The sequence below is a fragment of the Diceros bicornis genome, chromosome X, assembly GCF_020826845.1.
Source record: "Diceros bicornis minor isolate mBicDic1 chromosome X, mDicBic1.mat.cur, whole genome shotgun sequence".
NCBI classification, from domain to species: domain Eukaryota; kingdom Metazoa; phylum Chordata; class Mammalia; order Perissodactyla; family Rhinocerotidae; genus Diceros; species Diceros bicornis.
Window position 1 is genome coordinate 96461026 of NC_080781.1, and position 72089 is coordinate 96533114.

At 41.9% G+C, this 72089-nt stretch overlaps 1 pseudogene; it reads left to right on the forward strand.

Annotated features, from left to right (window-relative positions):
- The first annotated feature begins 6963 nt into the window (after positions 1 to 6963).
- LOC131400330 (nuclear RNA export factor 2-like) lies at positions 6964 to 23728 on the forward strand (annotated as a pseudogene).
- Positions 23729 to 72089: the final 48361 nt, after the last annotated feature.

Genomic DNA, 72089 nt, shown 5'->3' on the forward strand with positions numbered 1-72089 from the left:
CTTACAATTGTGGTTTTAGAATAATAATATTCTAATACAAATACGTATAATATTCTAATAACAATAAATATGTAGGGATGCTGAAAGTATGAAATAAGAATTCCCAGGTAAGAAATGGAGAGGACTCTCTGAAAAAAACAGGAAATGGGAAACACAGTGGTAAAGCAGGGGCCACCAGTGGTAGGGCCAGGGAGGACGCTAAACCACCGGCGAGGCCAGAGCAAGGTGTAGGTAAAAGCCAGGCACCCAGGAGCCCAGGGCTGACTCAGCAGTGAAGCCTCCTCCACAGGAGACAGTCGGAACCCAGGGTAAGCATGCAAGGGATGGAACAAACTCAACAAATGGAGTGATTTGTACTGAGTGAATAGAAAAAATAGACAAGGCTGGAAAAGACCATAAGATAATATTTCCCCAGAGAGATAAAGGAGTGATAAAGGAAGAAATTATATCCATTACATAAGAACAGAAGACTGACCAAGAAGATGGCTGATCGAACACAAGGATCTACTTTCACTTCCTCCTGAAACTTCATTTAAACAACATTAAAGGTAAACAAATCAATACAATGGGAGACTCAGCAATAAAAAGGCAAGAACGTGGATGGGTCTCAAAAAAATTTAGGCTGAGTTAAAGAAGCCAGACACAAAGAAGTACAAGATGTATGATTCCATTTATATGAAATCATAGAACAAGAAAAACTAATACAGAGAGACTGAAAGCAGATCATGGTTTGCATGGGGCCACAGGATGGAGCGGAGTTTAACTGGGAACCTTTTGGGGTGTGGTATATGTTCTATATCTTCATTAAGGAGGTGGTTGGCCCTAATCCCTGATTTTTACCTAAGGAACCCAGGACCAGGAGAGGTTGAGTGAATGGTCTAAAGTGATGCAGCTTATTAATCAGCAAGAAGATACTCAGATCTGCTTATTAATGACAAATTGTTCCTATTATGCTGCGTAATGAGACAGTAGGAATAGTGCTTCCTCCACGCACATGGCAAAACCCCGACCCAGGCATAAACATCCTTTTATATAAGTAAAGCACAGATATGAAAGTAAAACTATCACGCATTCCAGTCACCCATTTTTAGACACAGTTGACATTCTCTCATGTCCCTCTACCTTGACTTCTTTATGTTCATATTTACACATAAAAACATAAATATTCACTAATATCTTCTTCTGAGGAACCATACTGTAAGATACAGTTTTTCTCCGACTGTTTTTCTTTCACATTGTATCATACGGTGTGAGGAATATTACATCTCACTTTTTGTAATCTACCACTTTAGCCTGAACCATTTATTGAATAATAATACTTGTTTTTAAAGTTTAAAGTTTGGAAATGGGAACTTAAGCCCCCCACTTAATCCTTCCATATGCCCAATTCAGTCTCTGATCTTTTAATTTTAGTTCCGTTAAACAGTATGTCAGAGTATTTCCTACCAGGGGTGCCCTGTTTTAGCATCGCCACTTTATAAGATACGTTAAGAGCTGGCACTGCAACCTGCCCCCATACACCCATCCGTTTTCCTTCTCATAACAACAGAATGGACAACTAACACACATTCATCCCTTACTAAACACCAGACGTTGTGCTAAGTACCTGACTTAGTAATAGCTAACTTATTTGTAGTGCTTATTAGGTCACAGGCATTTCTCTAGGGGTTTTCTGTGTATTTCCATATATTAACTCACTTAATTCTCACAATTACGTCATGAGGTAGAAACTATTACTATCTTCAGTTTAAGGGGGGAAAAAAGAACTTGAGTCACTGTGAGGTCCAAGTTACTTGCCGTGGACCATGTAATTTAGCAGCAGGATTCAAACCCTAATTGATCTGACCTCAAATCCTATGCCCATAACCAGTAATGTGTGGCTCTGTGTTAGGGGTGGAATGAGCACTGGGATGGGACTCGCTCAAGTTCTGGTGGGCAGTGATGGATGTGGTGTCTGGGACCAAGATGCACAGAACTCTAGTCTTCTGCCTAAGAGACCCATCATTGCATGCTGTTCCCCTGTACTGTCTCTCCTTTCTCAGACTGTGTGGGAACTGTTTCTCCCACGTTCAACTTGAAGGTGAAGTAACAGAGACAGACAGGATCTACTACAGGGAAACAAAGGAAGGTTCCCAGAGGGGTGCATATTCCCAGGATGGACTCCGTTCCTCAGATGCCTTTTCCATTTGTGTTTCATTCTCTTCCCAATGCTCACCCTCATCTTACTGACCTTACATCCATCCATTGGCTTTTTCACTGTCTATGTCAGGTACTCACATCCCTTCTTTCCCATCTCTCCTTGATTCCAAGGACAGTAATTTCTACCCCTCTTGTGACAATATCAGCCACTCTCTGGTCCCATCCTCCTTCTGTGCCAAAGATCCGGTAAAGCACCGCCATATAACTATAGGTATATATTTAGGCAGGGAATATTTTGTATGATAAATCTAAAAAGTGAAATGTCTGGGTCAAAGTGTAAGAATGACTGTCGAAAGGTCTAAACATACTGTAGGCAGTTAGGCTCTCATACCTTGTTAGTAGAAATGCATATTGGTGTAAATATCATCAAATATCCTTAGGAAACTATCTCTTACATTTAAAAATATATGTGTGCTTCTTCTGGGAAGCTGTAGAGCAGGGACTCAAATCCTGGACCTGCCCTGAAGCCCAGGCTGTGCTCCATTGGGTCCCTTGGCCTCCACCACTGGGGATGCTCTGTAACCCTGGTCAACCCATGGGCATGGGTATTGTTCCAGTAATGTTTTTTGTACAGAGAACTCTATTACTTTTGTCATTAAAAAAAATCAATTCAAATATTCAAACACCAATTAAAAAAAAGGATTAAAAAGAATATTAAGGCCAAGGAGCAAAAACCAGTCATATATATGGTCATATAGGATCCAGAAAATGTACAGTCAGATCTAGTCTTGTGTGGCAATGCATTTACCTACATGATTTGGAATACGTGTATCTGTAAATGAATTATAAAAGCGCATAATGCAAATATTAACATATGCCCATGCACACTCTTCCATTCCTCTGAGACAGTGGCTGTACTTACTGTCTGTCACAAAGCTGAGCACTCACAGACAAGCCTGCAGGTCCAGACTCTTCTTCCTACACACACCAGACATCCAGGAAGCCATGTCTGCTGGATTCAAGGAAAGCTTCTCCTCGTTTCTGTCACCACTGTTTGCAAAAGCCTCCCTTCCTGAGATCAGAAAAGCTATAGTTTTAGCATTAGTCAACAGGGAAGTACTTAGCCCTATTTCTATCTGGACGCTAACGAAAAATATTAATTTTGCAAAAGGAAAATTCAACACATGCTAGTTTTACAAGCAGGTTATAAAACAGTTCTGCAGCACAAATTTTTCTGGAACAAATAGATGTGGCTAGAAATGGTTGAGAGGTATGGATCCTTGAAAGTGGCATTGTTGATGATCCCAAATCTACCTTACATACATTCATTTAGCAAATATTAATTAGGCCCCTTATATGCCAGACATGGCTAGCCCAAAGTGACTCCTAATCTGCAAACCCTGTGATCCAAACAGATTTCCCCATCTGGTGCAAGACAGACACTCCACTTAATCCAAGACACCTGGGCCCACCCAAGCAGGAGTGACCAGCTCCTGGTCACAAAACTTCATCCCCCATAGCTTACAGGAATCTGTCCATGAGACCTGAAAGTTCACCATTAAAGGAGAACCAGTGCAGTAGCTGGAGGACCACTTAGGATGTGGAGGCAGACCAATAGGTGAGGACACGATTCCTGCTCTGCCACCTGCTTGGCTGAGAAATCCTGAAAATGTACCTAATCCCTGTGAGCTTAATATTCATGATCTGAAAAGGGGCTGTGGCTACAATCGTCACGGGGTTTCTGCGTGTAAGGAGGTCAAAGAAATCTAGTGAGTCTGCCCAACGCTGAGCAACTGTTGGTTGCCACTGGCTTACTGGTCACCCCCTTCTTTCCCTACCATAACAGGGATGCTGTTGCCATGCACTCAGTGGCATAGCAATGATGTAGGTAGAATTCCAACATGACACAGGAAGTAGCCATATGAACACTCATGATGTCATAAAGGATACTCACGACTATTTCTTCGTGGGAGGATCAGCTAGTATATGGTGGAGCCTGAAGGGGAACGCAGGCAGCCTGGGTGACAGGCACTAGCTGCTTTATAATGCTCCTGTTATCACCTTTGATTCCGGGAGAAGAACTGTGAGACAGGGATTGTGTGGAGATGCAAACGCACAGTAAGTGGATATATGTCTGTGTGTGGGTGTGGGGTCTGTGGTCCCCCTGTGGCTTTTTATCACATGCCCACTCTCCTGTGAGATTCCCCAAAATGAGGCCATGCCTGAGATGGCTCGTGTCTGAATCACCTTGATGAGGGAGGGCCCTGGCCCTGTTCAGGCACCCGACTTAGTTGGTCAGTCTGGGGATTTCTGTAGCCGTCAGCTGGCTCACTTGGACACTTGCCCTCGGTGACGGTATTTCTGAAGTAATGTTAGTTCTGGAAAATGACTCTGACTCTTCCTATATGCCATATGTTGACTGTGTGCCCTTACTCCTCCCTTTAATATTTGATTTTTTACTTTCATTGATGTACTGTCAGGAAAACGAGTTGGTTGCCTGGCATTCTCCAGTGGTCAGCAATAAGGGTCCTCTTTGCTGTTTAGTATCTTTATGAAGTCATGGCTTTTTAACATGGTGATGGGCTTCAAACCATTGTTATATGGTTTTGAACAGAGGAGTGAAATGATTTGACTCATGGTCTGCTGCCGGGTTGAAAACGGATGGTGAGAGAGCAAGGATGAAAGCAGAGGGACCAGTTGGAAGGTGATATAATCCAGGACATAGATGTCTTGGCTAGGGCGGTAGTAATGGAGGTGGGGAGAAGCAGCTAGATTCTGGATATCCTTTGAGAAAGGGGCCCAGAGCATTTCCTGATCAATTGGATGTGGAGTGTGAGAGAAAGAGAACACTCCAGGCTGCCTCCAAGTTCTGGGGACTGAACAAGTGGCATTCCTGGGTCAAATGCTTGATCCATGTCTAATTTCACTTCCAGTGCCACACAGGGAAGGTCCCAAAGGTTGTGAGCAGCAGGATTGCCCTGACAGCGGGCCACACAGTGAAAGGAGTTGATCTGAGGCCTGGTCATAATCACTACATTGTGGAGTGATCAGCCGTGAATGGACTTTTACTCATAAGTGTGCCCTCAGACATCATGGAGTAATTAATGTACAAAATGCACAACACACAAACCTAGAGAACCTTAAATATTATAACCCAAAAGGAAGCTGGTTTCTAACAGCCTAATTACTTGAGTAATCCTCCCTCCCCCAAACCACTAGGATTATTACCTGCTGGTACACTGTTTCACTTGAATGTGGTAAAAATAAAATACCCTTAGTGAATCCACCCGTGGGAGACAGAACTGAGACTATCTTATTTCTGTAGATGCCAAAAAACTCTTCCGAATCTCTCCAAATGGTGAATACAAATGTTGGTGGGGAGTGTTTGGGGGGTGGGCCGCAGTGAACAGCAACACAAATCCTAGGAGTGAATACAGGGTGAAATACAACCAAGACACTCTACAAGCATACCTGTGGCTACAATAAAGTAGACATCAGAGCAAAGACAATTAATAAGAGACAAAGAGAGGCATTACATAATGATAAAAGGATCAATCCACCAGGGAGACATAACGGTCCTAAATGTGTATGCACCAGACAACAGAACCTCAAAGTACATGAAGCAAAATCTGATGGAGCTGAAAGGAGAAATAGCCATGTCAATACTTATAGTTGGGCCTTCAACACCCCGCTCCGAGCAAGTGATAGAATTACTAGAGACAAAACCAGCAAGAATATAAGAGGTCTGAACAACACAATAAACTAAGAGGATCTACACGACATAAATACAACACTGCCCCCAACAACAGCAGAGTCCAATTTTTTTTCAAGTGTCTATGTGACTTTTACCAAGATAGACCCACTCCTGGGCCATCAAACAAATCTCAACAAATTTAAAAAGAATTGAAACCACACAGAGTATGTTCTCTGACCATAACGGAATCAAATGAGAAACCAGTAATAGAAAGAAAAAAGAAGACTCCCTGAACACTCAGATAAGGTAGTTGATACATCATTCCAGTTGGTCATTCAGACCCTTGTTGTAGAAGAGCTGAAGTTAGAAAGAGTTGTCTCCTGAGCTGAAAGGCATGTCAGTCTGAGCAAAAGGAAAGCTCACTCTGGATATTTCAAACAGAGTATTGTTGAGAGCAAGGCTGGAGGCTGTTACATCAGTCCCACCTGACATTAAAGCTTGTCCCACACTGGCAAAGGAAGGACAGCTTGCTGACTGTTAGTGCAATCAGTTTGGTGGCTGATTGGATCTGGGAAGCGGGAGAGAGGTTCCCTCCCAGGTACTGCTGTGGTTGTTAGGCTTGAGAGAAGGCAGGATTCACATGCTTTCCTGGTGTAGCTGGTGTCCAGTGTAACCCATGGACGCACACACCTCTGTTCTTTATAAATCCTGCTCCATTTTTTAAAAGGTTCAACACAGTTTCCCTCTTCCACTCCTCCTGCTCCTTCTCCTCTAAGATTCCTTCCCTGAGAGTGCCATCTGTCAGATAATGCTCTCCTATCTGGACAGGCAGAGGAGTTTCCTTTCTGGGGTTTGTGGGATTGGTCCCTTAGGGTAGGTTGGCACTTTGCTTGCCCTCCCTTGGTGTTAGCCTAAAACGTAGTACATGGTAAGTGGACCACTGATGTGTCTTCAAACATGTATTTTTGTCCCCTTTCTCAGAATACAATGATGGCGGTAGCTCACCTACAGGAAGAAATAAAAATTGGAGTTCTTTCCGAGGTAATTTTGGCAAAAGGAACCCTCGTTATGAACATGGTGGATATGAGCCTTGGCCTTCACACTGCCGAGAGGATGATGGAAACGTGGTGATGAGGGATGTCCAGGAGGACACCCAAGTAAGACGGTAAGTGAGCAGGCAGCCTGGTTTGCATGTAGCAGCCCCTGGGACTATGCAGCTCTTGCACTCTCCATGGTCTTTTTCTTCTCTCACTGGAAAGCTGAAGAATCCTGGAAGTGGAATAATGGTTGAGCAATCCTAATTGTAGTCCTGCTGTCAAAGAGGCAAAGGTGTATAGAAGACTTTCTTACCATGTATGGCCACTCACTTTCTCTCCACTTCCCCCATGCAGCACTCCCTATACCATTCGACGCAAAAACAGAAGAGTGAAATGGTATAATGAAGACCACATCCGTATGGCTGTGTGGAGAAACAGAAAACCTCTGGAGAGAGAAGTTGGGGGGAACACAAGAGATGGAACCCCAGGGAGCTGGTTCAAGATCACAGTGAGTGTCCTGAAAAATGTATGGAATGTGCAGGAGAGAAAGGTCAGGAGGGGTGGTGTTGATCTTATGTGGAGACGCTAGGTACTTTACTGGGGACAGTTTGTAATCTGTCCTTTTTATTACAAGGAGTTAACATTCTTGTTCATCTAAGGGCAAATTCAGAGAAGCCATATAAAGGAAACAGGCTGACTGTAGGGCGAACAGAGGAGACTGCTTACAGGCAAAGACGGAAACTACGGCCAAGAAGATGGAGCAACTCCACAATGGATGTCTCAGTTTGGCTCAAGCTGAGTGTAGAGGATGGGGTGTCGAGTCTCTGGAGACCCCGTCTGAGGTGCAAGCAGGGTCTTCACTAGTTAGAATCGCCTGGAACTTTATAAAAGGAAGATCATGTCTAACACCTTAAGTTGATTATTTGGAGGAGAAATTTGGATGGAGAGAAAAGGAATTTAGGAAACCCATATTTGGCACAAAAATAAGAAGTAGTTGTCCCTGACTGTGTCAGTAGTCCCTTCTTTTCAAATCCTTTAAAGCTCAATAGAAGGTTGGAAAAGAACACCGCTGGGTCTGTTCTCCAGGCTTAATTCCACGTTGTCTCTCTTCTCTCGCATCCCTTCTTTTCACCCTTAGATTCCCTATGGGAGAAAGTATGACAAGATGTGGCTAATGGATTCAGTCCAGAGGCATTGCAGTGTCCCTTTTACTCCAGTGGATGTAAGAGAAGATGGTGAAGGCAGATGAGTGGGCACAGGGTAGGGGGAGAGACCTGGCTCAGCAGGGGCCATTGGCCTCTGACACTGTTGCTGTTTCTTTTAATCCCTGTAGTTCCACTACGTGGAAAACTGGGCTCGGTTCTTTGTCCAGGATGCTGGTGCTGCCTCTGCACTGATGGATATCAGCTACAAGATTTGTGACGACGAGAAGCAAAAGGTGTCTGCTGAGGGCATTACCTGTACCCAGTCTCAAGGGAGGAGGACAGTCCAGGGGCCGGTTGTCGTCTTTGGAATTAGAGTTCCCGGTGCTTACTCCACCTCTCCTTCCTGCAGATATCTATCTTGGTCAGTCCTTCCGCTGAACCTCACTCTGTGCGCTATAAGTTGGAGCCTGAAGAAATGGAGCAGCTAAAGGTAATGCAGACTGAAGGTACACTGTGCCCACAGTCAGACCCACTTCTTCTTCCCCCAGCCCCTGATTTCCCTATCACCACTACAGCCTCGGAGCAGCTCTCTCCATCTCTCTCTGCAGCTGACCATGAACAAACGATATGATGTCTCCCAGCAAGCTCTTGATCTCCAGAGGATTCGCTTTGACCCAGGTGTGGCTGACAGCAGTAATTCTAGGGTAACTGAGGGCAGAGAGATCTGCCTGGGAGGGAGACTTAGGGCTGGTAATGTGGGGAGGGGTTGGTGCTGGGCCATGGACCCCTCTCAGCCTTCTGATTCAATTTCCTTGGCTTTCTGAAGACTTGGTGGACCATGATATTGATATAATCCTGAATCGAAGGAACTGCATGACTGCCACCCTGCAGATCATCGAGAAGATTTTCCCCAAGGTGAGGCCTTAGGCTTAGTGCTGATATTATGGTAGAGGGTGGAACAGATGGGCTGGAGGGCAGATTTGTCTCCCAGGCCCTAGATAGTAACCATCACTCTAACTCTTCATCCCCACAAGCTATTGTCTTTAAACTTGTGCGACAACAAACTGTACCGGCTGGATGGCCTGTCTGACATTATACAGAAGGCCCCCACAGTCAAGATCCTGAACCTCTCCAAAAATGAGGTGGGAAGAGGGAGCCAATCAAAGTTGGTTGAGAGTGGGTGGTGGTGCTCATCAGAGTGATGACAGGAGGCAGGTGAAGATACTTGTGCGGAGAGTCAGGGCTGGGGTGCAGGGCCCCGGGTGTCTCTCTTTCCCTGGGACTCCTTTTCTCATTTCCTCCCCGTATTTCTCAGCTGAAGTCAGCCAGGGAGTTGGACAAGATGAGAGGACTGAGACTTGAAGAGCTGTGGCTGGAAGGGAACCCCTTGTGTTACACCTTTCAAGACCAGTCCACCTACATAAGGTCAGTGTGGACCCCTGTCATGCTTCCTGGGGACTGTCACCCATAGGAGCCTGAACGACCCCTGACAATGCCCCTCCACAGGAGGAGGCAGCATTGGTCCTCTGGGAAGACCACAGGCCCTGCTTTCTCTTTTCTGTATCCCTCATCTATGCTTAGAGAGCTACTTTCCTTCTTCTGACCAGCTCACCCCTTCAGGTGCTCTGGGGACTGTTTCCCGACTCTGCACCTAGCTTTCTCTAGCATGCTCTCCCAAGAGCGTGCTCCAGGCAGCAGGGCTCCCTCTACTCACGAGGACCAGGAGTGACCAGCCTTGAGCCAGATGCTGGTGCCCTGGACTGAGAAGGGTCCTCCAGACCAAGGTCTCATGCCAACACAGGCCTTCCTGCTTCTGAGCCAATATGAAATTTCTCTCCCCTACCCTGAGAGGGGTCCTCTTTTCCTTGCTCCAAAAGGGTCTCCCCTCCAATCCCAGGCTGCCATGGGGGTTTCACTGCCCCATGCTGAGGTCCAAGGCCCCAGCTGGGTTCTGTCGTGACATCTGTTCCTCTGGCACAATGCCAGGAGCTGTGCACTCGTTGGGAGAAACCTGAGTTCCCAGAGTCAAGGGGCCAGAAGTGGGTCACTGCCAGTGAGAGGGCTTCCTGAGGCAGGAGTGGAGGTCAGAGGGCAGAGGTGGTTGAGGAGACAGAAGGACAGGCCTCTCAGCGGCACTTCCCCTCCCTCCATCCACACATCACATCATCCTGCCTGGTCCTTCAGAGGATCCTTGGGTCACCCAAGACGGGTGTGATTCCTCAGACAAGGAATCAACTAAGACAGGCACAGGCGCACAGGGCCCATCAGTAGAGAAGGCAGTGATCATAAGAGGAGGCCACGGACCGGCAACCCCATGCTGAGCTGGGGCCTGACCCTGACTCCTTCTGGGGAAGGTCTCCTGCCCCCAGGGCTGCTCCATTTCCCATTCCCAGCTCAGACTGAGTTCACACAGGTGACAAAGTGTCAACCAGTATCCAATGGGCCCCCAGTCCAACAAGGGCATATTTTCCATTTCTACCTTGAGTCCAGGGCCAACCAGAGCAGATGAAGGAAAGGGCTGCAGCAGGGGAGACATTACCCCTTTCTTCTCTCTTCTTCCCTGACCTCCACCACCATGGCAGAGCTACTTTCCCTTCCTTTTGCTTTCTCTCTCTCCCTTGTCTCTACACCCCTGTGTCTCTCTCCTGTCTCTCCTCTCTTACTTTCATTGCCTCTCTGTCCTCATCCCCTCTCGTTCCCTCCCTGCCACCTGAGCCCAGCCTCACTCACCTCCCTGCCCCAGCATCCTGGGCCATCTATGGGGGGTGTCTTGGTCCTGGCAGAATGCTCTACCCTCAGTGAGGTAGCCGAGCCCTGGGCTCCCATCCCGTTCCCTCTTCTCTCTAGAGACTTCAGTGGGGACTTGGAGGAAGGAAGGGAAGTAGGGAAGAGAAGGAAGCCCTGGAGCCTGGGCTCCAAATGCTATGTTGTGGGTGGGAAAGGAATCAGAGCAGTCTAGGTGAGAGCTACCCAGGAGGAAGGAGAGGGAGGGAGGGAGGGACAGAGGGAGAGAGAGATGGAAGGGAGGGACAGAGGGAAGAGAGGGAAGGATGGAGGGAGGGACAGAGGGGAGGGAGAGAGGGAGGGAATAGGAATGTGAAGGTTTGGAGAGAGAAGAAGAGACTGTGCCTTTCAGACGTTCATATGGCAAATGCTCAGTTCTCAGCAGGGAAGTGGACCCAAAACCCTTGAAATCAGAGGCTGAGGTGGGCAAAGGGGCTTCTGGATGGACAGAAGACACTGGGGAGCGTTTATGGTATCAGTGTTTTAAATCAAAGGAAGCATTGCAGCCCCAAACCATCAACCACTTCTTTCTGTTTTTGGTTTTGGACAGTGCCATCAAGGAATATTTCCCTGACTTGTTACGCCTGGTAAGTGCCTACGTTCATCATTGTCTCTTACTCACATTGATGACCTCCACACCTGCCCTCAAGCCCTTTGGATCTCGCCTAGATTATATGTTTGCATCAGACCCTTATCCAATTTAGGGGACATGGACTCCTGAAAAAGACGTGAATACACTCTCTGGAAAAATGTCCATACAAACAGACACACGTTGCATAAAATAGTAGAGACTTCCAGGGTCTCATGATGAAGACGCCCACTGTAGTCTTGCCCATGGAATTTCCAGGGCCCTTTCACACATGACCTCTGACCTTCACCCTCTCCTGGGCCCATCCTTTTGCCTGGTCATCCAGGGCCACCTCGCTGATCTGCACTGCTGGCTTCTTCTTCCCTTCTCCAGGATGGCCAGGAGTTACTCCAACCAATTATGGTTGACATTGACACCCCCTACTTAATAAAGCCCTGCAAGGTAAGGAAGAAGGATCAAACAACAAGTGAGGTATTACAAGGGAGGCTTTATCAGCCACATGGTCTCAAATGTCTTTTGATTCCAGGAAAGCTATAAAGGATGCGAGACCCTGAAGAATCTAGTCCTGCAATTCTTGCAGGAGTAAGTACTCCTGGGACCACGAGGAATGGGGAAGGCTGGGAGAGGCAGGGCCACCCAAGCACAGGTCTGCTTGTGGGAATGTTCAAGTCTCATCTGAGGTCCAGACCACAGAGATAGACTGTCTTCATTGCTCCCCCACAGGTATTATTTGATCTATGACTTTGGAGACAGACAGGGTCTTGTCGGTGCTTACCACGATGAGGCCTGCTTCTCCCTGACCATACCCTTCGGCCCCGAGGATGCAGTCCCGTGAGTATCACAGCTCAGACTCTGCTCCTGGGCTCTGTAGCTCCCCAGCAGACACAGGCCAGCTCCTGGAAATACCCACACTGGACAGACCACCACCTCCTGTTCCCCTTTCTCTCCTAGAAGCAGTTTGTGCGAGTACTTCAAGGATAACAGGAATATAAAGAAGCTCAAGGACCCCTGTGCGTGTGTGATGGGGAAGACAGGGCAGGGAAAGGGGGCGTGGAGGGGTCAATCATAGGACACAGGGTGTGGCAGCCCCTGACCTTCGCTTTCCTCCCCCCACAGACCTGCGGTTTCAGCTGCTGAAACACACAAAAGATGACATCGTGCGCTCCCTCTGTGTGTTGCCCAAAACTCAGCATGACTTCAGCTCCTTCTTGGTGGACATGTGGCTCCAGACGGTGGGCACCTGCTTCCTCCCTCAGGCAGGCCCAGAAAGCCACAGGTGGGTAGAGGATTAGGTGGTGACTAAGCATCTGTGCTCTTCCCTTTCAGGAAAGGATGCTCTGCTTCTCTGTCAATGGGGTGTTCAAAGAAGGTGAGTGTGTGTGGAGTCCTCACCCCAGATGCCCCACTTCTTCCTCCCCCTGGCTGGGCTCCCTGTCGGTACTCTCCCAGCTTCCCTGATCTCTTCCCCCCTCTTCTTATTCCCTCTATGTTTTTCAGTCTCCCCTCTGCCTCCAAACCATCCTGGTCTGACCTGTGTCCATGCCTGTCTGTGCCTCACAGCTCAGGCATCAGGGACACAGGCTATGGAGTTTGATGGCTCTCATCCCAGTCCCTTACTGTGAGAACTTGGTCCAATTACTTAACCTCTCATTTTCCTCATTTGCAAAATGGGGCTAATAATACCCACCTCTTGGGTAGCTGTAAAAAATGAATCCAATTTGTGAGGCGGTTGTCACAGAGCCCGGCACGTAGTAGGGTCCCTGTCACTGGGAGCAGATTGTTCCTATTGTTGCCCCCCCCATTCCCAACACCCTGACTCTCAGTGAACAACTGTCCAATTCAGCATGAGTATCAAGTCAGACCCTGACTGGACAACACTGTGTGAGCATGTAAAGCACGTGCAACTCTAAGGAGGTATTGTTTGTTGTTTGGTTTTGATGTGGTAGGAGAGTCTCCGAGTTCTGTCCATGCCTTCACACGGACCTTCATCACTATCCCTGCCAGAAATTCCAGGTGAGTACTGTGTTATGAGTGGGAACACCCATCCCAGCCTGGGCCCAGAGGTGTGGGAATGTGGTGGTGCAGACCTCAGGGTTTTCTCAAAACTGTGGAAAGCCAACAGGTAGATCAAAGGAGCAGTCTAGCCTAGTGGGTAAGAGCATGGGCTCTGGAGTCAGAACACTGGGTTCTCTTCCTGGCCCCAGCACTCACTAGCTGTGTGACCTTGGTCAAGTCACATGACCTCTCTGTGACTCAGTGTCTTCCTCTGAACATGGAGATTAGACTGTCCACTCCTTGGGCTGTTGTACAGGGTAAATACGAGTGTAAAATTGTCCCTGGGTTGCAGGTAAAGTACAAATCCAGTGAAGCTGGTAGACAATCTCTCCAAAGATGGGCTCTGTGAGAGAGGTAGAGGTACCAGCCAAGGGATCTGGGGGGCAGGCACAGTAGAGTATGGAAAGAATCTGGTTGCTGAGTGGTAGTGGGAGGAGGATCGTTGTTGGGGGTGTGGGGTTGTCCATCTACAATATCTGGGGGCCCATTTTTCCTCCAGTCTGTGCATCGTGAATGACCAGCTGTTTGTGAGGGACGCCACCCTCAATGAGCATCAGAGTGGGATCTTCATCCCAGTGCCCACACCCACCTCTCCGTGCACACCCTCTGTGCCCACCCTCTCCCAGGAGCAGCAGGAAATGGTGCAGACTTTCTCCACCCAGTCTGGGATGAAACTCGAGTGGTCTCAGAAGTGAGTGCTGGGTGTGCATGGGGATAGGGGCGATTTGGGACAGCTGGGGTGTGAATCAGTGAAACTCGCAGGCAATTTGGAAAAACAACTTTTTGGATATTTTGCTTCCAAAAAAAATTGGGCCCATGAAAAAGGTATCATAGTATTATATATGTAAAGGATTTAAAAAATAGTATAATGCTCAATGACATTATCATCTTGTATATGGAAAATCTGAAAGAATCCATCAAAAAACTACTAGAACTAATAAGAAAGTTCAGCAAGATTTCAGGATACAAGACCAACATACACAACTCATATGTATTTCTATGTACTTGCAATGAACGATCCGAAAATTCAGTTAAGAAAACAAGCCCATTTACAACAGCTTCAAAATAGCAAAATACACAGAAACAAATATACCAAAAGAAGCGCAAATTTTATACTCTGAAATCTGTAAAACATTGTTGAAAAAAATTAAAGAAATAAATAAATGGAAAGACACCCCATTTTCATGGGTTGGAAGACTTAATATTGTTAAGATGCAGTAGTACTCAGGGGAATCTACACATTTAACGCAATCCCCATCAAAAGCCTTCCATGCACAAATTGACAAGGCTATCCTAAATGTCATATGGAAGTGCACCAAAACGATCTTGAGAGAGACTAACAAAGTTAGAAGACTCACACTTCCCAATTTCAAAACTTGCTACAAAGCTACAGTAATCAAGACTGTGTGCTACTGGCGTATGGAGAGTATATGAATCAATGGAATGGATCAAAGATCTAAAAGTAAGAGCTAAAACTATAAAAATCTTGGAAGAAAATATAGGTGTAAGTCTTCATGAATTGGGCAACCATTTCTTATATATGACACCAAAAGCAAGAGAACCAAAGAAAAAATAGATAAATTGGACTTCATCAAAATTAAAAGCTTTTGTGCATCAACAGACACTAAGAAAAAAGTGAAAATCCCACCAACAGAATGGGAGAAAATATTTGCAAATCACATATCTGACAGGAATATAAAGAACTCTTGCAACTCAACAATAAAAAGACAAACCAAGTAAAAAATGGAGAAAGGGATTCATCATCAGCATGGTGGTGTGAGAGGATCCTTTTGTCTGTCCCCTTCAGTCTACAGTGAATAAAACATCCATAACCCAACAAAGGCTACATTGCACAATACACCAGGATGCTGGCAAGATCCACACTTTGGTACATATAAAGGTGGGTGAATTGCAGCACATAAAGGAGGCTAAACGGGGCAACAGCAGATGCAGAGCCCAGGATCCTGGATCCCTAGCAGCAGCAGCTGAGCCAGCCACCCTCAGCCCCAGAGAACTCAGTGGGCAGCTGCAGAGGTGCAGGTGTGATGCCAGCCAGCCAGCTGCGGTGGTACCTGTGGCCACCGGAAGCAGAGCAGCAGCAGAGGTGGAGCCCTATGATCCTGGGCCCCCAGCCTCAGCTCAGAGCCTGGTAGCAGTGGCAGAGGTATGCACAGGACCCTACATCCCAACTACTGCAGCACCTGTGACCGCAAGGTAATAGGTAACAGCAGAAGTGGTGTCCGTGAACCTAGCTCCCTCCCCACTTTTCCCCTCCCCCCACCACAGAGTTGGAGCTTCTGACCCAGGTGATCCCTGATGAGGCTGAGGCTGTCAGCCATCCCTGTGACCCCAGCAGCAAATCCAGTGACTGACTGCAGCAAAACCAGCAACAGCAAGGCATTGGTGACCCCAGAAGCACAGGCAGTGACGCCGAGAGTACCAGCAACACCCCAGATAGAGGCGGTGGAGGGTTGACCATGCAGATCCTCAAATATAGCCTGAGGCAGCTCAGGTAACAGAAACCAAAATCTAGCACTATAGCACCACCTATCAAAAAACAAAAGAAAGGCTTCTAATAACCAAGAAGTTGAAAAGTTTGAACCAAAACAGAGCTACCTAAGTAAAAAATGTGTTTACTACAGGAAATGTGCCGGTAGAGGAATAGCTCAGCAAGCACCACAAAAAAACCATGGTACTGTGGCATTACAGAAAGAAAACAATTCTCCAGAAACCAAACATAAAGTCATGGAAGATTATGATCTAAATGATAAAGAATTCAAAATAGCTATAATGAAGAAACTAAAGGAATTATAAGAAACCTCAGAAAAGCAGTTCAGTGAGCTCAGGAATAAAATCAATGAACAGAGGGAATACTTTACGAAGCAGACTGAAACTTTACAAAAGAACCGAACAGAAATTCCAGAACTGAAGAATTCAATAAATGAGATTAAGAATGCATTCCAAAACATTGGAAATAGAGCAGATCCTATGGAAGAAAGAATTAGCAAGCTCAAAGATAGAAACCTAGAAATGATGCTTGTGGAAGAGGAGAAACAACTAAGACTTAAAAAAAATGTGGAAATTATATGAGAATTATCCGACTCCATTAGAAAGGGCAACACAAGGATAATGGGTATCCCAGAAGGAGAAAAGAGAGAGAAGGGAGCAGAGAGGTTATTTAAGGCAATAATGGCTGAGTACTTCCCAAACCTGGGGAAGGAACTGAATATACAAATCTACAAAGCTAATAGAACACCTGATCATCTCAATGTAAAAAGACCTTCTCCAAGACACATGATAATAAAACCGTCAAAAATCAATGACAAAGAAAGAATATTAAAAGAAGCCAAGGAGAAAAAGAAAACAACTTACAAAAAATACCCATTAGGCTATCAGCAGATTTCTCAGCAGAATCCCTACAGGCCGGGAGAAAGTGGAAAGATATATACAAAATATTGTAAGATAAGAACTGTCATCCAAGAATACTCTGTCCAGCAAAGTTATCTTTCAGATATGAAGGAGAAATAAAGGCTTTCCCCAGACAAACAAAAGCTGAGGGAGTTCATTGCCATGAACTGCCTTATAAGAAATGTTGAAAGGAGCCCTCCTACCTGCAACAAAAAGGCAAAGGTATACAAAAGTATGAGCAAGGTGATAAAAAGATAGAATCAGAAAATTGCAAATCTGAATGAGAATAGGACAGTATATATTTAATTATAACCTAAAGGTTAAAAGGAAAGGAAGCATTAAAAATAACTATGACCACTTCGATTTGGTATCAAACTCACAATACAAAAAGGGGTAATTTGTGACAATGAAAACATAGAAGGGGAAGAGGGAAAGGATAGAACCCGTGTAGTCAAATGGAGATAAGATGCTTTCAGCAGAAAAAGGACTATCTTATCTATGAGATCTTTTTTTTTTTTTGTGAGGAAGATAAGCCCTGAGCTAACATCCATGCCAATCCTCCTCTTTTTGCTGAGGAAGACCAGCCCTGAGCTAACATCTATTGCCAATCCTCCTTCATTTTCCCCCTTTTTCTCCCCAAAGCCCCAGTAGATAGTTGTATGCCATAGTTGCACATCCTTCTAGTTGCTGTATGTGGGACGCCGACTCAGCATGGCCAGACAAGCAGTGCGTCGGTGCGTGCCCAGATCCCAACCTGGGCCGCCAGTAGCAGAGTGTGCACACTTAACCGCTAAGCTACGGGGCCAGCCCCATATGAGATTTTTTATGCAAACCTCATGGTAACCATGAAACAAAAATTCAAAACAGAATCACAAAACATAAAAAATGAGAAACACATCGCAGAAAATCACCAAACTGAAATAGCAGACAGAAACTCAAGGAAAAAGAAACAACAGAAATATAGAACAATCAGAAAACAAAAGATAAAATGGCAGTATTAAGTCCTCATATATCAATAATTACCCTAAACATAAATGGATTAAATTCACCAATCAAAAGGCACAGAGTGGCTGGATGGATTAAAAAACAAGACCCAGCAATACGCTGCCTCCAGGAGACCCATCTCAACTCTAAAGGCAAACATAGGCTCAAAGTGAAAGGATGGAAGATGGTACTCCAAGCAAATGGCAACCAAAAGAAAGCAGGTGTAGCTACAGTCAAATCAGACAAAATAGACTTCAAAAAAGATAACAAGAGACAAAGATGGAAATTATATACTGATAAAGGGGACAATCCACTAAGAAGACATAACTTTTTTTAATATATATGCACCTAACATAGGAGCACCAAAGCATATGAAGCAGTTATTAACAGATCTAAAGGGTAAAATTGACAGCAACGCAATAATAGTCGGGGACTTTTATGTCCCACTTACCTCAATGAATATATAGATCATACAGACAGAAAGTCAACAAGGAAACATCAGCCTTGAATGAAAGGTTAGACCTGAGGGACTTAATAGGTATACATAGAATATTCCATCCAAAAGCAGCAGAATACACATTCTTCTCAAGTGCACATGGAACATTCTCAAAGACAGCCCATATGTTGGGAAACCAAACAAGTCTCAATAAACTTAAAAAGATTGAAATCATATCGAACATATTTTCCAACCACAATGGTATGAAACTAGAAATCAACTACAAGAAAAAAAGCTGGGAAAGTCACAAATATATGGAGACTAAACAACATGCTACTGAACAACCATTGGATCAATGAAGGAATCAAAGGAGAAATCAAAAAATAGCTGGAGACAAATGAAAATGAAAACACAACATACCAAAATCTACGGGATGCAGCAAAAGCAGTACTAAGAGGGAAGTTTATAGCAATTCAGGCCTACCTGAACAAACAAGAAAGATCTCACATAAGCAATCTAACATTACACCTAAAGGAACTAGAAAAAAGAACAAATGAAGCCCAAAGTCAGTAGAAGGAAGGAAATAATAAAAATCAGAATGGAAATAAATAAAATAGAGACTAAAAAGACAGTAGAAAAGGTCAATAAAACTAAGAGCTGGTTCTTTTTGAAAAGACAAACAAAATTGACAAACTTTAGCTAGACTCACTAAGAAAAAAAGAGAGAAGGCTCAAATAAATAAAATCAGAAATGGAAGAGGAGAAATTACAACAGATACCACAGAAATACAAAGGACTATAATGGAATACTATGAAAAGCTATACACCAATGAATTGGGTAACCTAGAAGAAATGGATAATTTTTTTGTGTGTGTGAGGAAGACCAGCCCTGAGCTAACATCTGCTGCCGATCCTCCTCTTTTTTGCTGAGGAAGACTGGCCCTGGGCTCACATCTGTGCCCATCTTCCTCTACTTTATATGGGATGCCGCCACAGCATGGCTTAACAAGCGGTGCGTCGGTGCACGCCTGGGATCCAAACTTGCGAACCCCAGGCCGCCGCAGCAGAGTGCACGCACCCAACCGCTTGTGCCACTGGGCCGGCCCCTGGATAAATTCTTAGAATCATACACCATTCCAAACAGGATCAAGAAGAAATACAGAATCTAAATAGACCAGTCACAAGTAAACAGATTGAAACAGTAATCAAAAACCTCCCAAAAAACAAAAGTCCAGGACCAGATGGCTTCTCTGGTGAATTCTACCAAACATTCAAAGAAGATTTAATACCTATCCTTCTCAAACTCTTCTAAACAATTGAAGAGGACAGGATGCTTCCTAACTCATTTTATGAGGCCAACATTATCCTGATACCAAAACCAGTCAAGGACAACACAAAAACGGAAAATTATAGGCCAGTATCACTGATGAACATAGATACAAAACTCTTCAACAAAATATTACCAAAGAGAATACAACAACACATTAAAATGATCATGTCCCACCATCAATTGGGATTTATTCGAGGGGTGCAAGGATGCTTCAACATCCACGAATCAATCAATATGATACACAACATTAACAAAATGAGGAATAAAAATCACACGATCATCTCAATAGATGAAGAGAAAGCATTTGACAAGATTCAGCATCTATATATGATAACAACTCTCAATAAAATAAGTATAGAAGAAAAATACCTCAACATACTAAAGGCCATATATGACAAACCCACAGCTCACATCATACTCAAATGGTGAAAAACTGAAAGCTATCCCCCTAAGGACAGGAACAAGACAAGGATGCCCACTCTTGCCACTCTTATTCAACATAGTATTGGAAGTTCTAGCTGGAGCAATAGGCAAGAAAAAGAAATAAAATGTATCCAAATTTGAAAGGAAGAAGTAAAACTATCACTATTTACAGATGACATGATTTTATATATAGAAAACCCTAAAGAATCCACCAAAACACTATTAGAAATAATAAACGAATACAGTAAAGTTGCAGGGTACAAAATCAACATACAAAAATCAGTCACATTTCTATACACTAACAACAAACTAGCAGAAAGAGAAATCAAGAATACAATCCCATTTATAATTGCAACAAAAAGAATAAAATACCTAGGAATAAACTTAACCAAGGAGGTGAAGGATCTGTACAATGAAAACTATAAGACATTGTTGAAAGAAATCAAAGAAGACACAAAGAAATGGAAAGATATTCCATGCTCATGGATTGGAAGAATTAACATAGTTAAAATGTCCATATTACCTAAAGCAATCTACAGATTCAATGCAATCCCTATGAAAATCCCGATGACATTTTTCATGGAAACAGACAAAGAATCCTAAAATTCATATGGAACAACAAAAGACTCCGAATAGCCAATGGAATCCTGAGAAAAAAGATCAAAGCTAGATGCATCCCACTCCCCAATTTCAAAATATACTATGAAGCCACAGTACTCAAAACAGCATGGTACTGACAGAAAAACGGACACACAGATCAATGAAACAGAATTGAGAGCCCAGAAATAAATTCACGTATTTATGGACAGCTAATTTTCAATAAAGGAGCCAAGAACATACAATGGAGAAAGGAAAGTCTCTTCAATAAATGGTGTTGGGAAAACCGGACGGCCACATGCAAAAGAATGAAAGTAGACCATTATCTTACACCACACACAAAAATTAACTTGAAATGGATTAAATACTTGAATGTAAGATCTGAAACCATAAACTTTCTAGAAGAAAACACAGGCAATATGCTCTTCAACCTCAGTCCTATAAGTGTCTTTTGAATATGTCTTCTCAGGGAAGGGAAACAGAAGAAAGAATAAACTAATGGAACTATATCAAACTAAACAGCTTCTGCACAGCAAAGGAAACCATCAACAAAACAAAAAGACAACCTACCGACTGGGAGAAGATATCTGCAAATCATATATCCAAGAATAGGTTAATACTCAAACTATATAAAGAACTCATACAACTCAACAACAAAAAAAACAAACAACTCGATTAAAGAAAGGGCAGAGGATCCGAACATTTTTCCAAAGAAGATATACAGATGGCCAACAGGCACATGAAAAGATGTTCAACATCACTAATTATTAGGGAAATGCAAGCAAAACCACAATGAGATATCACTTCACGCCTGTCAGATGGCTGTTATTAAAAAGACAGGAAATAACAAGTGTTGGAGAGGATGCGGAGAAAAGGGAACCCTTGTACGCTGCTGGTGGGAATGTAACATGGTGCTGCCACTATGGAAAACAGTATGGAGATTCCTCAAAAAATTAAAAATAGAACAACCATATGACCCAGCTAGTCCACTTCTGGGTATTTATCCAAAGAACACAGAGACACTAAATTGAAAAGATATTTGCACCCTTATGTTTATTGCAGCATTATTCACAATAGCCAAGGCTTGGAAACAACCTAAGAGCCCATCAACGGATGAATGGATAAAGAAGATGTGGTGTATATATATATACAATGGAATACTACTCAGCCATAAAAAAGATGAAATGTCGCCATTCACAACAACAGGCATGGATCTTGAGGATGTTATGCTAAGCGAAATATGTCACACAGAGAAAGACAAATACCATATGATTTCACTCATGTGGAAGATAAACAAACAAACACATAGATACAGAGAACAGATTGGTGGTTACCGGGGGAAAGAGGAGGTGGGGGGAGGGCAGAAGTGGTAAAGGGGCATATGTGTACAGTGACAGATAGAAACTAGACTTTTGGTGGGAAACACGATGTAGTCTCTAGAGAAGGCAAAATATAACATGTATACCTGAAATTTACACGATGTTATAAATCAGTGTTACCTCAATAAAAATAATGGGGAAGATCTGAATAGACATTTCTCCAAGGAAGATATACAAATGCCCAAGGAGCACATGAAAAACTTCTTAACCACCATTAGTCATTAAGGAAATACAAATTAAAACGACAATGAGTTACCACTTCACACCCACTAGGATGGCTTTAATCAATAAAACGAATGGGAACAAGTGTTGGTGAGGATGTGGAGAAATTGGAATTCTCATGTGTCACTGGTGGGAATATAAAATAGAGCAGTGGTTGGGGAAAACATTTTGGCAGTTCCTCAAAATGTTAAACGTGGAGTTACCATATGACCCAGTAATCCCACTCCTAAGTTTCTACCAGGAGAAATTACTACACGTGTTCACTCTAAAACTTGTACAGGAATGTTCATAGCAGCATTATTCACAATGGCCACAAAGTGGAAACAACTTAAATGTCCTTTAGCTGATGAACAGATAAATAAATCTGGTACATCCATATAGTAGAATATTATTCAGTTATAAAATAGAATACAGTTCTGATATATGCCATGGCATGGATGAACCTTGAAAGCATGCTAAGTGAAAGGAGCCAGTCACAAAAGGTCGCACATTATGTGATTCCATTTATATGAAATTTCCAAAATAGGCAAATCCACAGAGACCAAAAGCAGATGAGTGGTTACCAGGGTCTGGGGTGAGGGGAGGAATAGGGAATGATCTCTAATGGTTAAGGAGTTTCTTTTTGAGGTGATAAAATTATTTTGGAATTAGATAGTTGTGATGGTCACACAATCTTGTGAATATACTAAAATGCACTGAATTGCACACTTTAAAATGGTATGTGCATTATATCTCAATAAACAATGATTGGAAGCTTGTATTTTTAAAATTTTCATTTGTTAGTTTCTTGAGCATCTTTCTTTATCAATATATATTAAGCTCCCTTGTTCTTCTGAACAGCTCTATTATTCGGTTTTGCATTCTGGTGGGCATGAATGCTAGTGATAGACATTTTGGTTTTCGCTAGGTCTTTCTTCTTCGTTACACATAGTGTTCATTCTGGTACATGTGTCCCAGCAAATAGGTGGCATAGATTTAGTGGCGGCATTGCATGGTCAGCGTGTCTGTACTGCGGTACTAATGGAGATCACCTGTTCTCCCACTCCAGGTGCCTTCAGGACAATGAGTGGAACTACACCAGAGCTGGTCAGGTCTTCACTATGCTCAAGGTGAGGTCTGGGAATCAAGTGGATTCAAGAAGGCCATTTCTGGGCCTTCAGGAAGGCCGGGAAGGTGGAGGCAGGTGGCCTGGGAATGAAACTCAGGGAGTCGGCTCTTCTGACATCCTGATTCCTTTCCTCCAGACTGAGGGCAAGATCCCAGAGGAGGCCTTCAAAGAAATCCCCTAAAAGGAGCTGTTGGATGTCGTCTTTGTCTTCATCCCCATCATCTTTGTTTCTCTTTTCTCCAGCCTAAGGCCATGCCCATGACTGGGGGTGGAGGCCTGGCTGACCAAGAACCCAAAGTTAACTCATGGGCCAGGTAACATAACGACCTGAAGGGTCAGTTGTTCTGTGTATTTTCCCCACTCATGATGGCTGTTTATTTTCATAATAAAGAGTGATGTTGCACGTTGTATGTTGTGTGTCCTGGATCACTCTTCCCCTGCCCCAGCCATGAGCCAATGGGTCCAGAACTGCAAGGCCCTGGCCTCTCCTCCCGCCCTCCATTCACCCTGGCAGTCCCTAGCAGATACATCAGGCTTGGCTCTATAGGTAGTTTGTCAGTAAAGCCTATGAGAAGGGATACGTGCTGCTTCCAGGGATTGGCCTCTGGAGACAGTGTGACTCAGCCTGATGCTCTACCTGGAGGCCCCCAGAAACAGGCGTGTGATCTGGCACAAAGGGGCTGTGCAAGGGATGCCTACTGGCTGGTGAGGGCTGTGGAAGGAAGGAAGGTGAGGACTCACATATTTCACTTCTTATTCCCAGTCATTTGAATGTTTTCAAAGACCACACCGTGAACAATTTTATGATTTGCACAGCTCGCACCATGCTTCCATCTGTCTTCTCATCCATCCACTGTGCTGCCTCCTCCTCCTTTCTGAAGGTGACCTGTGGGAGGGATCTCGCTTTAGCACCTGAGAGGGAGGGAGAGCCAGCCAGTCTGCCCAGTGCCTTTCTCAGAGAGCTGACACCAGGTGCTCCATTTCCATGTGCTTTGTTTTCAATTCCACACAAACCACAGTGGCACCTGATCTCACATTCTGGTCAGTTCTGTGGGACCTTTCTCATTGACTGGCAATTAGTAGTTCAGAATTGCAGGCAAGAGTGGAAAGGGACACTTGCACAATTTATTTTCCACACTTCTGTAATGTTTGCACATCCGATGACAAGCAGGCATAATTTTTGAAATTAATAGTAGTACCAAATTTCAACTTACGATCCTATAAAGGATGGCATAGGTGAGGTACCACCTGTTTACAAATTATGCCTCTAATTTGGGGTCTCGTATATGTTATTTTCTACCACTTGCCACTTTTCCTTTCTTTATGTATATTTACATGAGGGATCCCTATATTGCCATGTGCTTGTCTTAAAAATATGAACTAAGGGATAATTGCCATTATGTAAGGAATAACCCCATGTTATTCCACAAAGTGCCTCAATGATCAAAGACTAGTCTTAGCCTTCTCACCTAGAGAACAGAGACCACAGTGCACACCTCTCAGCTGCATTGTGAGGAATAGAGGCAGTGTCACATGTCAGCGAACAGTCGCAGTGTCTGGCTCAACTCAGGCTCTCTGAGCTATCTGAGTTCCCTCATGGGCAGGGACCATGGAACCCATCACATGGCCCCTCTACTTCCTCTCTGCACATCATCAGGCTTTCACATCCATGGACTCCTTTCCTAGCCAGCTCAGATGCCATGGTCTTCCAGTCACTCATTGTCCTGCCATTCCCTCAATTCCCTTGGTCCCATGACCTGGGCAAATGCTAACCCTGCTGTCTTCCTCCTCATACACAGGTCTCTGTGCAAACAGTCCTGCAGGACAGGTTTTTGGAACTATAAATGCTGAGGCAAAATGTGTGCTTTGCAAGATTATTTCTGAAGTTGGGGGGCAACAGATACTCTCATACATTGTTTCTGAGGATGGAAATTAGCGTATCAATTTCTTAGTGTCACTTGGAACAATTTATCATATATGCACACATAAGTATGTATGTACACACATTTTATATAAATAGAATCATAATGCAGACAGTTTTTTACCCGTTTCATTTTAGTTTCCAAATGTATTGACACAAAACTGTTTATAATATTCACTTGTTTTGCCTTAAGTTTTTGTAGGATGTCTAGTAAGGACTTTCTTTTATTCTTGACATTAATTTGTGTGTTAATTGTGTGGAGTGTGAGATAGAGGCTGATTAGGAATGAAGGCAGGGGGCTGGCCCCGTGGCTTAGCGGTTACGTGCGCGCGGTCCGCTACTGGCGGCCCGGGCTCGGACCCCGGGCGCGCACTGGTGCACCGCTTGTCCGGCCATGCTGAGGCCACATCCCACATATAGCAACTAGAAGGATGTGCAACTATGACATACAACTATCTACTGGGGCTTTGCGGGGAGAAAAAGGAGGAGGATTGGCAATAGATGTTAGCTCAGAGGCGGTCTTCCTCAGCAAAAAGAGGAGGATTGGCATGGATGTTAGCTCAGGGCTGATCTTCCCCACAAAAAAAAAAAAAAAGGAATGAAGGCCGGAAATGGGAGTCCCGGCCAGGAGGGTCCAGCAGCAGCTGCTCTGTTCATTTCCCTGGGCCCTGGCACACCCTGCTGGCACACAGATAGGGTGGCAGGGAGGCTGGGGCTGTGGAATTCATGTGGGATTAGCTTCACAAAGAGGCATTATTTCCTGTATGTCACTTCTCTTCCTGCCCATCAAGTACAAAGGCATCAAGTTCATGGACATCCCCAACAAGGTGCACTTCTTACAAAGACTGCTGGGGGGGAGTGGACCCCTCGCTGTCCTCCACCAGGCCCCACATCTATGGGGAAGGAGCCCCAGAAGTAGCTGCAGGAACTGCAGGGGAAGTGGCCTGATGATACCATTTTCCATCTCTCATCTTCAACTAACTCGTGCCTTCCCTCAGAATACCTCTCCGGCTCCTGTGTGGTACTCTCCATTCCCAACACTTTGTCCCTGAACTTGTCTCTGAACTGCTGCCTTTATCCCTGGGATCCCTGCCTATAGCTCCCACCTCCAGCCCTGGTGCATAATTGCTGCTTATCTTCCTAAATATGGATTCCATTTATGCTATTTGCCTGCTCATAAGGCTTTAATGGTATCATTCACTTAATGGTCACAGAATTTCTCTCCAGCCACTGCTCCTCAGGATCCTCCCATCCTGTAACCCCTGTGCTAAAGAAAGCCAGTGGTTGGATGTGAACACTTCATCTCCTCAGTGGCCATATCCAAGGGCATAAACTTCAGAGCTATATCATGCAAGGTTAGACACTATCCTCCACCTCCACCAAAATAAAATAAAGCAAGGAGAAGTGGTGTTTGGCTGTTCTTAGCACTCTAAGCTGCATCAAAGAAAGATGGTGAAGTAATGGTAGGAGGGCATGCTTTCTGGGGGTTGAGGAGAGCAAGTGTCTGTGGCAGGGCCTGAAATTCTGCAGTTGCAACAGGATCCCAGGAGTGATGGTTAATTTTATGTATCAACTTGGCTAGACCATGGTACCCAGAGATTTGTTCAAACATTATTCTGGATATTCAGTGAAGGTGTTTTTTGGGTCAGATTAATATTTAAATCAGTAGACTTTAGTAAAGCAGATTACTCTTATAATGTGGGTGGGTCTCATCCAATCAGTTGAAGGCCTAAATAGAAAAAAAACTGACCTCCTCAGAGGAAGAGAGAATTCTGCCAGCAAACGGCCTTCAGACTCGAACCACAGCTCTTCCCTATGTCCCCAGCTCCAGCCTGCCAGCCTACCCTGCAGATTTGGGACTTGCCACGCTCTAAAATCACATGAGCCAATTCCTTAAAAAGAAAAAGAATGAACAACTATATGCCATCAAACTGGACAACCTGGAAGAAATGAAAAATTTTTAGAAACATACAACCTACAAAGATAGAATCAGGAAAAAAGTAGAAAATCTGAACATACCAATTACTAGTAAGGTGATTGAATCAGTAATCAAAAGACTCCCAAAAGGGGCTGGCCCAGTGGCATACTGGTTAAGTTCACATGCTCTGCTTCAGCAGCCCAGGGTTCACAGGTTCGGATCTCAGGCATGGACATATGCACTACTCATCAAGCCATGCTGTGGAGGCATCCCACATACAAAATAGAGGAGGATGGGCATGGATGTTACCTCAGGGCCAATCTTCCTCACCAAAAAAAAAGAAGACTCCCGGGGCCGGCCCGGTGGCGTAAGTGGTTAAGTGCGCGCACTCCACTGCGGTGGCCCAGGGCTCACCGGTTCGGATCCCGGGCGTGCACCAATGCACCGCTTGTTAAGCCATGCTGTGGCGGCGTCCCATGTAAAGTGGAGGAAGATGGACACGGATGTTAGCCCAGGGTCAGTCTTCCTCAGCAAAAAAGAGGAGGATTGGCAGTGGATGTTAGCTCATGGCTGGTCTTCCTCACAAAAAAAAAAAAAAAAAAAAAAGAAGACTCCCAACAAAGAAAAGCCAAGGAACACGTGGCTTCACTGGTGAATTTTATCCAACATTTAAAGAAGAATTAATGCCAATATTTCTCAAACTAAGAGGCCAGCATTACCCTGATACCAAAACCAGAAAAGGACACTACAAAAAAATAAAACTACAGACCAATATCCTTGATGAATATAGATGCAAAAATTCTCAACAAAATACTAGTAAACTGAATTTAGCAGCACATTTAAAAGACCATTCACCATGATCAAGTGGACTTTATCCCTGGGATACAAGGATGGTTCAACAAACACAAATCAATAAATGTAATTCATCACATTAATAGCATGAAAGAATAAAAATCATATGATCATCTCAATAGATGAAAAGAAAGCATTTGACAAAATTCAACAACTCTTCATGATAAAAACTCTTAACAAATTAGGTATAGAAGGAAGGTACCTCAACATAATAAAGGCCATATATGACAAAGCCACAGCTAACATACTCAATGGTGAAAGTTTTAAAGCTTTTCCTCTAAGATCACGAACAAGACAAGGGTGCCCACTCTCACCACTCCTATTCAACATAGTACTGGAAGTCCTAGGCAGAGCAATCAGGCAAGAAAAAGAAGTAAATGGTATCCAAAAAGGAAAGAAGAAGTAAAATTGTCTCTGTTTGCAGATGACATGATTTTATAGAGAGAAAATCCTAGAGTCCACCAAAAAAACCTGTTAAATCTAATCAGTGAATTCACAAAAGTAGCAGGATGCAAAATTAACATACAAGAATTTGTAGCATTTCTATGCACTAACAATGAATTATCTGAAAAATAAGGAAAGAAAATAATCCATTTGCAATAGCACCAAAAACAATAAAATACTTAGGAATAAATTTAATCAAGGAGGTAAAAGATCTCTATGCTGAAAACTACAAAACACTGATGAAAGAAATTGAAGACACAAATAATTGGAAAGGAACCTGGTGTTCATGAATTGGAAGAATTGATATTGTTAAAATGTCCATACTACTCAAAACCATCTATAGATTCAATGCTATCCCTATCAAGATTCCAATGGCATTTTTTACTTAACTAAAACAAACAATCCTAAAATTTATGTGGAACCACAAAATGCTCTATAGCCAAAGCAATCCGGAGAAAGAAAAACAAAGCGGAAGGTATCACACTTCCTGATGTCAAGCTATATTATAAAGCTATAGTAATCAAACAGTATGGTATTGGCATAAAAGCAGACACATAGACCAATGGAACACCATGGAGAGTCAACCTAGAAATAAGCCCAAGCATATATGGTAACTAGTATTTGACAAGGGAGCCAAGAACACTCAATGGAGAAAAGACAGTCTCTTCGATAAATGGTGCTAGAAAATTGGATATCCACATGTAAAAGAATGAAACTAGACTCCTATCTTACACCACTAACAAAAATTAACTCTAAATGGATTAAAGACTTAAATGTAACACCTAAAAGCATAAAACTCCTAGAAGAAAACAGGAAAAATCTCCTTTACATGAGTCTTGGCAATGATTTTTTGGATAGGACACCTAAAGCACAAGAAACAAAATAAAAAAATAAACAAGTGGGATTACCTCACACTAAAAAGTTTCTGCACAGCAAAGTTTCCATCAACAAAACGAAAAGGCAATCTACTGAACTGGAGAAAATTTTGCAAATCATATGTCTGATAAGGGGCTAATATCCAAAATATATGAAGAACTCATACAACTCTATAACAACAACAAAAAAAAAGCAACCCAATTAAAAAAATGGGCAAAGGACCTGAATAGACATTTTTCCAAAGAAGACATACAAATGGCCAACAGGAACATGAAAAGGTGTTCAGTAGCACTAATAATTAGGAAAATGCAAATGAAAACCACACTGAGACATCACCTCATGCCAGTGAGAATGGCCATCATTGAAAAAACCAAAAGATAATAAATGCTTATGAGGATGTGGAGAAAAGGGAACACTTGTGCACTGGTGGTGGAATTGTAAATTGGTACAGCCACTATGGAAAACACTATGGAGGTTCCTCAAAAGATTAAAAATAGAACTACCATATGATCCACTTCTGGGTATATGTCCAAAGGAAACAAAATCACTATGTCAAAGAGATATCTGTCCTCCCATGTTCATTGCAGCATTATTTACAATAGCCAAGTCATAGAAACAACCTAAGTGTCATTCAACAAATGGATGGATAAAGAAAATGTGGTATATACATATACAGTGGAATACTATTCAGCCATAAAAAAACAAGGACATCCTGCCATTTGAGACAACATGAAGGGACCTTGAGGTATTAAGCTAAGTGAAATAAGTCAGACAAAGAAAGACAAATACTGTATGATCACACTTATATGTGGATCTAAAACAAACAAACTTTTTCATAGAAAAAGAGACCACATTTATGGTTACCAGAGGCAGAGGGTGGGAGGTGGGGAAATTGGATGAAGGTGGTCAAAAGGTACAAACTTCTAGTTATAAAATAAATAAATACTGGGGATGTGATGCACAACATGATGACTATAGTTAACACTGCTGTATGGTGTATTTGAAAGTTGCTAAGACAATAGATCCTAAAAGTTCTCATCACAAGGAAAAAAAATTTTGTATCTATTTGAGAGTATGAGTGTTAACTAAACTTATTGTGGTAATCATTTCACAACACATGTAAGTCAAGTCTTTATGCTGTATACCTTAAACTTATACAGTGCTGTATGTCAATTATGTCTCAATGAAACTGAAAGAAAAAAAAGGAAATATATAGGTACTCACAGACACACACACACACACACACACACACACACACGCACATGCTATTGGCTCTGTTTCTCTGGAGAACCCTGACTAATATACCATGGAATACCAAAACTGCTATTCCATGGATCACTCTTTGAGTAGCGAGGAACTAGAGAATATCTGACACATGGCACATGAGGTCACGGTCTCGTGTATAATAACGCTCATTTCAGCATTGTTTGTGAGAGCAAAACCGTAGGAAAAAACACAATGTCCATCAACAGTGGTCCAAAAACTACATTGTAATTCATTCTGACAGTGGAATATTATATAGCAGTAAATGTAATGCCCCAGACCTATGGAACTTAGGCCATATATACATCTCAAAATGTAATGTTAAACCAAATTATCAAATGGAGGATAAGGGTATCTACAGTATGAAAAAAATAAGTATCTATATATAACATTTTTTAAGGATGCTTTCATTCACAGTAAAAGTATAAAGCAATCTATGGAGAGTATAAACACCTAATTCTGGTTATTAGTTACATCTAAGGGGGAAGGAAGGATGGTGTAATTAAGAGGATGGACTCAAAGCATTTGCCAAGTTTATTGCTTAACCTGGGTAGAGGGTACACAAATCTTCATGTTATAGCTTTTCATAAAATTTTGTGTATTTGATATGTTTGATAAGTAACAAACAAGCTTTTAGGGGCTGAAGTTTTTTTTTTTATCATAAATGTAATGTATACTCATTTTACCAGATGATTAAAATACAGTTAACTACAGAAATGAAAATATCGATAATCAGCAATCCCACCATCACTGGAAAAAAAAACAAACTTAACATATATTGTGTTCCTTTCCCTTATTTTTAATTTGCTTGCATATGTGCAAATATATTGCATATACATTACATCGACATTTCATAGACCTGTGATATCATGTATGAAGTTTTTGTATTATTACTTTCTTATTGATTTTTTAACTAATATTAAATCACATGGCATGGGGAAAGTATTTAACTTTGGTTTTTTAAAAAGACTATTGTTTTAGAGCAGTTTTAGGTTCACAGGAAAATTGAGAGGAAGGTATGGAGATTTCCCACAGGAGATTTCCCACATACTCCCTGCTCCCACACATGCATAACCTCTCCTATTATCAACATCTCCCACCAGAGTGGTACATTTGTTACCATTGATGAACCTACACTGATACATCAGACTCACCCAAAGTCCATAGTTTACATCAGGATTCACTCTTGGTGGTGTACTTTCTATGGCTTTGGACAAATGTATAATGACATGCATCCATCATTTTAACTTTGATTTTTATTAAACCTTTACAGCTGTACCTGTCCCATTTTTTGAACAATGTGCCTTAATCCACATCTGTGGAAATGTGACACTCATTTCATATTAAATAATGTATATATCTGGTCCTACTCATGAGCTTTCTACAGTCTTCCCTTAATCTGTATGTCAACCAGTCTGTTCCCAACTGTGATGAAATTACAGCACCACAGAGCAATTACATTACCTGGCAATGTGAATCCCATCTTCACGACTCTCCTTTTGGATGGCTAGGAGGAATAATGATCGTTACAATGAATGACGCAAACATGTACTCAGCACTGAAGATGCTATATATTGCTCTGAGTACTTTCAACGTAGTGTTTCATTTAATCTTCACTACAACCTTAAGAGGTAGGTACCATCCCGATTCCCACTTAACACAAGAGAAAAGGTGAGACTCAGAGAAAGGAAGCTGCTTACTAAAGACCATGCATCCTGCAACTAAAGACGCCCAAGGGCAAACCTATGCCCTGAACGACCATTTCTGTACTGAGCGTTCTTCTGTGTTAGGGCTGAGGCTGGCACAGAGGAAGGGACTCACCCAAGGTCCTGTGGTTCAGCATGGGCACAGGCCTCCTGAAGTCGGTCCTCCATCCAGCAGACCTTTTATTGCTTTGTTCCCATATATGCTCTCTTTTCCTGAGGCTCCATTGAAAACCGCTCCTCCAGTATCAAACTAAAAGGTAGAAGAAGGAAACAGGAAATTACCTGGAATAAAAGCAAATTATGTTCTTCCCTTTCTCAAAACTCCTTGCTTAATTCATCCCACAACACAGAAATGACACCAAAGCTCATGCACTAGGTAAATGTTTGTGCATTTCTCTTCCTTGGCTACATTTCCAGATGCTCTCGATGACAGATGAAGCTCTTTGGTTTATTTATGTCATCTTTTTCATGGGAGGGAGGAGGCAGACTGGGCAGTACTAACATTTGTCCAAGTTCTACAGTGTGCCAGACGTTTCTATAGATGTTCTCCTTTTCTTCTCACCAGAGCTCTGTAAGGAAGGTATCATTATTCCCATTTGATGGACAATCAAGGATAGGCCCACAGAGCACTATATTTTTCCAGGGTCATGTATCGAGTCAGGAGTGGGAATGGGGTTCTCTCTCTTTCTCTCCCCACAATATACCTGTCAGCTTCCTTTTTCAAGAATGGGCTTCCAAATCTTAAGAACTGATGGTTTTAAACTCTCCTAGAATTGTGTCCACATGGGTACCCACTCAACACGATATGATTACAGAGATGAAACCTCGTGCCAGGAGGGTTGAGCTGGTCCCTGAGGTGTTAAGCAAGGCTGATGTGAAGGCAGGGCTGTTGCTCTCTCTGGAGGGTGACCTGAGAAAAAGTTACTGACATTTACACAAGAACTTTAATCAATAGGTACTTTATACTTTATCTAATTTAATCCTTACAGCTATTCAAGTTGCTGTTCACTGTTGACGTTATTTAGATCAGGCTACAGGACTCATGAGAAGTTAGACAACTTTCCCCAGGGAAAAGAACCTTGCAAATTAATGCTCAGGAACTCAAAACCTAGAATTATACAGAATGTCAATGTTTTTCTGCTCTGTTATGTGGGCAGGCAGTCAATGAAACTAACTGTATTGTTTAGGGTTTCTCTTTAACCAAGAGCTTTACTGCCTTTGTATCTGAATATATACATATATATGCACGGTGTGGTATAGATCTGTGCATATACACTGCATATGCATATATCTTTATATATGTTAAAACACCATCTGTATAGCAAAATTTAAAAGTACAAAGTATATAAAAAGGTGGGAGAAAACATTCGCAACTTGTATTGCAGATACGGGGTTAATATCTTCAATCAACAGAAATGAGCCAAAGATTACAACAAAGAATGCACATTAAAAGCAATATAAATACCCAGTGAAACACTTGAAAACACGCCCAATCATATAACTGATAAAATACCAAATGAGCTCTCATACTACATGAAAAAGGTGAATATCACACACAGAGAGTGATCCCAAGTTTGTAAAAGAATATGCTTTTATATTTGGATAAATATCTGTGCATTTTATTGATATATACTGAAAAAATAAACAGAATATGCATCAAATGATTAATAATGAATATCTTCTGGTTGGGGTGGGAGTCCAGGCCAGAGGATTAATATCCTGCTATACTAATTTGGCAAAATAAATAAAATCCCAAAAATGTTATTTTCAAATACTGGCTATGGAACACTCTTTTCAATAAGATAACGATTACTTCTATTCTGAAATGACTGCTTTTCCTTCGTCTTTCTTATTTTAAAATATGTAATTCATGTTGAGAGCTACAATATTTAAATGGCTACAACCCTGTGCTGAGAAAGCCAGTGGACAACACTGCCTAGGGTCAGAGCAAAGAGGCCACAATGTGCGCAGATGTAATGCCCCTAGAGCAGGGGCCCGGGTCTCAGAAGTAAGCAGTGGGTGCCAGTATATGTCACCTCTCTGAAGGCAGAAGGGACCAGTCACAGCTCAGTAGTGCTAAGTCCAGCATGGGTGCCAGACCATCCCTTCCCAGGAGAGCATCCGTCAAGTGTTTGTGCAGGGAGAAAGAAGTAGATACAGGACCAGTGCAGAGGGAGGGTACTGCACTGGACACATTTACAATGTAATTTACAGACACAATTAATATGCCATTAATTTCCATATAAGGAAATCTGACTAGCTGAAAGAGTCATGTTCACATGTGCCAACAGGTAATTCAAAGAAGAAAAATGAATGGCAATCAAACGTGTAAAATTGCTCAGCCACATCAAAAATTAAAGAAATGTAATGAAAACATTGAGAGATATATAAATATATAAACAAGATACAGAACATAATGTACAACATGATCTAACTTAGGAGAAATACATATATTTTCATAAGAACACACATATGTCATATTTTAAAATATAAACAATCCCACACAAACATATCTGGAGAATATTTACAAATATATTGAGTGGTGATCTTGAGGCAGGACAAAGTTGAAAAGGGGAGATACAAGACAATTCCTATTATAAACGTATATTTCTCCAGTGTTTCCAAGGGCTTGGGGGAACATGTATACTGATTTTTAATTAGCAAAATAACTAAGATAAAATTATGACAGCATAGGATAAACCTATTTCTGTTTTTATTTATAAAACTAATGCTGAAAAAATATTTTTTCTGGACGTGAAAAGATAAATATAGTGTAAAATAAAAAGGTTACACACAGCTTTATATTTAGGAGTGCACTTAGGAGTGCACTTAGGACGCTGCCTTTATATTTAGGAGTGCACACGTGCACTCCTTTAAGTTGAGAGACGGGCCAAAGAAAACTTCCTGTCACAGGAGTAACACCCATGGGCTCTGTCTGCATCACCTCATAATAACTCCTTTGCCACATAAACCGCAGAAGGTTTCCTCTGGTGGGCTTCCACAGGAAAAGCCCTCTTTTTTCCCTCTCTTCCTCCTTCCTACGCCTCTGGCTAAAAAGTGATGTCAAACCGCAATTCTGGATTTGGTCACCAGATGGCGCTGATCTCTAATTTTAATTTTATTTTCCAATGAAAAAATACTCATTTGGCAAAATGAACAAATTCTTTGAATGGAGGTTATGATACAGAATGTAAAATAAAATCATGATTAATTACTTAACTCAGCAATAAACACTTTTCAAAACACTCCTTCAAAAGTTTGACAATGAACCATACTGATGTCTTCATCATCAAAATCAATGAGATTTAAAGATTAAAAGATGTATGAAAAATTGGAGGGAAGGTTATCCACATATACCTCAGAAAACACTTTGTATACCAGCAACTCTCTTGAACTAGGAGAGAGAGAAATAAATGAAAACTAAAAATCTTATAGAAAACTACAGGAATGAAAGTACACTTATGAGAAGATATCTAACAATAAACATAAAAATAAAAGTTCTGGTAATTTTATTATCAGCTAAAAAAGGTAAATTGCTTCATAAGGTTTGCTGTAATCTCATTCTCACAAAAAAAATGTGTGTATATCTGCTCATACGCATTGCGCACCTGCAGGTATTTTGTACGTATATATTTGAGAAAAGCATATGCAGAATGTGCTTCACACCATTAACAAAGGAAAGGGTATCTCAGCAGAGGGAAAGGAGGTAGATACAGGGTCATTTCATTTTCCACATATACATATCTCTATTGTTGGATTTCTATCGGTTGCAAACATACATTAGTTTTATATGTGAGGAAAGTCAGTGAGATAAATTTTTGAAAACAGGAAAAGACTTGTTATGATCTGATTCCAGAAAATGATTTCATATAAATCTACTCGCCTGGAAAGGAATTCACAGTTAATTAAGTTAAAAAAAAAAACAGATTACATGATGTATGCACAAGAGAATCCCAGTTATTGTTGATAATACACATATGTGTATGTATAACTACATGTATAAAGCAAATGTTCCCGAAAGGATATGACCAAAAATAGCCTCACACACACACACACACACACACACACACACACACAGATACACTCCCTCAGAGACCTTCACATTGGTAGCTTTCTCTTCACGAGACAGGAGTGGAACTTTCTGCCAGAAGCTCAGAGAACCAGCATCTGATTCTGCAGAAAGGCCCTCCTGCGCCATTCAAGCCTCCAACAAGTCCTGTTTGGTGGGTCAGACCAGAGGCCCCTCCCTCCCCAAATTCTGGCATAGCCGCCTCTCAGAGATACTGAGAGATGTAGTTGTGGATCTGACCAGCAGGTGGCAATTGTCCCAATATTTGCTTCAAAGGAAAGGTATCAATTTTTGCAAAGGGAGACAAGGACAATATGAAATGAATAGTCTTAAATATATTTGAAAAATTAATATATATAAAGACTTAAAGTGTATGTACAGTTTCATTTGTTGATAACGACTGCCAAAGCTGAGTGTCTCACAACCATTCATTCATTCAGCACACATATGTGTGGAAATGCTAGCTCAAGTCCATTTGTCCATCCCACTCTTCTCTCTGATCCCCAGACTCTCATTTCCAACTACCTACAGGACATGTTCACTTGGAGAAAGACGACTACAGCTCCTTTCCACATGTGTGGAGTGAGTGTGTGTGTGTTTCTCTGCTGTTAAACTAATGAGGAAACAATCAGACAGGGTGACTCACTAAATCATTTAAAAATGGCGCAAATATCCTTTCTTCTTCCCAACCCCATCAGGAAACATGTACCCCAACAACAAAAAAGCACCAAAGCTCATAAATGTGTGTACATTTCATATCTCGTGTGTATATTTTCATATGCTCTTTATTACAGTTATGCTATTTATTTTATATCAAAATCCCCTCACTTATGGAAGGGAGGACTCTGGGACTAAAATTTATGACATTTCTTAAAGGCTTAGAATGTGCCAGACACTTTCTATAGTTTCTCTGATATTCTCCATAAAAATCCTGTTAGGCAGGATTTTTGCTACTTAGCAATATCTATTTCCTTCATTATTATTTTCCATTCATATGTACATAAGACAAAATGTATATATGTACATACGATAATAAAGATACAATTAACTGACTATCTATGAAGACACTGCATTGATGGAAGGGCTGGGGACAAAGCAAAAAGGTCACAGCCAAGATTACACCTCAGCAGTCACCAGTGCAGGGAGCAAACTAGTGCCACAGAGTCAAGTAAGCCACTGCTCACTGCCCCTTGCCTCCCCACCCCACCCCACAATCACCCACATAATCAAAACCTCATGCTCAAGAATGGTTGGGTGGAGGGCAAGGCCAACCTGAGAGACCGTGTGTATTCTCAAGGGGACAGACAGAGAGTGCTGGCGTAGACAAAGCCCAGGTGGCCTTGGAGCCAATGAGGACGATCAGACCAGTTATACAGAGATGAAGGTACTACGTAGTTTTGCCCATCTGAGTGCATAGTGAGCAAATTTGGGCACCACTGTGCTAGAAGGAATCAAATTGGAATTCTCAGTTTAATGCCCAATGTATAAGTTCATATTTTCAAGTAGAAAGTCTATTGCCTTTTCATTGTGGACACTCACCTCTTCACTTTAAAATAACACCCTGTACTCATGCCTTCTGTCAAACCACTTCTATTCCCGGTGCATATGGATTGTCTCAAAAGAACAATGGTGCTTTGTATTCAGCCACATTTATTATGAGAATTTAACAGTGAGTATTCATAGTGAGACTGGGTTTTGTTATTTTGTTTTTGTGGTTTTTTTTGGTCAAACATGCCTTAAATAGGAATGAAGGCAACCTAACTTTGTTCTCAATTTGTATGGTCTGAATTTATATTACCCATAAACAAATATATTGTCATTTAACCTTTCATTGGTGATTGCATTAAAATAAAAATATTTAATTTTGAGAAAAATCGTTCAGTAGGAAATTATGTTTTTGTAAGCTTCCTGCCTAGTTTTGACGATTGGTGGATTTTATTTTTTTTGAGTTAAATGATAAATAGGGTTCTCTCTCTGTAAACAATGTCCATGTATTATCAGATAAAACTTTATAAATGAGGGCAAAAGGTGCCCTGAGTCTTGCATATTAATTGGATTTTAAAAATAGTATTCAAGGCTCAGGAAAGACTAGTGCTGAGTTGCTGTGTTCTAGACATCTGGTTGACATTTCCGCCTTCACTGTGCGCACTGGTCGTTGGGACTTGCATGAATAAAGGTTTACATGATTTACTGATTTAACATGGTTTATGCCCTTGATTTCCTGATCTATGAAATGCAAATCATCACTCCTGGCCATAGAGGGGACTGTGATCATTACACAAGAGTCTATGGACTGAGAGCCCCTTTACAACACAAGATTGTGGTCTTTACACTACTCACGGCAGGTCGCAAATGAGAACCGTTCTCACTTAGGAAGGCTCTTAGGGGCTGGCCATAGTGTCCCCACTTTTCTCATGGAATATTATATTTACCCTTGATAGTTCTGGCTTTTTGGTAAATGTTTTCATTAACCTCCATAATAACCCAAACAATAAAAAACTCTTCTCATCTCCTATGTCTGGAAGAAGTATGTAATGTCAGCTTCTTTGTGTTTCTAATCTTAGTTTCATTCCCTTTCTTTTTCTACTTCTGATTCTCTAATTGACTTTTTGTTTATTAAAAATTATTGTGAAATATTAATAAAATCTGTCTCTAGTGTTTTGATTTTAGCTTATCTGTTTTTATTTATATTTATATTCCTCCGATTAATATTAATTTACAACAGAGGATAAAAACTGGTGATTGGAGGAACACAATTTTTTGCACATCATGTTTAACTTTTTAACTAGTTGCCGACAACTAAAAATTGGAAGCTTTCATATATAAATACAGCCCCCTGGCTTATCTCGAAACATAAGGCTTGACTACACCGGCCTACATTTCTACATTCCCTCAAAGAAACAACTGGCTGGAGCTGATAGCCGCTTCCTCATCCCATTCACCACAGTTCTCACCACTCCCTAGTGTGTGACTCCCCACACCGACACAGAATGTTACCTTCTATTTTACTACTACTGCTACTGCTTTCCTTACAGTCAAGAGAAAACTGAAATATTTCTTTCCTTCACTCAATCAATCAAAACTCGGGGACAGGCCCGGCCCCGTGGCTTAGCGGTTAAGTGCGCACACTCCGCTACTGGCGGCCCAAGTTCAGATCCCAGGCACGCACCAACATACTGCTTCTCCAGCCATGCTGAGGCCGCGTCCCACATACAGCAACTAGAAGGATGTGCAACTGTGACATATAACTATCTTCCAGGGCTTTGGAGGAAAAAAAAGGAGGAGGATTGGCAATAGATGTGAGCTCAGAGCCGGTCTTCCTCAACAAAAAGAGGAGGATTAGCATGGATGTTAGCTCAGGGCTGATCTTCCTCACACACACACAAAAAAGTGGGGGACAAAAAGACTGAGGGTGTTGTTCATTTCAAGAAAACTGGAGGAAGAGCATTTACCTATGGAAACAAAGGCTCTTCCCATGATTTTTATATACACCTGCTTCCATTATTTACATTACCAACATGGCACCCAATGAGTTTAGCTTTCCTGGGGATAAAAGTTTTTCCATGTCACATCACTAATGTGCCACATAGCCTTTCTGAGGAGAATATGATAAATATGCAATTCTAGACTCTTTAAACAAGTAAAGTACAAGCATATTGGAAGTAACTTTTTAATGACAGATTAGAAGAATGTTTGATAGGGTATAATGAACTTTTTTTTATTAATGATTTTTTTTAATTGAAGTAACATTAGTTTATAACATTGTAAAAATTTCAGGTGTACATCATTATACATCTATTTCTGCATAGATTACATCATGTTCACCACTCAAATACTAATTACAATCCATCACCACACAAAAGTGTCTAATTATCCCTTTCGCCCTCCTCCCTCCCCACCTTCCCCTCTGGTAACCACCAATCCAATCTCTGTCTCTATGTGTTTGTTTGCTGTTGTTTTTATCTTCTACTTAGGAGTGAGATCATATGGTATTTGACCTTCTCCCTCTGACTTATTCCACTTAGCATAATACCCTCAATGTCCATCCATGTTGTCACAAATGGCTGGATTTCATCGTTTCTTATGGCTGAGTAGTATTCCATTGTGTATATATACCACATCTTCTTTATCCATTCGTCCCTTGATGGGCACCTAGGTTGCTTCCAAGTCTTGGCTATTGTGAATAACGCTGCAATGAACACAGGGGTGCATGTATCTTTACGCATTGGTGTTTTCAAGTTCTTTGGATAAATACCCAGCAGTGGAATAGCTGGATCATATAGTAGGTCTATCCTTAATTTTTTGAGTAATCTCCCTACTGTTTTCCATAGTGGCTGCACCAGTTTGCACTCACACCAGCAGTGTATGAGAGTTCCCTTCTCTCCACATCCTCTCCAACACTTGTTGTTTCCTGTCTTATTAATTATAGCCATTCTGATGGGCGTGAGGTGATATCTCATTGTAGTTTGATTTGTATTTCCCTGATAGTTAACCATGTTGAACATCCTTTCATGTGCCTGTTGGCCATCTGTATATCTTCTTTGGAGAAACGTCTGTTCAGGTCTTTTGCCCATTTTTGAATTGGGTTGTTAGTTTTTTTGTTGTTGTGACGCATGTGTTCTTTACATGTTTTGAAGATTAAGCCCTTATCAAATGTATGGTTTGCAAATATCTTCTCACAATTGTTAGGTTGTCTTCTCGTTTTGTTGATGGTTTCCTGTGCTGTGCAGAAGATGTTTAGTTTGACGTAGTCCCATTTGTTTATTTTTTCTATTGTTTCCCTTGCCCGGTCAGACATGGTGCTTGAAAATATGTTGTTAAGACGGATGACAAAGAGTGTACTGCCTATGTTTTCTTTTAGAAGTTTCATAGTTTCAGATCTTACATTCAAGTCTTTAATGCATTTGGAGTTAATTTCTGTGTATGGTGTAAGGTAATGGTCTACTTTCAGTTTTTTGCTTGTGGCTGTCCAGTTTTCCCAACACCATTTACTGAAGACACTTTCTTTTCTCCATTGTATGTTCCTGGCTCCTTTGTCAAAGATTAGCTGTCCATAGATGTGTGGGTTTATTTCTGGGATTTCGATTCTATTCCATTGATCTGTGTGTCTGTTTTTCTGCCACTACCATGTAGTTTTGGTTACTATAGCTTTGTAGTACATTTTGAAATCAGGAAGTGTGATACCTCCAGCTTTGTTTTTTTTTCCTCAGGATTCCTTTAACTATTCGGGGTCTTTTGTTGTTCCATATAGATTTTAGGATTCTTTGTTCTATTTCTGTGAAAAATGTTGTCAGAACTTTGATAGGGATTTCATTGAATATATAGATTGCTTTAGGAAGTATGGAAATCTTAACTATGTTAATTCTTCCAATCCAAGAGCACGGAATATCTTTCCATTTCTTTGTGTCTTCTTCAATTTCTTTCAGCAATGTTTTATAGTTTTCAGTGTACAGATCTTTCACCTCTTTGGTTAAGTTTATTCCTAGGTATTTTATTCTTTTTGTTGCAATTGTAAATGGGATGGTATTCTTAATTTCTCTTTCTGCTAGTTTGTTGTTAGTATATAGAAATGCAACTGATTTTTGTATGTTGATTTTGTATCCTGCAACTTTAGCATATTCGCTTATTACTTCTAAAAGTTTTTTGGTGGATTCTCTAGGGTTTTGTATATATAAAATCAAGTCATTGGCAAATAGTGAGAGTTTCACTTCTTCCTTTCCACTTTGGATCTCTTTTATTTCTTTTTCTTGCCTGATTGCTCTGGCTAGGACTTCCAGTACTATGTTAAATAGGAATGGCGAGAGTGGGCATCCTTGTCTGGTTCCTGTTCATAGAGGGATAGCTTTCAGTTTTTCACCATTGAGGATGATATTGGCTGTGGGTTTGTCATATATGGCCTTTATTATGTTGAGGTACTTTCCTTCTATCCCCATCTTATTCATTTTTTATCATAAATGGATGCTGTATCTTGTCAAATGCTTTCTCTGCATCTATTGAGATGATCATGTGATTTTTATTCTTCATTTTATTAATGTGCTGTATTACGTTGATTGATTTGTGAATGTTGAACCATCCCTGCATACCTGGAATAAATCCCACTTGATCATGGTGTATAATCTTTTTAATGTATTGTTGTATGCGATTTGCTAGTATTTTATTGAGGATTTTTGCATCGATGTTCACCAGTGATGTTGGCCTGTAACTTTCTTTTTTTGTGTTGTGCTTGTCTGGTTTTGGTATCAGGGTAATGTCGGTTTCTTAGAATGAGTTAGGGAGCTTCCCCCCCTCCTCAATTTTTTGGAAGAGTTTGAGAAGGATAGGTGTTAAGTCTTCTTTGAATCTTTGGTAGAATTCAGCAGGGAAGCCATCTGGTCCTGGACTTTCATTTTGGGGGAGGTTTTTGATTACAGTTTCGATCTCCTTACTGGTGATTGGTCTATTCAAATTCTCTATTTCTTCTTGATCCTGTTTTGGAAGGTTTTATGATTCTAAGAATTTATGCATTTCTTCCAGATTGTCGAATTGGTTGGCATATAGCTTTTCATAGTATTCTCTTATAATCTTTTGTATTTCTGAGGTGTCCTTTGTAATTTCTCCTCTTTCGTTTCTGATTTTACTTATTTGTGTCTTCTCTCTTTTTTTCTTGGTGAGTCTAGCTAAAGTTTTGTCAATTTTGTTGATCTTTTCAAAGAACCAGCTCTTGGTTTTATTAATTTTTTCTATTTTTTTTAGTCTCTATTTCATTTATTTCTGCTCTGATTTTTATTATTTCCCTTCTTCTTCTGATTTGGGGCTTTGTTTGTTCTTCTTTTTCCAGTTCCTTTAGGTGCATTGTTAGACTCTTTATTTGATATTTTTCTTGTTTGTTGAGATATGCCTGTATTGCTATAAACTTCCCTCTTAGAACCTCTTTTGCTGTATACCATAAATTCTGGCATGTCATATTTTCATTTTCATTTGTCTCTAGGTATTTTTTGATTTCTCCTTTGATTTCTTTGTTGGCCCAATCGTTGTTCAGTAGCATTTTGTTTAATCTCTACATATTTGTGGCTTTTCTGGTTTTCTTCCTATAGTTGATTTCTAGTTTCATACCATTGCGGTCAGAAAAGAGGCTTGGTATTATTTCAATGTTCTTAAATTTATGGAGACTTGTTTTGTGGCCTAATATGTGATCAATCTGGCAGAATGTTCCATGTGCATTTGAAAAGAACATGTTTTCTTCGGTTTTTGGATGGAACGTTCTGTATATATCTACTAGGTCCATCTGTTCTAGTGTGCCATTTAAGGCCAATATTTCCTTATTGATCTTCTGTTTGGATGACCTATCCGTTGGTGTAAGTGGATTGTTAAAGTCCCCAACTATTATTGTGTTACAGTCTATTTCTCTTTTTATGTCTGTTAATAACTGCTTTATATATTTAGGGGCTCCTACGTTGGGTGTGTAGATATTTACAAGTGTTATATCCTCTTGTTGGATTGTTCCCTTGATCATTATGCAATGCCCTTCTTTGTCTCTTGTTACAGTTTTTGTTTTAAAGTCTATTTTGTCTGATATGAGTATTGCTACCCCAGCTTTCTTTTTATTGCCATTTGCGGGGAGCATCTTTTTCCATCTCTTCACTTTCAGTTTGTGAGTGTCTTTGAGTCTGAAGTGTGTCTCTTGTATGCAGCATATATATGGGTCTTTTTCTTTTATCCAATCAGCCACCCTATGCCTTTTAATTGTAGTATTTAGGCCATTGACATTTAAAGTAGCTATTGATAAGTATGTGCTTTCTGCCATTTTTTAACTTTTTTTTTCTCAGTGTTTTAGTAGTTCTTCTCTATTCCTTTCTTCTTCTCTTGCTCTCTTCCCTAGTGGTTTGACGGCTTTCTTTCGTATTATGTTTGGGTTCCTTTCTCTTAGTTTTTTGTGTATTTATTGTAGGTTTCTGGTTTGTGATTACCATGGGGTCCATATACAGAATTGACGGTCTCTTTAGTTTGACCTCTCTCTGAAAGCTCTACTCTTTAACTCCCCCCCCCCCACATTTTATGTTTTTTGTTCATTTGTATCCATTACCCTCTTATCATGGAAATAGATAATTTTTCCTATTTGTGGTCTTCTATTTTCCTCTGAAATCAGTCCCTTTAACATTACTTGTAGCACTGGTTTCTTGGTGACAAACTCCTTTAATTTTTGCTTGTCTGGGAAACTTTTTATCTCTCCTTCCATTTTGAATGATAACCTTGTTGGGTAGAGTATTCTTGGCTGTAAGTTTTTTCCTTTTAGCACTTTAAATATATCGTGCCACTCTCTTCTAGCCTGTAAGGTTTCTGCTGAGAAGTCAGCTGATAGCCTTATGGGGTTTCCTTTGCATGTAACTTGACATTCTCTTGCAGCTTTTAGGATTCTCTTTATCTTTAATTCTGGACATTTTGATTATGATGTGTCTTGGTGTGGGCCTCTTTGGGTTTATCTTGTTTGGGGCTCTCTGTGATTCCTGTACCTGGATGTCTGTTTCCTTCCTTAGGTTAGGAAAGTTTTCATCTATTATTTCTTCAAATATATTCTCTGCCCCTTTGTCTCACTCTTCTCCTTCTGGGACACCTATAACATGGATGTTAGTGCACTTGATGTTGTCCCAGAGGTCCCTTAGACTGCCCTCACTCTTTTTAATTCTTTTTTCTTTTATCTGTTCACCTTGGGTGATTTCTTCTAGTCTTTCATCCAGCTCGCAGATCCGTTCTTCTGTATCCTCTACTCTGCTTTTGAGTCCCTCTAGTGAATTTTTCATTTCCAGTATTGTATTCTTCATTTCTGATTGGTTCTTTTTTATATCCTCCATTTCTTTGTTGACGTTCTCACTGAGTTCATCTATTCTTATCCCAAGATCAGTAAGCATTCTTAACACTCTTTGTTTGAACTCTCCGTCAGGTAGGTTGCTCATTTCTGTTTCACTTAGTTCCTTTTCTGGGGTTTTGTCCTGTTCCCTTACTTGGAATGTATTCCTTTGCCTCCTCATTTTGCCTCTTTCTCTGTGTTTGTGTCTATGTATTAGGTAGGTCAGCTACGTCTCCTGCTCTTGGATAGGTGACCTTATATACGTGATGCCTTAGGAGGTCTGCAGTGTGCTTCCCTCAGTTCTCAATGTTCCAGGAGTGACCCCTATGTAGGCTACATGCGTCCTTTTGTGGCGTGTTTACTTGCCCTGTAGGCACCCAGGGAGGATGAGTTATGCTCCTGGCCAGCTGTTGTAATGCTCAGCTGCTTGTAGTTGTTGTGGGCCCTTCAGTCTCTTTATCAGGTGTGGGGAGCCCCAGCACAGTTGGCTGCAAGTTCTAATAGCATATATGTGTTGCAGTATTTCTTTTAAGTGAGTAGGCCCCCAGCGTGGCAGGTTGTTAGGCTCAGGGGTTTACAATTGCTATAAGCCTGCAGGCTTTAGGTCTCTTGTCAGCTCTCTGAGGATTGCAGCTGGGTGGGGCTGGCCTCAGCCATGGAGCACCCAATTGTTTCAGGCTTTGGAAGATGGGGCAAACTCCCTATGTGAGTTTTGAGTTTGAGTTTCTCAAACTCCCTTTGAGAAGCAGAAGTCTTCTGCAGCTGACAAGCCCTGCTGCCCACAGGTCCACACACACAGTCAACACAGTCTTGCCCCGTGTGCATGCCCTGACCTCCTGAAGTGGACCCAGTCTCTCCATGGTGGGAGCCCCACACACTCCACCACTGCCCCACACTCTCCACCGGCTCCTTGTGCATACCCTGTCCCACTGAAGTGGGCTCAGTAGCCAGGCTGCAGAGAATTCAGTCACCAATTTTGCAGGCCCACAAGTTGCCTGAGGGCTTGTTGTTGGGTGGGGCCAGTCTCTAGGGTGGGCTGCATCCCCTGGCTGAGCTGGATTAAATTGGTGCTCTAGTGGATGCAGCAGACCCTGGGGTAGCAGGCCCAAGGGAGAACTCCAATTGTGTCTGTGTCAGCACGCCCACACCAGGCCACAACAATGGCCACAGCCAATGTCCCAGTCCCTGGAGAGGTCTCACCTCTCACTTCGATGCACTCAGAGCCTATCAGGTGACTCTCTTTTCACCAAAGCACTGTGCACCTTTCTTTCTGGTGATTTTAGATTGCTTTCTGAAATGGGTGAATTTGTGCATGGGCCCTTTAAGAGCCAGTTTTAATTTCTTTGTGAACCAGTTTTTCTGGGGGTACTCCCCAATGTTTTAGTAGCAGGCAAAGTCAGATATTATGCCACTCATCTCGATTGTTCTGGGTCCACAAAATGCCTACAGCAGGAGCCCTCCCTGGCTCAGGACCCTGCTCCTCCCAGGAGGGCTGCGTACCTTTGGGCTGCTCCTGGGCGGCTGTTAAGTTGGTGGCTTGTGAAGGTGGCGTTTTTCCTCTCCAGAAGGGAATTTCTGCCTCTTCCACCTCAATTAGGATTGTCGTTTGTTGTAGGAGTTCCTCTTATCCAGTTTTCAGTTCTCTCTCAGGGGTAATTTTTCCACGAGTAGTTGTAAATTGGCTGTATCTGCAGGAGGAGTTGAGTTCAGAGTCTGCTTATGCTGCCATTTTGACTTCTCTCTTCCTAATGAACTTTCATTTGCCATATTTAGTACTATAATATTTTCTTATCAGAAAAAGGATTATATTCTTCCTGTTTACAGGTCACAATGGGGTATTTGTAGATAATACGTATTAGATAAATTCAGTTCTGTGCCAAATTACCTCTGACCATGATATTTTTCTCTAACCCAATGAGTGAAGTTTGGTGGGGATAGCATTTCAATGGTGCCAGCTCACTTTCAGAGGTAGACATTGGCCTGGATTAGGAAACTCCAAGACAGCCTTTGCCTGTTTTCAGAGTGGTTTGCTTTATGCCCTTACAAGAATTGCATCGCAAATATTCAAGATAACTCTGAGTGCCTAAAAGCTTAGGGAGTGAATTTAATGGATCTGGATTGTAGGTAACAGAAGCAACTCCTGCTGCTTTCTACATTTGTAACTTTTATTTGTGAATCATGGGAAAGCATTAACCTGACTGCTAAATGCCCTGTCTCAAAATTTCAGGTATTTTATTTGTCCATATTCCCTGATGATCCTTGCTCATTTCCAGCTGTTTGGTAATACCATGAAAATTGGTTTGTTTATTTGTTTGTCTATTTGTTTTGATCAATTATGCACAGGTAATATCTGCTTTGGTTTAAAAATGAAGACCTGGTCTGCAATTCCACTCCTAGGTATATACACAAGAGAATTTAAGACAGGTGTTCAAACAAAAACTTTTTTTGTGTGTGTGTGAGGAAGACCAGCCCTGTGCTAACATCTGCCAATCCTCCTCTTTTTGCTGAGGAAGACTGGCCCAGGGCTAACATCCGTGCCCATCTTCCTCTACTTTATATGGGACGCCGCCACAACATGGCCCAACAAGCGGTGCATTGGTGCACACCTGGGATCCGAACCGGCGAACCTTGGGCCGCTGCAGCAGAGAGCGCACACCTAACCGCTTGTGCCACCAGGCCAGCCCCCAAACAAAAACTTTTACATAAATGTTTATAGCAACATTATTTATAATAGCCAAAAAGTGGAAATAACACAAATGTCCATCAATAGATGAATGGACCAATGAAATGTGGTATATCCATATAATGGAATATTATTCAGCCATACAAAATACTGATACATGCTACATCGTGGATGAGCCTTGAAAACAGTATGCTAAGTGAAAGAAGCCAGATGCAAAAGGTTACATATCGTATGATTTCAATTATATGATTCATCCAGAATAAGCACAGCTATAGAGGTAGAAAGTAGATTAGTGGTTGCTTAGGGCTAGGGGGAGAATGAAGTGATAGGAGAGTGATAGCTAAAGGGCACAGGGTTTCTCTTTATGGTGATGAAAACGTTCTAAAATTGACTGTGGTAATGGTTGCATATATCTGTAAATATACTAAAAACCATTGAATTGTACACTTCAAATGGGTGAATTGTCATGTCTGTGAATGATATCTCAATAAACTGTTATAAAAATATAAATTTTAAAAAGGAGACTCCAGTGGTTTTGATCACTGAACTTTCAATTCAAGGAGTACTTGGGTCCATCATGTTCAAGTTTTCAGATTGACTCCCAGTGCAACTCCAGCAGGGCAGAGATTTTTGTTTTGTTTACCACTATACCTGCTGCGTCTAGAACAGTCCCAGTGAATTCCCTTTTGAACACCGTGGGTAATTCTCAAACATTTAAAATCATGATCTGGTAGAATATAAGCTTCAGGATGGCAAGGGTTTGTGTCTGTTTTCTTCACTGCTGATTCTCCTGAACTGGCACAAAGCAGGTAGTCAACAAATATTTGTAAAATGAATGCACTGCTTCTTCTACCCCCAGCTCATTGGAAAACTGTGTCTAACATCCAATCAGGCAGTAAAATGGTGGAAGTGGAAAGTAAATGAAAGAAAAGGAATTAGCAAGGAATAAAAACAGATCATTCAAAGAAGAACTGGCAATCAAATGTGTGGAAAATTTTCCAAACCTTTCAGCGATTGAAAGAATTAAAGGAATGCAAAGTGCAGGCTAAGTGCTCTGTGCACTTGCTGACACTAAAGCTCCTGTCACTGCTGCACTGAGATATTCAGTTTATGCCTCCCTTACAGACACAGCAACAGCTGGAGAGAGAGACAGGAAAGACAAGGGACTTCAGGCTTGGTGAAGGTGGAGGTGCATTAAGGGTGGTCCTGATAACGGACTCTCCCGATAGAGGGACTAGGTTGTCACACAGTTCACACATCCAGGTCCTCTCTTCTCCTCCTTACACTTGACACCACCATTGGGATGTGTGCACGTGTGTGTTTGTATTTACACATCTGCTGTGGAGTGAATCGGATCCAGATCTTGGAAACCCACTTCAGGTAAAACCTCTCATCGCACATCTGTTCATCAGGTAAGATTAAGTTTAGACAAGGTCCACACCTGATGTTCTCAAGTGAGTGACTGCACATTGTTTCCTTCATTGTCCAAAGGAGGAGACCATGAAACATAAAGCTGATGTGAAAAACTCAAAGGGAACTTGAAGATCCACTCCAAACTCAGGGCTTTTACATGTAATTCAACTGGAGAATGAGAAGTTTAATGGATGTCCAAGATGATAGGGTTAATTAATCAGAGAGAAAAGTCTGGGACCTGATTATCAGAAATAAAGCGTACCCTTACCCTGCACAGTAAGTCAGCACGTTTATATCGCCTAGTTTATAACCATGGGATTTACAGTGGAGGCTGCATGGTCTTCTGAAAGGAACATAGGATTGGTAGTCAGAAGGACTTGGGTTCTCATCTCTGTTATCCACTTAGTGGCTATACGATTCCAGACAAGATAAACCACCGATTTGTGCCCCAGTCTCTTCACCTAGGAAATGGAGGTGATAATTCCTCACATCACAAGAATGTAGAGGATAAAACTGACAGCACAGAGAAGGCAGCAGCCACAGCGCCTGGCACACAATAGGCACTCAGAGTTCCCTCAGCTCCCAAGCAGGCAGAAGCCATGTGCTCTATTTCTTGACTCCTCTGCTTGTTCCTTACACCTCAGCCTCCTGAGGTCCTAACTGCCTTCCCCAGCACCGTGACGAAACGCAGAAAAGAAAATGACGTTCCTCCAGGAGGGAGACTCCCAGGGAGAAACTAATGCCAGTATGAATCTGGCTCCTCCTTCTCTTGCCAATTCTCTTGCTGACTTCTCTTAACATTAACCTCCAGATTGGGCACCTCCCTTTGTTCAGCCCCCGTGACCTCACTGAATAGCAGCCCTCGCCCTCTGCTGGGCAGCCTCAATGCCACGACGGGCCATTGCTTCAACAACTCTCCTGCCAGTTTCCTCAGTTCTTTCACCCTATCCTCCTTCTATTCCAACCACCGTTCAAAAAACCACACATTGTGGGGTATACAGTGCCATTCTTTATCAAGCAAAAACCTGGAAAGAAGTCAAGGATAAATTCCCAGAAATGTCATTATAGATTCAGAGAGTCTGCACATTTTAAGTTTTTAAATGATAGGACACTCTTCAAACATATTTACATTATGCTTGGGAAATGTACTCAAATTTTAAAATGTGTAAAACACAGCCAATTATCCAAAAGAAGAAAAATCATGATCACTACCCCTACTCAGCAATAGCCACTCTTTTCTTGTTCTTCTTCTTGTGAGGACTTCTACATGTGTGTACATGTGTATGTATAAGCATCTGTATATGTATATATACATATGTCACCGGCATGCATTGGGTACCTTCTCTGACCCTGTGTCGAGAGGCTTGGCAGATGTAAGAGTTCTGGAGTCAGAACAAGAGGCAAGAACAGTGTGTGGAAACTCTGGGACCCCACACTAATGATCAGAGCCACCGATTCCTGTGTGAAGGATGACCGAGATGATTTCCTCTCCTTTTCCAACACCCTCAGAAGAGTTGCCCCTGGTCCTCATTCATAACATGATGGGTTCACGTTCCTTCTTATGGTTAGACTTCCAGACACACTCCAGAAGAGTTATGGTGTCAGGCATCCCTTTTACGAGAGGATAGAGGAGGCAGGCTAACGCCTGGACCAACATTGTTTGCAGGCCAGCTGCATGCCAGACGCTTTCTGTGAGTTTTCTCATTTTCCCTTCACCTCGACCCTGTGAGAAAGATGCTGTGAGTCTTATTTTATGTATAACCCCACCAAGGCACACAGGGTCCTCCCTCCTATAGGAGACAGAAGAAGGGCTCTGGATCTTGGCCTACAACACTCAGAAGCCTCCCATCTGGAAGCCTTGTGGGCTTCCAGGCTCAAGGATTGGTAGTCTTAACTGGCTGGGTTGGCCCCATGGAAATATACATTATCTACAGAAAATGCATTTCAATATAAAGGTCAAACAGGCTGAAAGCAAAAGGAGAGAAAAAGACGTACCATGCAAACAGTAAGCATAAGAAACCTGGAGTGGCTCCATTAACACCAGATTTTTGACTTGGTGGCTACAGGACTCTCTGTGCCTCTGCCTCAGGATATAACCATGAACAAAATAAACAAAGTCCTTTCCTTCTTGGAGCTCATGATATAGTGGAGTTGATAGTAGACAGTAAACAAGAAGTAAACTATAGAGTATGTGGGATGGAATAGGTGCTGTGGAGAGGAGCAACAGGGTCACAATTAAGAGCAGGGAGTTAGGAGCCAAGACGGCGAGTTTCAGTCACAGCTCTGCCCACGTAACAGCTTTGTAACCTTAGGGAACGTCCTTAAACCTCTCAGTGCCTACTTTTCCTCATCTCATAGATGAAGATAATAATAATAACAATCATAATCATGGTAATAATAACAGTACCTCCTTTTATGTGAGAAATAAATGTGTTAGTACATGTGAAGCACCTCATACATGGCTAAGAGCGAGCACTACCTAAGTTTTTGCTATCATTTTCATTTTGGAAAAACTAGTGCTGGGAAGGGGGAGAGGAGTGCCTGGGAGGGTGAATTTCTTAAGTAGTGTAGTCATAAAAGTTCTCACTGAAGAAGGCAACACTTGAGCAGATGTATTTCTGTATAGAGGATTATTGTGTGTGAGAGCAGAGGCCAGAACAGGGCAAGTGACTCACGGAAAGTCTCACCATCAGTGATCGGTCTGGGGTCTGGGGTCTAGGTATCTTGACTCCAGTCTTCTCTTCAGCGTGACTATCATTTCTTTCTCAGACTTAACGGGAAATTGTTTCTTTAAACGTTCAAACTAAAACATAGCAGAGACAGAAAAGCACATAGACTAAAACGAATGTTTCAAGGGTGAATTCTGTTCCTCAGAGGTTTTTAACATTTCATTCTTATTACTAACGATCTTCCTCACACTAACTTCTCCCTTTCTCCTATGTATCACTTTCATAAACATCTTCTTTACCTTCCAAACTTGATTCCAAAATCCACCATTTCACACATTCTCCTGACAAAATCCTCGACTCCCATATTATCAATAGAGTCACAACTTTTATTTTTAACAATCATCATTAAGCAGCAAATGGACATTAATTGGTTCCAATTTTATTATAATGAACTATATTATGAATTTATTTAGAAAAATTAAAGGGAAGTTAAAAAAAGACTTTGTCTATCCAAAAGCAAAAAAAGGTAACTTTAATGAAATGTGAATTATGGGAAAAGACTTCCAGCCTATTTTGCAGGCAGATATTTAATAGTCTTAATATGTAAACAAATCTGAATATCTGAAGGGATGCTATTCAAAGTCAACAGGGAACTAATTCAAAGAACTCTGCATCACAGTCAAACTTATAAGATTAAAGAAGAACAAAAATTATAATGTATATAAATGAAAAGTATACTAAAATAGAATATATACACACACTATATATCTATAGATAGTGATTAAAATTTAGAAGAACAATGCATATATTCATGCGAACCTACCTATCTAGTACTATACACACAGACAAATATCTGGAGAATATAAACTAAATTACCAAGGATGGGCATCTTGCTATGCAACAGGCTGAAAGAAATATAACAAAAACTTTTTCATCAATAAATCCATGGCATTTATTTTTGAAACAAATACATTAATTTTAAAATCAGAAAAAACACTGAGATAAAATTTTATAACAGTGTACTATATTCCCGATTGGGAATTTGATCATAAAAATAATACTGTCAAAATGTATCTGGATATGAAAATATGTATATATTTAATATACACACATACACACACATACATATATATAATTTAAAAAGAGAGCTTACAGAAAGTTTTACAAAATATGTATCTGTATACAGGCATTTAAGTATGTGTATCACTATATATATACATATATATATATATTTTTTTTTAACATTGCATCTCTCTCTCTCTCACACACACACCCACACCCACATACACACAAAGCTTTTTATATCCTGGAAGAAGATGAAGAAAACTTCCTGTCACATGATTTAATGTGATTTAATGTCCATGGGCTCTATCTGATTCACTTTATTTGCCAAGTAAACTTCCAGAAAGATCCTTCTGATGGGGCCCTCCTTCCCTGCTCAATGACGTCCAAGCCACCATTCTGGATCTTATCACTAGACGATACTAATCTTCAATTTCTGATTTTCTCCGATGAAAACTGTTATTTGGAAAAATAAACACCTATTAAAAGTTATTTTGCATTTCAAGTGGTGACAGAGCATGTGAAACAAAATAATGATCAAATCCCTTTACTCAGCAGTTTTCTTCTTTCCCATGGTTCCAAGGATGTAAATCATACTACAGGCCTGGGGTCAGAGCAGAGGGCAGAAAGAGTTCAGACACTTTCGACAATTGATGTTAAGTTTCACACAGTTTTCTGGACATGCCCAACTCCCGGGTAGTGGATTTCCACACAGGATTTCTGCAGGGATGAACCAGGTCATAGAGTTTCCTGACTCTTATATCTGGTTAGGGTCTCAGATTAGCGCTGCGTTCCCCTCTTCCCCTGGGTAGCGCCTCCTTACCCCTCAGGTCTCAGTTTAAACATCACTTCCGGTGGGAAGTCTCCTCAGATACACCCCAATGGTCTGATTAACCTTAACCACCCAGTAACTCTATCAGCTTCCCCATATCCAGATACACTTTTTCATTTGCCAGGGGTCCATTCAGAGTGAGTTCAAAATTTCTCATGGGCTATGGATCCACACAATGGAATGAGGACTCTAGAGCTTTCAAATGTCTTATCTGAAGCTTTGCCCCAGGATTTCCCTCTTCCACTTTCGAGGGGGGTGCCCGGGACACAGGTCTGTTCAGCAGTGGAACCCCAGAGTTGTTCTATGGAGAACAACTGGGGCGTGTACTTCAGAGAAGCTGTGGATTGATGCTTCCTCCTCTACAAGATCCCATGAGAGTACTGAAATGACAATCTCTTCATTTTAGCAGAAATAGTTTTGCAGGGCAAAGTCCATATGAATCCTCTAGAGGTAGAATTACAGGTTTGAAAGCTTTTAAACTATTTACTTTGTAGAATATTCTTTTAAATATAATAATTCCAAAGTATTTAAATGAATTTGGAAAAGAGGAAAAAATTAAAGTAAGCAAAAACCTCCGTTAACTCCTAGTTAGATATCATCATTCTTTACATTCTCACTAACTGTGTGCATAATATGACACTGACTTATCTTTTAATCTACATGATAACACTTAATCCCTTGACATAACTGCAAGATCCACACTGTGTTTCCCTCTATACAGATGAGGAAACCAAACCTCACATCCCAGGCATGGCAGAGGCCAAAGCACCTGTGTGACCTCTGCCACCTTTGTGATTCCATCACATGCCAACAGCACCCTATGAGGAAGGGTCCTCTCCTCAACCCCTGCATGGGAGCCTGAAGCTCGGGGAGCTTAGCGCCCTGTCCTGCCATTTGGCATCAGACTACAACCCACGTCCTTCTGACCCCAAAGCCCTAACTCTCCCCACTGAGGATACTGTTATGGGCTTGTTTCTGACCATAACAGGAATTCCACTCAGTTTAGACAGTGTGGAAAATACACTCAAGGATAGAGGGGAAAATACAGATAACTGGCAACCCCACAACTCACTGACAAACAGTTAACTTTTGGGGTTCCCTTACTGACACTTGAACACTATTTAAAACCAGATTTCAATTTACTGTGATGATTTTGGGCAACTCCTTTGTCTTCATTTCTACTGTTTTAAACTGTATCACACAGATATTGCTTGTAACGGAGAAGGAAAACTATGTATTATTCATCTTTGAAAATGAACTAACTATTGCAATAACATAAAAGGCAAAATCTGACAGAAACATTCAAGGAACATAATTCCTTGTTTCTCAAAGTAAAGAGCTTCATTTTAAACCAAATTACAATTAAAGTCTGTATATCAACATATTTGGTTATAGGTAATGCAAATTCCAGACTGCAGGAATTGAGGTCAAAATTAAGTGGCCTTTACACATACTCATGATCAAGTTGAGTTGAATCAGTTGAATCAATCAAACCCTTGAATCTGATTAATTCGGTGATGCATCAAGACACAGTTTAAATACTACCCATCACCTTCTCAAAACATATGGCTGGATACAAAGCAAGCTTTTGATGAGTACAGGGTGTTAAAGTGCAGAGGTGAATGTCCACAATGGAAGGGAAATTGACTTTCCGCTGGCAAAAGTGTGATGTACTCATACTTTAGTAATTTGAGTACTATACTGTGCATGAGAAGAAAAAGGTTGGAAATTTGATTCATGACAAGCTTTCCCCTGTAGAAAGCCCAGGTGTGTGCGATAGTGCACTGTATGAGCACAAACAGCCACATCTCACTGATGCCAACCAGATCCTCAGCCTTAACTGGCCGCCACAGTCTGGGATCCGCCTCTTGTCTCACTTCCTTACACACTCAAAAAAAACCCTCCCCAAATAAACTGAATCCCTTCCCCCATGCTGGCCTCATCTATAAAAGAGGATGGCACCAAATCTCAGTGGTTAGGAGCGCGTGCACGGGAGTGCAGCAGATCTGGGTTTGAGTCCTGGTTCCATTTCCTTCCAGCACAGCGGTGCCCAAGTTTGCTCACCATGCACTCAACTCAGATGAGCAAAACTGTATAGGGTCTTTATAACATGTCTGGTCGTCCTCATTGGTTCCATCTACACCTGGCTTCATCTAGTCCAGCACTCTCTGTCTGTTGCCTTGAGAATACAGTCTCACAAATTTACCTCGTCCTCCCCGCAACCATCCTCCACCATGAAGTGGCCTGGCCTTCACAGCTGGTTTATGGTGCTCTCCTGTTGAACATAAACCATCTCACAGAACACCAACATCAGACAAAGTCACTCATGATCGTGATGAAGTGAGACAAAGAACAAGACCACTATACAAACCACAAAAATGACCAAACACCCCCTTCTCCTGGATGAGTGACTGCTGCTTCTTTACCAATTACACCTTTAGACTTGCTCTATTCTCTCCTTCTAGAAAAAATTTAAGACACCTAATCATAGAATTACTCCCATTTCCTGACAGCATTCAATATAGAGCAATCTCCCACTTCATTGAACCCTCTTCAAAATCACCTCACACAAGCCCAAATCCTATAATACTTCATTTCTCATGCCCACTTATTGAGACACCCCATGGGTCTCCATGGTGTGCATTCACTGTAATAAGGAAAAAGCCCAGCTTTGTTTGGCTAAAGGCATGTTCCTGGTGTTTTTTGGCTAGAGGACACTGACAGCAAGGAGGTCCTGAATTGGTTGGTCACCCCAGGGTGGCAATGCAGATTCTCTTAAGTTCTATCACTCATTGTCTCCACAATATTAGGTCTTCATCTGATCAAAGATCTACGAGGGACAGAGTCCACAGCAGATGCCTGTACCAAGAAGCAGGTAGATTGGCTGTGATATGGCATAAAGTGTGACATGGGAAGACTGATTAGGACAGAGAGTATCAAATGGGAGTCCCGGCCAGGAGGGTCCAGCAGCAGCTGCTCTGTTCATTTCCCTGTGCCCTGGCACACTCTGCTGGCACACAGAGAGGATGGCAGGGAGGCTGGGGCTGTGGAATTCATGTGGGATTAGCCTTGCAAAGAGGCATTGTTTCCTGTATGTCACTTCTCTTCCTGCCCATCAAGTACAAAGGTATCAAGTTTACAGACACCTCCAATGAGGTGCACTTCTTACAAAAGTTGCTGGTGGGGGTGGGTGGTAGACCCCTCCCTGTCCCCAATCAGGGCACAGGAGCTTCTGTGGGGAAGGTGCCCCAGGAGCAGCTGTGGGAACTCCAGGGGGAGGGGCCTGATGATGCCCTTTTCCATCCCTCCTCTCCAAATGACTTGTGTGCCTTCCCTCAGAATACCTCTGGCTCTTGTGTATCACTCTCTGCTCCAATACTTTGTCCCAGGACTTGTCTGTGATCAGATGCCCTTACCCCTGGGATCCCTGCCTGGGATCCCCACCTGCCACACTAGTACATAACTGCTGCTTCTCTTCCTAAATACAGATTCCATTGATCCTATGTGACTGCTCATAAAGCTTTAATGGCATCATGCCCTTAATGATCACAGAATTCTCCTCCAGGCACCGCCTCTTGTGATCCCATCCTGTAATGCTTGTGCTGGAAAGCCAGTGGTTGGATGTGAACACTTCACTCTTTCAGTGGCCATATCCTAGGGAAGAAACCTCAGACCTAGAGCAGACAAGGTGAGACACTGTCCTTCATCCCTCCAAAATAAAATAAAGTGGGAAGAAGTAGTTTCTCTCTGTTCATAGTCCCCTAACGCACATTGGAAAAGGTGGTGAAGTAATGGTAGGAGGGTATATTTCTAGCCAAGAGTCTCCTAGGCCAGGTGAGGCTTTGATCTCATCCAGACATCCTAGAAGATCATGTAGCATAATGAAGAAGGAAATAAATAATAATTCTACAATTGTCCCTAAACCCGGATGACCTGAGACCCCTGGAGTGTCCAGTCAGTTACCTCTGAGCCCTGTCTGCTCACCTGGGAGCCCCTACTCCTCACTCCAATCAGGCTGGACTCCCCGCCCCCTCCCTACCATCCAGCCCCCATAAGTCCTGCCCACTGTACCAGCCCAGCTCCTCTTTGAGGAGACTCTGATGACTCCAGTGAGCCCTTCCTACTTTTTATAAATTAAATAGGTTCTACAGAGGTTGCCATAACTTCCACAAGGACTTGGACCATGCGAAACCATTATTGTGACCACTGTAGCCCCTGGGTCATTGGAGGTATGAAGAGTGACAGACGTTCAGTGAACACCTGTGTGATGGTGCAGGTCACAGCAGGCGAAGGAACTCACTCTGAGATGGCTCAGGCACTGGGACCCAGAGAGAGCTCCTGACTCTTGTTCCAGTGTCCCTCCCTGCAGACCCCCAGTCACCTCTTCCTGGAGCCTCAAGTAGGTCCCAGACTCCAGGTCATGTGCACACCTGATGTGAACACAGAGGGCACCAACAGAGGACAGGCAAAGCACAATTATTCCATGGAAAAGATGAAGACTTTTCCCCAGCCCAGCTTCATTACACTGCATATCACAGAGATGGCACCAAATTTCCTACTCAGCATAGACGCGTGTGTGTGGTTCCCTTCTTACATCCCCAAATACTTACTAAAAAAAGTAATGCTGGACGGCCCGGTGGTTTAGCAGTTAAGTGCGCACGCTCCGCTGCTGGCGGCCCGGGTTCGGATCCCGGGCGTGCACCGACGCACCGCTTCTCCGGCCATGCTGAGGCCACGTCCCACATACAGCAACTAGAAGGATGTGCAGCTATGACATCTACTGGGGCTTTGGGGGAAAAAGTAAATAAATAAAATTATAAAAAGAAAAAAAAAGTAATGCTATTGAGGGAAGAAACCTCATCCCTGTCAGAGACGGAAGCATTTGGGATGGGAAGGCAGCAAACATTGGCCTTGTGGATGAAGGGCCAAATACCATGCTGGGACCTTGAAGGTGGTTTCCCCTTGAACTCCTCACAATGCTCCCATGAGGTAGGAGGCAGGATTTCCTTTCACACATCAGGAAGGTGATGCTCAAGGAGGTTGAGTATGTTTCCAGGTTCACACAGCTACTAAGAGACAGAGCAAGTATCATCTGGCCTGGTTGCCTGAGTCCAGGCCCTATCTTTGGGATCAGAAACACAACCTACCCTTTTTTTTTAATTAATTAATTTATTTAGAGAAACATTAGTCCTGAGGTAACATCTGTTGCCAAACCTCCTCTTTTTTGCTGAGTAAGATTGGCCATGGGCTAAAATCTGTGCCCATTTTCCCCCTTTATATGGGACACTGCAGGAGCATGGCTCGATAAGTGGTGTGTAGGTCCACACCCAGGATCCGAAGCCACGAACCCCAGGCTGCCGAAGTGGAGTGCGTGAACCCAACCGCTACGCCACCAGGCCAGCGCCAAACAACCTACCCTTTAGATGCATGAATTGGGAAAGGGGAAGTGACAGGTGCCTCTGGTGAGCGTACAGCCACTCTGGAGAGCAATGAGGCAACACCTAGTTAGTATCTAGTAAAGCTGAAAGAGACTGGCTTGAAATATGAGACACATGTATTAACCAACAGAGACATGGACATTGGACAGCAACAAAGAATTCACTTAAAGATGTACATGCAAAAAACATTTTTAAATGCCAAAATCACAATAAACCATGAAATGCATACAATAATCAAGATGAGTAACATTAAAAGGGAAAGGAAGCTAAAGTCAAGTATGTATAACGTGATTATAATTTTGAAGACTATGTGAATGTGACTATACATGTGTTTATCTGTAAGTACTAGTTAATACTCCACTACAGATAACCACACCTGGAGAATAGGCACCAATCTATTGACAGAGGCCCCTTTCACTCAGAGAATGAGGATCAGAAGGTGGGAGATACAAGATAACTTTATTTTATAAATATACATTCACTGACTGTTTGAAACGTTCTATCAGGAAAATCATCAAGGTAAGAATTTGGAGAGATAAATTTGTAAACAGATGGACAAAGAAAAACGTATACATACACTTACTATTTTTGAAATATGTACAAAGTAAAGTGCCCCTGAGGGACAAAGCGGGTTAAAATACTTGCTTAGACATAGCGGATGTGTGCGTGCACTTACGTGTATGTGTGTGTGCATATTTCTACGGCTGAATCACAACAACATTGTGTGTGTCTGTGTGTTTATGTCTCAAACTCTATCACCAGCACACACACTCAAAGGTGCCGCTTTCTCTCCATTTCAGACAGGGGTGAGCTTCCTCTCTTGGGGCTTAGAGACGCCAAAAATGGTGGATACAGAGGGACTTCTGCCAGTGGGTGGAAACTTCCAGAAGGCTCTGTCTGGTACCATCAAGCCCATGTCCCTTCCTCCCTCTCACCACTCTGGCTAAGTCCCCAACTGAGATTTTAAGAGCTGCAATTCTCCATGTGATCAGCAAAGGGGCACCTGCCGGCATTTTGCTATTTGTTTTCCTTTCTTAAACGTTAACACCCCTAATTGTTGAAAGGAGAAAACACATGTTATTCTTTAGAATAATTTATGGAACAGTATGGAGGGTATGATGTCGATTCTGCTTGGGAACGCGCTACATATATTAGAAGACGAAACATAAGCTTCATTTGGAGATGACCCTATGTCTGTATTTTGCTCATTGACCCACCTCATTTACCTACTGTCTTCCCTCATCAGTGTCGGCTGACATGTCCACACTGAAGAGAGGGCCCCTCCGAGAAAGCAGGCTGTCGCCAGTACCCCACTCCTGTAAAGGCTTCCCGGACCTTCTCTCACCATCTCTCCATCATCCTCTTTCCAGGGTGCTATGGACACAGCTGCCCAGAGCAGTTTCTCCGAGTCCTGCTCTGATCTCAGAGGCAGATTGTTGCACAGCAGCTGAGGCTCAGAGCCCAATACCGCTCATGTAAGGAACAGCATCCCAAATAATGCCTGAGCCATTAGGAAAGTGGATAAAGATCATCATACCTCCAAACCACCCTCCAAGGTAGCCCATATTCTCTTCCTGCAAAGCCCCCCACCTCGCAGACCCAGCCTGTACTTCTAGCCCTGTTTGCCAAGCACTCTGTGCTCTGGGAAACTGCGCCATTGGCTGATCCCTCTAGTTTCCAATCACCCCAGTGTCTCATTAACAGGAAGGGGTTATATTTTCACGGGGCTTGTTTCATGCACACAGGATGGCATTACATCATCAGGACTATGCAGTAAGGGAGTGGTGTCAATCTCTCTTTTTTTGAGATGAGGAAACTGTGTGTCAAAAATGGTGAGAACCAGGACCACCTTTATTTTGGTGGGGAGGAGGGCTTTATATCTTTTTTTTTGACAAAAATCATGACAGAGAACTGAATAAAGAAAATGTGGTGTGCATACACACACACACACACACACACAGACAATGGAATATTAGTCAGCCTTACAAAAGAAGGAAATTCTCCCTGCCCTTTGAAAGGCAGCTTTGCAGTAACTCATGAGGAGAACAGAGTGCTGTGATTCAGCAGACCTGAGTTCTAGTTCAAGTTTATGAAAGATGTAAACGTGCTTGACAGTCCCCAGGCCAGCATCTCACTCAGCCAGAGTTGAATGTTCAGGTCCTCATTTTACCAGGGTCTGCTTCTTGCTGTAGGAGACACATACTAAACAATGCAAATATTCCTATAGTCATAGTCAAGCAGTATTTTATTAAGCTATGTTTTCTGTTTTGTAAACTAGGAATGGGAGTTGGATTTTATCTTATGTCATTTTCGTATCTCTGGAATTATCTGTGAGACGTTGGCCTCTTCTTAGAGTGACATATTAGATTTTCTTCCATTTATACTATTATTTAGAAGATGCCCAGTATATTTTATCACACGAAATGCAAGCAGGCTACTTCTCTAGCTGTTCTCAGATTAATGTGTTGAGGGGTATTACTACACAAACATGCAAGTCTAATGGAAAGAGATGGACAAGAAACTTTAGATGTCCTTAAGAAAAATAAAGGACACCTACACCTACCTAGGTTTCTCTGCGGTCCTCCTCTCACCTGGAGGAGGCTGTGTGCCCACAGGCAGTGGGGTCTAGAAAGTAGCTCTGACCACCTGTGTCCTTCCAAGGAGTCGACCCTCCCCCACAACCACCCCCTGCCAGGTGAGGACAGATACTAATGCTCCCTTTGCTCACACTGTCAGGAACTACCTTCAGAACCAGGTTCCAAGGCACACAAACACGGCAGTGTCACCCCCTCTGACCGGGATTTCAGGTGCCTCTGAGGAGGTGAAGTGTGCCACCCTCATCATTAGACATCGCATTCATGACTGACCGACCTGATTTAGGGCCCCGGTTTTCACTCATTTCTCACATCAGCCTCCCTGAAGCTCAGGGCTTCCCTAGCAGCTGACATCCCCCTGTATTCCTCCCTCTCCCTGCTGCCCAGAAAGTGCACGTCCTTGGTGCCACACACAGAGCACACAAAATAACTCAGGAGGTGAGAGAAGTAGAGGCAGCCTCTGGAGCCCTCGCTGGGCCACCATTCCCAGTCGGTGGGGTCTTGTTAGAAAGAACAGGGCATCATTAGTCATCTGCCATCTCATCTCCTCACTCATGAAGTTTGGGGTCAGGGATTCTAATCAACACCCCGTTTCCCCTTAAGTAAGGAATGTTGTGTCCTCCCACCTTACCTGCAGGTTAACACCAAAGAAGTATGCTTTCCCTTTGGGCTCTTGGAGATATCGCAGAGGAACAAGAGCTGTGAATCTGTAAGTTTAACGACCATATGAGAGGACTCTCCCACAGGACACGTCTGGAAATATGAGCAGATCAGATGGGTGAGAAAGACAAGAGCTGGTCATACCTGGTGTTGCTGGAACGAAGGGGAAAGGGCACTCCCATACGCTGTTGGTGCCACGTGTGCTGATTCATGTTCTGAGGCCCATAGTGCTATGGCTTAATAACCTAAATTGTATTATTAACCTTTGATACAAAAGTCCTATTTCCACCAATTAGGGAGTTTCAGATGAGGGTTAGGAAAAGAATCAGCAAGGTGACTCTGATGCTTCCAGGTCAGGGGACCTGGCTGGGGGGCAGGTAAAGTTGCCATAGGAGTTCCTGCCTCTGGGGAAGAAAGACAGCTACTCTTTATGAAGGAGAATGGTTACAGGCCCCAGCTCCACGTTCTTACTTAGTGGCAAGATTCAGTCTCGGGACAACTGTGGTGACGAGAAATCACTACCCTCTCTTCATGGATGTGTGTGACTATAAAGCACGTGCTCCTGAGCACAGAGACGGATGACAAACAGGTTACTCCCCACACCCACTGCCAGAGCCAGGGATGGGACATGGCAGCCTGGGCACCTTCAGTTGTAGGTAGCAGAGCCTTAGCAAATGTATGAAGATACATACCGCTGAGGTGCTTAATGTCTGTTCTCCCTGTGTTTACCTCCCTGCACCAGGGAGCCGGGCTTGGTGCCCCTTCCTCTTGCCTCCAGGGGAGGTTGGTGGCAGGGCTGGAAGCGGAAGCTGTCTGAAGCCAGTAGTTCTTCCACGCTTTGTGAAAACTTAAGCTTATGGAAAGAGTTGTGCTGTTTGAACCCTGTAGGGAGGGGAGGGCCTCTGAGGACACAGAATGCAGAGACGAAGGGCGATTTCTCCCAGACAGGAGTGAGGTTGGAGGTCTACAGGTCCCTCTAGAAGTAGTCACCTTAGCACTGCTCCATCTCCACACTTGCAGTGGCTCCTTGGATGGTCCATCTAGTCTGGGCATTAGCCATGAGATAACTTGTCCTGTTTGGAACAAGGAATGAATGATGCAGGGTCAGGGGGCCTGAAGGCACAGAGCCAGCTAGGGCAATGGTCAGCTCAGCCCTGAGCAGTGTGGAATGCTTCACCCACAGTGGACAAATTCCCACAGGTGGGACTCCTATGTCAAAGAGCATAAACATTTAATATTTTTGCATTTACTGTTGAGTTGAACTTTAAAATGTTTTCAATAATGTGTATCACAACCCACTGCAAGACAAGGGTAACTTTTCCTCCAGACCTGTGCAAATCATGGGTTTTACAACATTATTAATATTTGCTAATGTGATATCATCTTGTTAGGATGTTAGAATAATTCCATTTTTCCCTATGAATGACATATTTCACATGAGCATTTCTAAATGCTTAGCCAATGGTCCCATTTTATGCCACAGAATATGTCCTGGAATAACTCTCGAGTCTAAGGAGAAAATCTGATCAGTGAGTTTGTGTTTATGCTGCATACCATTGAATGGAAATTGGAGGTCATGAGAACTGCATACACTGATGAGGGAGGAAAAATTGAAACAACCTCTTTGATGAGACATTTGCAAACATCTGCGAGAGAAGAGAGTGAGGCCCCTGTCAGCTGCTGCACTGTTTGATCTGTCCTCAAGGAACTCTCTAGCACATGCGCCCCATGAAGCAAGTATTCCAGACGTGATCACACATCAAGTAAGGGTTGGGATGGCTTTTGTCCTCATCACAATATTCCACGCATTCTCAGCAGGGGCAATATCGCCACCCACCCTCCCAAGAGGCTGAACGCAGTTTTTGAGGGTAAAGGAGTGGTAGACATTAGAATAATTTGTGGCGCTCAAAGGACCACAGCACAGAAACAGTTAACACGTCACGTGTGGTATTAAAATTTCATGTTCTGGGCAGAAAGGGTAAGATGAGGGGAAAAAAGTCTAAAGGACCTGCGTAAAGGGGATGATAATGGCAGAAGGTTGAGTAACGCTGCATGTACCCAGCGCCCTGTTATGTAGATGATGGGCCACCAAGGCTTGAAGACTGGTCATTTTACACTCCCCCATGGTGCTCACTCAACAACCCCTCTTGGTGATGAGGATGATGAGGATGATGATGGTGGTTGAAGTGAAATCCTCCACCTAGGACCAAGACACCTGGGTATGAGGACTACATGAACTGACTGTTTTTTTGAAAATGGCAGACAGACAGGGGCCGAGTCAGAACAGGTCAGATGACCTGAAGGGTAGAATATCAATGCTGACAAAACTCATGTAAGCATGTGGTACTCTAAATTGTATATCCTTTATCTTAACACGTATTTGAGTAACCTATTATTACATCCATAGTTTACATCAGGGTATAAGCCGTTAGGGGAGGTTAGGCATATCGGGGAAGCCGCTCTGTTAATGCTGCTCAGTAATCTGCATTTCACGAAGGCTTTTCCCATTGCGTCTTGAAGACACCAGGGCTCTGAATGACCTAATCTCTTTCAGTGCTCATATTTCATGCTTCCAGGGTAATACTTATTTTTTAATATAATAAGCTGTATTACTTTTAAATTATAAAATTGAAAAATTTTAAACACTGTATGGCAAAATAAATCATTAAAGCTTGTCTGATGAGGCTAGAGTAATATTTGCAAATTATATGGGGCTAATTCTCATAATATATGAAGCATTCCAAGCAATGAATATGGAGAGATGGTCTAGTAATGATGTGGCCTCCCAATGTTCACTTCCTTGTGCAATCTGTCCCACTGCATGTGGGCTGGAGTTAGTGACTTGCTTCTAATACCTAGAATATGTGAGAAGAGATGGGATGTCACTTCGGAGATGAAGTGACAAAGATGCTGTATCTTCCTTGTTGGGCACCTTCTCACGCTCACTCTGAGTGAAGCCAGCTGCCATGCTGTGAGTTCCTCATGTACACGGTACCCATGTCTCTGGCCAGACCCAATGAGGCCCTGAGGCCGGCCAACAGCCACGTGAATGAGCTTGGAAGAGGAGCCTTCCCCTGTTGAGCCTTGAGATAACTGTAGCCCCTACCTCTGCCTTGATTGCAGTCTTGTGAAAGACCCTGAGTCAGCGAGTCGCTTATAAGCCACTTCCCAATTCCTGACCCCAAGAAACAGTGTTGAAATACATGTTTGTTGATTTAAGCAGTGAAACTTTTTGGTATTTGTTATTCAGCAATAGATAATACAATATACACACAGAGAATTCATGTAAAGTGCAGTATACATGCCCAAGAAACATTTGAAAACATATTAATTCATGAAATGCAAATGAAAACCTGGAGAAATGCTATTTTTGATGAAGGAAGGCAAGTTGCAGAACAATGTAGGTGGTTGATATATAAAATCCCGTAGAAAGGCAGGACCCCTGACCTCAGGGAGCCATGGAGACTCATCTTTCCAGAGTGCTAGCACTTTTTCAATCTCACATATTTCCCACAACATTCCTGGGAGGTAGATGACATGATTTCTACTTCATTTTGTAGCTAGAAAAAAGACAATGTACAGAGGTTAGGTAACCTGGCTGGGGGTCATCCTGCTACTACGAGGAAAAGCAGAGAATGCCGCCTCGAATGTCCAAACTCAGACTGTGTGACGCTCAGTCACATCACACCAAAAGCAAGAAAATCTTGCTTCCCGCTAACCTGTTTCACTTCTGAAATCTGTATCTTTACCTCTGAAGCCAGGCTACTAGTTCTGCCTATACTTCTGCACATCAGTGAAACTCGTTGGACCTCAATTTCCTATTCTGTAAAAACTAGGGAGTGTGTTTAAGTCAGTTCTTTTGAAAGCGGCATCCCCACACAACCTATATCATAAGGAATATGCACTCTCTAACAGAGGCACAGAGGTCATGCTGAGGATCTAGACTTGAAGGAGAAAGCCCCAAATACATACAGAATGGGAATGCACAGACATTTTTATGGACATTGACAAATCAAATTGGAAAGATGCTGGAAAGAGATTGATATTCCCACCTGCAATATCACAGAGTGTAGGCTTCCCCACAAGCTCACACACACTGGGTTACTATTGTGTAACTAAATTCTCTTACCATCATCAGATTTAACTGGACATTAAGGAAATTTTTAGACTTTCCCTAGTATACAAAATACTGTGTTAATCATCAACTGTCATTTTTTATTACTGCAATAAGGTCTGGTTATATAAGCAGACGAACAAACGAGCAACGGGCACATGAGCCTGTTGGTTCTCCTAGTGCTACCGCATGCGTGTAGGCTCCAGGTTGTGTGTGTGTGTATTTGTGTGGCCTCTGGGAGTTCCTAATGACAATGCATATGCCTGGAAGATTATGAACATCTCTCTGTGAAAATATGTTGAATTCAAGTTTAGAGAGGAGCCAGATCTACACTTTGTTAAGTCTTTCTGCATGGCACAAGAGCTGGACCACAACATGCTTCTGAGCATACCGTAATCCGGTTCCCAGAATGAAAAGCAAGTACGTCTGTGAACTCACCTGCTTCGGTCAGGGTCAGATCCCTCCAGGACTTAAGGTGTGTCAGTCTGCCTAAATCTGCTTCTTCTTTTTTTTTTTAATTTTTGTTTATTGCAGTAACATTGGTTTATAACATTGTAAAAATTCCAGGTGTACATCATTATAATTCTATTTCTGCATAGATTACATCATGTTCACCACCCAAATACTAATTACAACCCATCACCACACACATGTACCGAATTATCCCTTTCACCCTCCTCCCTCCCCCCTTCCCCTCTGGTAACCACCAATCCAATCTCTGTCCCTATGTGTTTGTTTATTGTTGTTATTATCTACTATTTAATGAACGAAATCATATGGTATTTGACCTTCTCCCTCTGACTTATTTCACTTTGCATTATACCCTCAATGTCCATCCATGTTGTCACAAATGGCTGGATTTCATCGTTTCTTATGGCTGAGTAGTATTCCATTGTGTATATATACCACATCTTCTTTATCCATTCGTCCCTTGATGGGCACTTAGGTTGCTTCCAAGTCTTGGCTATTGTGAATAACGCTGCAATGAACACAGGGGTGCATGTACCTTTACAAATTGGTGTTTTCAAGTTCTTTGGATAAATACCCAACAGTGGAATAGCTGGATCATATGGTAGTTCTATCCTTGATTTTTTGAGGAGTCTCCATACTGTTTTCCATAGTGGCTGCACCAGTTTGCACTCCCACCAGCAGTGTATGAGAGTTCCCTTCTCTCCACATCCTCTCCAACACATATTGTTTCCTGTCTTATTAATTATAGCCATTCTGATGGGCGTGAGGTGATATCTCATTGTAGTTTTGATTTGCATTTCCCTGATAGTTAGTGATTTTGAACATCTTTTCATGTGTCCGTTGGCCATCTGTATATCTTCTTTGGAGAAATGTCTGTTCAAGTCTTTTGCCCATTTTTTAATTGGGTTGGTAGTTTTTTTGTTGTTGAGATGCATGAGTTCTTATATATTTTGGAGATTAAGCCCTTATCAGATGTATGGTTTGCAAATATCTTCTCCCAATTGTTAGGTTGTCTTTTCGTTTTGTTGATGGTTTCCTTTGCTGTACAGAAGCTTTTTAGTTTGATGTAGTCCCATTTGTTTATTTCTTCTATTGTTTCTCTTGCCCGGTCAGACATGATACTTGAAAATATGTTGCTAAGACCAATGTCGAAGAGCGTACTGCCTATGTTTTCTTCTAGAAGTTTCATAGTTTCAGGTCTTACATTCAAGTCTTTAATCCATTTGGAGTTAATTTTTGTGTATGGTGTAAGGTAAGGGTCTACTTTCATTTTTCTGCATATGGCTATCCAGTTTTCCCAACACCATTTGTTGAAGAGACTTTCTTTACCCCATTGTATGTTCTTGGCTCCTTTGTCAAAGATTAGCTGTCCATAGATGTGTGGGTTTATTTCTGGGCTTTCGATTCTATTCCATTGATCTGTGTGTCTGTTTTTGTGCCAGTACCATGTTGTTGTGGTTACTATAGCTTTGTAATATATTTTGAAATCAGGGAGTGTGATACCTCCAGCTTTGTTCTTTTTTCTCAGGATTCCTTTAGCTATTCGGGGTCTTTTGTTTTTCCGTATAAATTTTAGGATTCTTTGTTCTATTTCTGTGAAAAATGTTGTTGGAACTTTGATAGGGATTGCATTGAATCTATAGATGGTTTTAGGAAGTATGGACATCTTAACTATGCTAATTCTTCCAATCCAAGAGCAAGGAATATCTTTCCATTTCTTTGTGTCTTCTTCAATTTCTTTCAGAAATGTCTTATAGTTTTCGGTGTACAGATCTTTCACCTCTTTGGTTGCGTTTATTCCTAGGTATTTTATTCTTTTTGTTGCAATTGTAAATGGGATTGTATTCTTAATTTCTCTTTCTGCTACTTCGTTGTTAGTATACAGAAATGCAACTGATTTTTGTATGTTGATTTTGTATCCTGCAACGTTACCATATTCGTTTATTACTTCTAAAAGTTTTCTGGTGGATTCTTTAGGGTTTTCTATATATAAAATCATGTCATCTGCAAATAGTGACAGTTTCACTTCTTCCTTTCCAATTTGGATCCCTTTTATTTCTTTCTCTTGCCTGATTGCTCTGGCTAGGACTTCCAGTACTATGTTAAATAGGAGTGGTGACAGTGGGCATCCTTGTCTGGTTCCTGTTCTTAGAGGGATAGCTTTCAGTTTTTCACCATTGAGGAGGATATTAGCTGTGGGTTTGTCATATACGGCCTTTATTATGTTGAGGTACTTCCTTCTATCCCCATTTTATTCAGAGTTTTTAGCATAAATGGATGCTGTATCTTGTCAAATGCTTTCTCTGCATCTATTGAGATGATCATGTGATTTTTATTCTTCATTTTATTAATGTGGTGTATCACGTTGATTGATTTGCGAATGTTAAACCATCCCTGCATACCTGGAATAAATCCCACTTGATCATGGTGTATAATCTTTTTAATGTATTGTTGTATGCGATTTGCCAGAATTTTGTTGAGGATTTTTGCATCGATGTTCATCAGTGATATTGGCCTGTAATTTTCTTTTTTTGTGTTGTGCTCGTCTGGTTTTGGTATCAGGGTAATGTTGGCTTCATAGAATGAGTTAGGGAGCTTCCCCCCCTCCTCAATTTTTGGAAGAGTTTGAGAAGGATAGGTATTAAGTCTTCTTTGAATGTTTGGTAGAATTCAGCAGGGAAGCCGTGTGGTCCTGGACTTTTATTTTTGGGGAGGTTTGTGATTACTGTTTCGATCTCCTTACTGGTGATTGGTCTATTCAAATTCTCTATTTCTTCTTGATCCAGTTTTGGAAGGTTGTATGATTCTAAGAATTTATCCATTTCTTCCAGATTGTCGAATTGGTTGGCATATAGCTTTTCATAGTATTCTCTTATAATCTTTTGTATTTCTGAGGTGTCTGTTGTAACCTCTCCTCTTTCATTTCTGATTTTACTTATTTGTGCCTTCTCTCTTTTTTTCTTGGTGAGTCTAGCTAAAGGTTTGTCAATTTTGTTGATCTTTTCAAAGAACCAGCTCTTGGTTTTATTAATTTTTTCTATTGTTTTTTTGGTCTCTATTTCATTTATTTCTGCTCTGATTTTTATGATTTCCCTTCTTCTACTGATTTTGGGCTTTGTTTGTTCTTCTTTTTACAGTTCCTTTAGGTGCATTGTTAGATTGTTTATTTGAGACTTTTCTTGTTTGTTGAGATAGGCCTGCATTGCTATAAACTTCCCTCTTAGAACTGCTTTTGCTGTATCCCATAAGTTCTGGCATGTTGTATTTTCATTTGCATTTTTCTCCAGGTATTTTTAGATTTCTTCTTTGATTTCTTCGTTAACCCAGTCATTGTTCAATAGCATTTTGTTTAATCTCCACGTATTTGTGGCTTTTCTGATTTTCTTCCTATAGTTGATTTCTTGTTTCATACCATTGTGGTCAGAAAAGAGGCTTGGTATTATTTCAATCTTCTTAAATTTATGGAGACTTGTTTTGTGGCCTAATATGTGATCAATCCTGGAGAATGTTCCATGTGCATTTGAAAAGAACATGTATTCTTCGGTTTTTGGATGGAATGCTCTGTATATATCTACTAGGTCCATCTGTTCTAGTGTGTCGTTTAAGGCCAATGTTTCCTTATTGATTTTCTGTTTGGATGATCTATCCATTGGTGTAAGTGGAGTGTTCAAGTCTCCTACTATTATTGTGTTACTGTCTATTTCTGTTTTTATGTCTGTTAATAATTGCTTTATATATTTAGGTGCACCTACATTGGGTGCATAGATATTTACAAGTGTTATATCCTCTTGTTGGATTGTTACCTTGATCATTATGTAATGCCCTTCTTTGTCTCTTTTGAAAGTTTTTGTTTTAAAGTCTATTTTGTCTGATATGAGTACTGCTACCCCAGCTTTCTTTTCATTGCCATTTGCGTGGAGTATCTTTTTCCATCCCTTCACTTTCAGTTTGTGAGTGTCTTTAGGTCTGAAGTGTGTCTCTTGTATGCAGCATATATATGGGTCTAGTTTTTTTATCCAGTCAGCCACCCTATGCCTTTTAATTGGGGCATTTAGTCCATTGACGTTTAAAGTAGCTATTGATAAGTATGTACTTACTGCCATTTTTTAACTTTTTTTTCTCAGTGTTTTAGTAGTCCTTCTCTGTTCCTTTCCTCTTCTATACAGAATTGATGGTCACTTTAGTTTGACCTCTGTCTGAAAGCTGTACTCTTTAACTCCCCTCCTCCCTCATGTTTTTGATAGCATATCTAACCTCTTTTTTGTGCATTTGTATCCAATACGTTCTTATGATGGAAATAGATAACTTTTCCTATTTGTGGTCTTCTCTTTTCCCCTTAAATCAGTCCCTTTAACATTTCTTGTAGCACTGGTTTCTTGGTGAAAAACTCCTTTAATTTTTGCTTGTCTGGGAAATTTTTGATCTCTCCTTCCATTTTGAATGATAACTTTGCTGGGTAGAGTATTCTTGGCTGTAAGTTTTTTCCTTTTAGCACTTTAAATATATCGTGCCATTCTCTTCTAGCCTGTAAGGTTTCTGCTGAGAAGTCAGCTGATAGCCTTATGGGGTTTCCTTTGTATGTAACTTGACATTCTCTTGCGGCTTTTAGGATTCTCTCTTTATCTTTAATTCTGGACATTTTGATTATGATGTGTTTTGGTGTGGGCCTCTTTGGGTTTATCTTGTTTGGGGCTCTCTGTGCTTCCTGTACCTGGAGGTCTGCTTCCTTCCTTAGGTTAGGGAAGTTTTCATCTATTATTTCTTGAAATAGATTCTCTGCCCCCTTGTCTCGCTCTTCTCCTTCCGGGACACCTATAACACGGATGTTAGTGCCTTTGATGTTGTCCCAGAGGTCCCTTAGACTGTCCTCACTCTTTTTAATTCTTTTCTCTTTTACCTGTTCACCTTGGGTAATTTCTTCTAGTCTTTCGTCCAGCTCACAGATCCGTTC